Source organism: Heterodontus francisci, unplaced genomic scaffold (genome assembly GCF_036365525.1).
Source record: "Heterodontus francisci isolate sHetFra1 unplaced genomic scaffold, sHetFra1.hap1 HAP1_SCAFFOLD_507, whole genome shotgun sequence".
Taxonomy (NCBI): Eukaryota; Metazoa; Chordata; class Chondrichthyes; order Heterodontiformes; family Heterodontidae; genus Heterodontus; species Heterodontus francisci.
The window spans coordinates 847,389-919,477 of record NW_027141543.1 but is presented as its reverse complement, the minus strand read 5'-3'; the positions used below and the strand labels follow the sequence as shown (position 1 = coordinate 919,477).

Sequence of the window (72,089 nt, the reverse complement as noted above, 5' to 3'; positions counted from 1 at the left end):
CAAAGTCCATCGCTTAGCTGTGAAATACATCCCCCACTCTGACCAATGTCTGCGGCTGAACCAGATTGTTTACACCCTCAGTGATCTATTTAACCCTGAGCTGAGTTCAACTCCATATTCTCTCCATCACCAACCCTGCCTACTACCACCTCGGTAATATCATCCGTCTCCACCTCTACCTCAGCCCATCTGCTGCATGAACCCTCATTCGTGCCTTTGTAAATCCACACTTGTCTATTCCAATTCTATCCTGCGATCCCTTCCAGTTACAAACCTCTATAAATCACAGCACGTCCAGAGCTCTGCTGTCTGTATCCTCATTCAGACTAAATCCCATCACCCCTGTGCTAACTGATCGACATTCACTCTCTGTCTGGCAGTATTTTAATTTTAATATTCTCATTCTTGTGTTTGAATTTCTCAATGGCCTCACCCCCTCCCCTCCCCCCCCCCCCCAGTGCATTTGTCCGTTTCCCATATTCCAGCAAATATTTTGCCAAATGTTTATTTGCATTTTCCCATTTAAAGTGAATTTTCTTCCCTCTGTATCTCTCCCTGGCCGTTCTTAACCGTTCCACAGCACCACTGTTGCTGACACTATGGAAGCCTGGATCCGTAAAAGGGTGCGAGCTGAGCTACCACCCACCTCCAGCGCGTCTGAACATTGTGTGCACTGCTAGCATGCGGAGTTGTGCAATATCACGTCAAACTGTTTCTAGTAGCTTTGATGTGCGTCTTTGAAACTTGACTTGTGCATGTCCACTGACCGGCTGTGTTAGTTACTCTCGGCTGAACATGCATTCAGCAGCATGAGGATCCCCATCTAGTGTTATTTCGAAGGGCCAGGCATCCAATTGACAGGTGAGTGGCCTTTTGCTATTGTAAAGTTAGTGGAGGTGCTGTGGATGATTTTCTGGAGGTTGTGATCTGAGCTGCTTCAGACATTCAGGGTGGACAGAGGATTTGACGACCCAACTCTGGACGAGGACTGGAGGCTGTAGTTCAGTGTCTCTGAGTCTGTAACATAACCAACAAATGGAGCAGAGACTGCAGGGAGGTGAAGTTCTGTAAAAAAGGGAGGAGGAGCTGGCTCTGCCCTACGCACCCCGGGTTTTACAATAGCACATTTCCTATCTACATCTAACCCAGGAGCAGTGTATGAGGCGACTCTGTTTCAATACAGAGGTGGTCACAGATCTGTGTCACCGACTGCAACACGACCTGGAACCTCACACCATTGTAAGCACGGAGCTGTCAATGGGTTTTAAGGTCACAGTTTCATTGAACTTCTAAGGATCTGGATCTTCCCAGGCAGGAGCAGAAGACATATCCAACACAGAGTCGCAGAGAGTGAGAGATTAATAGAGTTATTTATGGCACGGAAGAAGGCTACTCATCCCATCAATTGCATGCTGGCTTTCCATGGAGCAGTATAGTCAGTCCCACTCCCCCGATCATCGCCCGTAGCAAATTCATTTCCTTCAAGTGCCCATCATCTTTCTTTTGAAATCATTGGGTGTCTCTGCTTCCGGCACACTTGTGGGCAGTGAATTCCAGATCAGGAACACCCACTGGATGAAAAAATGTCTCTCTATTCCTGCAAACTGTTTACAATTGTACTATTAAGATTATATTGCTTTGCTATCCTTTCTGTCAAAATGCATCACCTCACACTTGTCTCACACTTCCATCTGACAGATGTCTCCCCATTCTGCTCACCGATCTATGTCCTGTTGCAGGTGGGCTATAACATCCTCACTTTTGCCACAGCTCGAAGTTTGGTATCAGAAACAGGTTTTGAAATTCTACTCTGTATTCCAAAATCCAAGTCATTTATACACAACAAAATAAAACAGTGGCTGTCGCACTGATCCTTGGGGAACACATACTGCCTAACATCGTCCTGTCTGAAAAAATAGCCATTTACTATGACACACTGTTTTCTGTACATAATTCATTTTTTAAAAATCCAATTGGACACTGAACCTCCCATTCCATGAGACTCAATTTTGGTAATTGACCATTTATGTGGTACTTTATTAAACACATTCTTCACACCAATATCGACAAGATCCATCAACCTTCTTTGTTACATCATCAAAAATTTCAGTTAGATTTGTGAAGCATGGCCTTCATTTTTAAATCCATGCTGACAATCCTTAATTGACTCAAACCTCTCCAAGTGTGTGTTGATTTTTCCACTGATTATTGTTTCTAAAACGTTACTTACCACTGCTGTTAAACTAACTGGCCAGTAGTTGCGAGGCCTGTGTATTGTCCATTGATAATTCCAGGAGGTGAGTGTGGCCATCTATGTCATTATTTTCTCCCTCAGTGGGGAGAACCAGGATGAAAGTCCCTGTGGCTTTGTCATATAGCCCGATTCCTGATGGTGTAAAGTGGTTCTGCGGGGCCCTCATGTTAACGGGGAGAGGTGCCGGAACTGAAAGGACTCCCACTCCATTATTGTGCAGTGCGTATGAGAGCATGCTCAGTACATCATCTTGGTGAATGTACACTATCCTGGCAGCAGCCACAATACCTTCATTCTGAAGCAGTCACTGTCCCAACGTCTTCAGGAGTCTATGGAGAACCGAAATGTGACTCCTCAGAGACAATGGCTACTCCCTCTTTACATGGCTGATGATTCTCCCCCAAGAAGCGACCGCCACCGCCAACCAAAGTGAGCAATGGAATCGCAAGGAATATCGTGGAACAGACAATCAACGTGATGAAGTAATGTTTCCGATCTATGAACTGCTCAGCGACAGCCCTCCATTACACACTGATGCAGGTGTCCAAGTCTATGGTGTTCTGCTGTACCCGCTATATCGTCAACATCCTGAGGACACAGACATTGCCACGAGGTATCCAGAGGCCACCTCAAGGGGAGGAGGAGGAGGCAGGGAGGATATTTCCTAGATGTCTTCGATGGACAGGCTGTCGGAGAGTGTTTGCTAAAATTTATGCCGATACAGGACAGCTTCCCTTTACCAGCATGGATCCCCCATTCTCCACCATTACACCCATCTGAGATGGCCCATCACAGCGTCCCCTTAGTTACCATCCTGCAATACAAAAGACACCTACAAAAAGCTTTTCATTATTATTACATCTGACAATACATCCAATTATGCAAACAAATTTGAACTATTCACCCTTGTGTATTCCCTTCGTGCCTGTATTGTGGATTCCCTCGACTTGCCCATTGCTCCAACACAGTGTTTCCTCAGTGGCTGTAGCATGACTGGTGGAAGGCTGCTGACTTTCACTGCGGCAGACTGCAGATGGCCTTGCAGGATGTCCTCGAGCAGCTCTGGGTCTTGAGGGCTCGGATTCGGACAGCACCAACTCGACATAGGCAGCAGCAGCTTGGACTGGCTGATGTCTAACAGCAAGGACATGGGTGGAGTGGCAGTTTAGGGGTAACAAATACTGCCATCCTGAGGGAGGACAACAGGTTCCTGCTCCACTGAGGCACTGTCACTCCTATGGGATGACCCCTCAGCAATCGTAGTATTCGACTGGATCACAGATTGCTGGACTGCGATGAGAGCCTGCAAAACCCTTCGCGATCCACAGCCATGATGACAGCAGGCTGATCCTGCATGGCAGAAAGTATGAATCTCGTGGCCTCCGTTGGAGCTTCCCCTGCAGCAGTGAGGCGTTGCTTGTCCGCTGTCTGTGCTGCAGTGGAAGCTGAGACAATGGCCACCAGGCACTGTATCACGGCTGGGTCCACTAGTGCTGTCATGGAGTTAGTGACCGCTTCCTCAGGGAAAGAAGGGGTTTCAAGCTCTGTGCAATATCCTCTACCATTTTGGAATCGTGCTCCTCTATGTTCCTTGACAAAGACAACAGATTGTCTGACAGACCTGTCAATGGACAACGTATCTCAGTGTACATGCCCAACAGCATTCTCCTGCATGCTGCTCCAGCAATGCTCACATCTGACTCCTGTGTAATATAGCTCGTTCGTGAACTCGTCCTCCGGTGAGCTGTAACATGAGCTATCCTTTCCCCGGGCCTAGCTGCAGGTCACATCTGCCCGGTGACTCACCACGTGCAGATTCCGAATCAATACCATCCTGTAAGCTATACGCAGTGTAAGTATTTTATCTGGTGACTGTGAGTATCAGACCAAGTGTTGGGGCTTCACCATCAATGCTGTGCTGCTGTTTTCCCTCTGTCCACTGGAGCGACTGGGACTGGGAAGCTGGCAATTTTGGGTTACAACTGGGAAGTTTCAAAATCAGAAGGGGAGGGTTAGGCTGAGGGATTGTGGGTGGGATGGAAAGCAGGGGCCACCATTTACAGATTGTACATCATCCCAGACAGCAGTATGATGTGAAGGTGAGAGTTAAGAAGGGACATAAGGCAGGAACATAGCGTCATCCAGTATGCTCTCGGTGATGCTGGATGCTACGGGCTCTGTCACAGCCGCTTCCATGATTTTGAGAATAATCTCCTCCCTCAGGCTCAGGGGATGAAGTTAGATCTGGCTCTCGCCAGTTCACTGCAGTGCCCAGTGAGTAAGAGCCTCCTTGTCCTGCAACAGAGAACGTGGAATCTGCCCGTGATTGTGTTGCACTGTGTTTGGGTGATGTGCCTGACCTAGCTGCATTGTTGGAGGTATATGAAGGCACCTTTACCTGGGGTACGGGGCACTAGCGATCCTCCTGCTGCCAGGCCTGGTGCAAGCCTGGCAATGGCCCCTACTCACTGACTGGCGCAGCCGAATCGGCAAACAACCAAGGGGTACAATTCTCTAATGATGGGTCTGTTCCCAGGCCTGCTGTAGTTCTGACCGTGGCCCCAATTCCTTACTGGCCCAGGCGACTCTGCCACACTTACATTGCTTATGGGTCTCTAGCAATGGTCCTGGTCAGCTGGAATACCGGCAGTGGCCACGGTCCATGAATGATCCCAGCTATGCTGGCAGGCTTATCTGGGGTCCGACCTCCAGTTAAGGTACTGCTCTCAGGCCTGGTATAATTCCAGCAGTAGCATCCAGTCTCTGACTGAGCCCAGCCACAACCCGCTACACTTAACTCTCATCCAATCTCCAGTGATGGTCCTGGTGCCAGGCCTGGTGTGGTATATGCAGTTGCCCAATTGATTGACAGACACTGGCGACCCCACCACACTGATCTGAGATCTGGGTCTCCAATGATGATCCTTGACCAAGGACATACGTTGCTCCAACAACGCCCCCTACTCCGTGACATCACCAGTGTCCTCGACACACTTACCGGAGATCCGGGGCTCCTGCAATAGGCCTTCTTCCAAGCCTGGTGCCTCAAACGCATTTGGAACCGGTCATTCACTGCCTGCAAATACCTCACCACAATCACCTCGGGTGTGGGTGTCCAGCCAAGCATCCAGCATGAATTGCAGCGATAGCCCAGGTCCCAGATTGGGAACAGTTCCTTCACGGGCCCAGCTCCTTGACAGGCCACGCTGACATCAAAACTCTTAGAAGGGCTCCACGGTCCCCAGTAATGGTCCTGGTCCCAGGCCTGATTTATTACTGGTCTTAATTTAGTTTCAGTTTAGAGATACAGCACTGAAACAGGCCCTTCGGCCCACCGAGTATGTGCTGATCATCAACCACCCATTTATACTATTCCGACACTAATTCTATATTCCTACCACATCCCCATCTGTCCCTATATTTCCCTACCACCTACCTATACTAGGGGCAATTAATAATGGCCAATTAACCAATCAACCAGCAAGTCTTTGGCATGTGTGAGGAAACCGGAGCACCCAGAGGAAACCCACGAAGACACAGGGAGAACTTGCAAACTCCACACAGGCAGTACCCAGCTGGAGCTGTGAGGCTGCAGTGCTAACCACTGCGCCACTGTGCCGCCCCACTTGACACCCACTAGCTGACTGGTCCTCCTGTCCTTGCCATACTTACCTGGGATCAGGACTGCAGCGACGTTCCAGGTCACAGGTCCGGTGTATGACCGTCAATGGCCCTCACTAGCTTCCTGGCCCTTGTGTCCTTGCCACACTTACCTGGTTTTGCTGGCTCAAGCGATGGTCCCGCACCCAGACCTGGTCTAGTACTTGTAGTTCCACTGCTCCCGGTGGTGTTGCCGATACTGAGCTGCTGCCCTGCCTGATTGTTCAGCCGTTTTCGGAGGCCGTATCCTTATCTTTTAAGGGACGTGGACCCCGATACGAGGCAGTGAATTTCTCGAGCGTCACTGAGTTGTGCCAGGTGTGTGCTTCAAATTGCTAAGATAGTGTTCCCTTCATATTTACGGCGCGCCATCCAGCTCCCTGCTGTGTCTACTCAATTCAACTCCCTGGCTCCAGCAGAAATCCCTGTCATTAGTACCATTATTAGTTACGTACTGAATGTGTTAACAAATGTACAAACGTCAGCCCAAGCTGCTTTAAACTGTAATTTTTACTCCCAACCTGATTCATCATTTCCTGATAGTTCCCCGTGCTGACAGCTAACTTTGCGACTGATTGAGATTACTTTTTCTATTAATTTTTCAGTGGATGCTTTTCCAAATTTTGCTTTGAAGTAATTGAATTTCGTACTTCCTGTCACAGGTGAGGTCATCTCTCAGTCAGTCCAACATTTAACTTTCTATACAAGAGAAAAGTGTTGCAGATGCTGCAAATCTGAACAAAACAAACAGAAAACAAAACAGAAAACAGGTCCGGCAGCATCGGTGGAGAGAGACAGAGAGTTGTTGTTTCAATTCGGTGACCCCTCTTCAGAAATGGGGCTGCTTCGAAATTTAACGCTTTTTAAACCAGGCAGGGAGAGGCAGAAAGTGGAGGATTATGATCACCATCGAGTTCAACCATTTCAATATCATCCTTTTTGTTGTTTATTCTCTCCTGCCTTCACAAACGGGTCTGTTTGTGCTTTCAGATCCAATCATTTCCACACATCACTGGAACAGATTTGTAAATCTCTGTAAGTCGTCAATCAAACTGGCAACTGTGCTCCTAGCCTGATGTATTTATTTCCCTGTTTATTTCAGAAACTGAAAAGTAAATATTGCAGCGAGAAAACGGCTGCTGTGGTTCTGGGAACAGTCACTGTGCTGAGCTGTTTAAAGAACATCACCTGGTATTTGATGTTAACTGGTCAGTATTGGCTGTGGAACGAGCCCTGGTTTTGTTCTGTCACAGGCAACGTTTAGTACTCTGTTGTTTGGGCAACAGTCCAGTTTCTCCATCACATTCTAGCCCCAATTGTTCCATTTGTGGTAATTCTGCTGCTCAATGCTGTCACAGTCAGACACATTTTAGTGAGCAGCAGAGGACATGGGAGACTCCGGGCTCACAGCAGTGGGGAGAGTCGCAAAGACCCAGAAATGGAGATTCGAATGAAATCCATCATCTTACTGTTAGTGATCTCGGTAAATTTCATACTGTTATGGGCAGAGTTAATGGTATATTCGATTTGGGGCCGAATACATGATTTAGGATAACGGTCCGTTGATTTAGATGCCTATCTGAAGGAAGTGCGCTTCAAGCTGCAGCTCCTGAGTTGCTGCACAGACACTGCGATTTATGCCGTGACCCGACTCAGTTTAGAGAGCAGTTGAAAACTGTGATGAAATATCCCTTTACTCCAATTGTTAAATTCACTTAACGATGAGACCCGCTGCATCACTTATTATTTCCAGCAGTTTGGTGGCGGGTTTGTCGCTCTGGTGACTGAGCGGGGCCGGGCCTTTATGGTGGTAGAATGGGGCGGGGCCTGTTCCCCGTGGTGATGGAATGCTGGGGGCGGGATTGTTTCCCAATGGTGGAGGGGAGGGGGTACGTGGGGGGGAGTGGTGGAGGGTGCTTCCCGTGATGACAGCAGTGTGGGTGCTTGGCCTAATCTCCATGGTGCGAGGAGTAGTGGTGGAGCTTTCTCCCAGGGTGACACGGGTGTGAGGACGAAGCCTGTTCCCGTGTTGACTCTGACTGTATTGGGAACTGTTCCCTTTGCCGACGTGGAGTGTGTGTATGGCCTGTTCTCCATAGCGATGGGTGCGTAAGGCTGAGACAGAATTCTTCATGAATATTTAGAATCTTTATCATCTCTTTATAATTCTTTACAACCCTTCTAATCATTTAAATTCGTTTATAATAATTTATAATGCTTCACAATTCTTTCTCATCTATTATGACACTGTATAACATTTATAATCCTTTATCATGCCTTATAATCATTTTAACCCTCAGTAATCCTTTGTCACCAGACATAATACTTTACTTCGCTTTTTTCCCTTCATGGTCATGCTTTTTAAAACATTATAATGCTTTAAAACTCTTTACAACACACTTTTCGTCTTCATAACCCTTTATAATGCTTCAGAAAACTATCAGATAAATGCATGACACTTAAAATGGTCACATTTCATATCAGATAAAAAGAGCGCACTGCATATCACCTAAAGTGGTTGCACTGCATATTTTACTGAAAATCGTCACAGAGCATATCACTTAAAATAGTCGCAATGCACGTCACTTTAAATGGCTGCAGTGCATATCAAACAACATATCTGCAGAGCATAGCACATGAAATGGCTGCATTGCATATCACTTAAAATGTTTGCACTGCATGTCACTTAAAATGGTCGCACTTCATCATACTTAATATGGCCACAGTGCATGTCAGCTAAATTTTTTGCAGTGCATGTCACTTCCAATGGTCACACAGCATATCACATAAAACGGACAAAGTGCATGTCACTTAAAATTTATTCCGTGCATTTCACGTAAAATTATCACAGTGCATATCACTTAAAAGGGCCACAGTGCATGTCACGTCAAATGGCGCTCGTGCCTGTCAATTAAAATGCTCTCACTGCATGTCATTTAAAATTGTCACACTGAATATCACCTAAAGCTTAAAAGAGGCTGGGAGAGACCAGGGACAGAGCGAGACTGAGTGTGCCTACGAGGAGCCAGGCATCCGCAAGCGGGAGTTCCAGCAGCTTAAAAGAGGCATACTCTCATAAACTCTCACAGGGCCAGGGAGAGGGTTTCAAGACTGTTCAGAAAGTGAATATCAAGGGGAGGTCGCTGATTGGTGTGCAGGAAGAGGTGACTATTTCTACCCTTTTTTACTACTTTCAATAGACGAATTAAAAGTAAAGGTAGGGAATTTAGGTTGTAGTAGGTAGTGTCCGGAGTAGAATAAGGTCCCTATCCAAATTAGTAATCAAAATTAAAGGGAGCAACCAAGGAACTAAATCTAAGGCCAAGTCACGGCAGGGAGCTCAGCCCGGTGGCATGCTCCTCCTGTGCCAGGCAGGAGATCAGGGACATTCCACTGTCCCTGGCGACCAAGTGTGCAGGAAGTGTGTGCAGCTGCAGCTACAAGCTGACCGCATTGCGCAGCTGGAGCTGCGGATGGACTCAATGTGGAGCAGCAGCTATGCTGAGACGTTGTTGATAGCATGTTCACACCGCAGGTAATGGCTGCAGTGGCAAAAAAGGGATGGGTGACCACCAGAAGGAGTAGTATGCGCAGGCAGGTAGTGCAGGGGTCCCATGTGGCCATCCCTCACTCAAACAGATATACCGCTTTGGATACTGTTGGGGGCAGGGAGGTGGGTGGGGGGTGGCCTCCCAGGTGAAAGCAGCAACAGCCAAGTTCGTGGCACCACTGATGGCTATGCTGCGCAGGAGGGGATGAAAAAAATGGCAGAGCCATACTGATAGGGGATTCAATCGTAAGGCGAACAGACAGGCGTTTTCGTGGCCGCAAATGGGACTCCAGAATTGCATGTTGCCTCGCTGGTGCTAGGGTCAAAGATGTCTCGGAGCGGTGGCAGGACACTCGAAAGGGAGAGGGTGAACACTCAGAGGTATTGGTACACATTGGTACCAACGGCATAGATAGAAAGTGCGATGAGGTCCTGTGAAAAATATTTCGGGAGCTCGGTGGCAGATTAAAAAGCATGACCTCAAAGGTTGCAATCTCTGGATTCCTCACAGTGTCACATGCTAGAGAGTATAGGAATAGGAGGATAGAGCAGATGAATGCATGGCTGAGAAGGTGGTGCAGGAGGGAAGGTTTTAGTTTCCTGGATCACTGGGTCTGTTTCTGGCAAAGGTGGGACCAGTACAAATTGGACTGTTTGCACCTGAAATTGAAGGTGGCCAACCTCCGTGCTGGGAGGTTTGCCAGCGCTGTTGGGGGGTGGGTGATGGGGGGGGGAGTGAAACTAATTTGGCAGGGGGATGGGATACAGAGTGGAGTTACAGTCGGGGGTGATGCACAGTCAAATATAGAAGAGAAAGTGAGTCAGTCTGGAAGGCAGAGCAAATATAGACCTGGTCAGGCACAAGTGAAACATTGCAATGCTGGATTGCATCTAGTTTAATGCAAGGAGTCTGACTAGTAAGGCAGATGAATTGAAGGCATCGATTAGCTCATGGCATTATAATATTATTGCTATCAAACAGACATGGCTGAGGGAGGGGCTGGACTGGCAGCTCAATATTCCAGGGTATAGAATCTACAAGGAGTCAATTACTGCAATAAGGAGGGATGACATCTTAGAAGGTTCCTAAAATGAGGCCATATGGGTAGAACCTAAAAACAAGAAGGGGGCAATCACTTTGATGGGAGTGTACTGCAGGCCGCCAAACAGGCAGGGAGAGATAGAGGAACAGATATGTCGGCATATCTCAGACAGGTGTAAAAATAATAGGGTAATAAAAGTAAGGGATTTCAGCTTCCCCAAAATCAATTGGGATAGTCTTCCTGCAAAAGGCGTAAATGGGGTGGAATTCTTAAAATGTTTTCAGGAGAGCTTTTTGAGGCATACGTAGATAGTCCTACAAAAGCAGGGGCAGTGCTGGACCTACTCCTAGGGAATGAAGCCAGGCAAGTGGTTGAAGCATCAGTGGGGGTGCATTTCGGGGATAGTGACCATAAGTCTGTAAGATTTAAGGTAGTTATATAAACGGACAGAGATGGACCGAAAATAAAGGTACTGAATTGGGGGAAGGCCGATTTCAAGATGATAAAACAGGATCTGGCCAAAGTGGACTGGGAGAAGCTACTTGTAGGAAAGTCTATATCAGATCAGTGGGAGTCATTCAAAGAGGAATAAGCGAGAGTTCAGAGCCAACCTGTACCCATTAAGGTGAAGGACAGGACCAACTGGTCCAGGGAACCCTGGATGGCACCGAAATAGAGGATTGGATGAGGATAAAAAGGAGGCATATGGCCGATTCAGAGCGCTGCAAACAGCGGAGTCACGAGAGGGGTACAGAAAGTGAAGGGGGTACTTATCAACTGTAATTAGGAGAGCGAAGAGGGAACATGAAAACACATTGGTGGACAAGATAAAGGAAAATCATAACGTGTTTCATAAGCATATTAGGGCCAAGAGGATAACCAGGGAAAGAGTAGGGCCCATTAGGGACCAAAGTGCCAATCTGTGTGTGGAACCGGAGGACATAGGTGAGGTGTTAAATCATTATTTTTCATCTGTGTTCACTTTGGAGAAGGACGAGGTAGGTGTAGAGATCATGAAGGGAGAGTGCGAAGTACATGAACATATTAGCATTGAAAGGGAGGAGGCATTAGTTGTTTTAGCGGGCTTAAAAGTGGATAAATCCCCATGCCCAGATGACATGTATCCCAGGCAAGGGAGGAGATAGCAGGGGCTATGACACAAATTTAAGAATCCTCTCTGGCCACAGTAGAGATATCAGACGACTGGAGGACAGTGAATGTGTTACCTTTATTCAAGAAGGGTAGCAGGAATAAACCATGCAATTACAGGCCAGGGAGTCTAACATCAGTGGAAAGAAAATTATTGTAAAAAAAAATCTGAGGGACAAGATTAATCTCCACTTGGAGAGGCAGGGGTTAATCAGGGATAGTCAGCATGGCTTTGTCAGGGGCAGATCGTGTCTAACTAAAAGCAAAATACTGCAGATGCTGGAAATCTGAAATAAAAACAAAAAATGCTGGAACCACTCAGCAGGTCTGGCACCATCTGTGAAAAGAGAAGCAGAGTTAACGTTTCGGGTCAGTGACCCTTCTTCGGAACTGTCCAAATGAATTGATTGATTTTTTCGAGGCAGTGTCGAGATGTGTAGATGAGGATAAATCAGTTGACGTAGTCTACATGGACTTCAGTAAGGCTTTTGAAAGGGTCCCGCATGGAAGATTGGTTAAAATGTTAAGAGCCCATGGGATCCAGGACAATTTAGCAATTTGGATCCAAAATTGGCTTAGTGGCAGGAAGCAGAGGGTAATAGTCGAGGGTTGCTTTTGTGAGTGGAAGCCTGTGACCAGTGGTATACCGCAGGGATCGGTGCTGGGATCCTTGCTGTTTTCAGTGTACATCAATGATTTAGATGTGAATATATGAGGTATGATCAGTAAGTTCATAGATGACACGAAAATTGGTGCTGTCGTAAATAGTGAGGAGGAAAGCCTTAGATTGCAGGGCGGTATAGATGGGGATGATAAGATGGGCGGAGCAGTGGCAAATGGCATTTAATCCTGAGCAGTGTGAGCCGATGCATTTTGGGAGGACTAACAAGGCAAGGGAATATACAATGGATGGTAGGACCCTAGGAAGTTGTCAGGGTCAGAGGGTCCTTCGTGTACTTGTCCACAAATCAGTGAAGGCAGCAGCACAGGTAGATAAGGTGGTTAGGAAGGCATATGGGATACTTGCCTTTATTGGCCAGCGCATAGAAGATAAGAGCTGGGAGGTTATGATGGAGCTGTATGAAACGCTAGTTAGGCCACAACTGCAGTACTGTGTACAGTGCTGGGCACCACACCATAGGAATTGCACTGGAGAGGGTGCAGAGGAGATTGACCAGAATGTTGCCTGGGTTGGAGCATTTTAGCTATGAAGAGAGACTGAAAAGGCTTGGGTTGTTTTCCATGGAGCAGCAAAGGCTGAGGGGGGACCTGATTGAGGTATATAAAATTATGATGGGCATTGATGGGTTAGATAGGAAGAAACATTTGTTCTTTGGTGGAGGGGTCAATAACAAGGGGGCATAGATTTACCATAATGGGCAAGAGGTTCAGAGGGGATTTGAGGAAAAAAATAAATTCACTTAGAGGGTGGTTGGAATCTGGAACGCAATGCCTGAAGAAGTGGTTGAGGCAGGAACCCTCACAACATTTAAGAAGTATTTAGATGAGCACTTGAAACGCAAGACTGCGGACCAAGTGATGGAAAATGGGATTAGAATAGTTAGGTGCTTGATGGCCGGCACAGACACGAGAGGCAGAAGCGCCTGTCCATGTGCTGCATAACTCTATGACTCTATGCCAATTAAAACAGCAAGCGACACGCAAAGGTACGGGCTATACTCATTTAAAGCAAGCTAGCCTAAAACAAAGCTGAGTATATTAAAGTGGAACGCACTTGAAAAATTATATAAAGTAAAATAACATGGATAAGACATTCGGAATACCAGAGACTTTAAAAAATCATGAAGGACCCAATCAGGCTCGAAATTGAGTATTATGTAGAAAAATGTTTCTTCGATATAGAATTGTATCTGGTCTGAAGCAGAGAAGTGAATACACTATTTTATTTAATTGGTGCTATAACTGATGATACTAAAGCAAGACAAGTATTACAGAGACATCAGACAAATTTGAAGACATTTTGAAGGCTTGAGATTCCTGCTTCAATCTGCGCTGCAATTATCTAATGGCAGATGGAGTTTAATCCGGACAAATGTGAGGTAATGTGGCAAAACATGTGCATAAGGTAGTCAAGAAGGCATACGGCATGCTTGCCTTCATCGGTCGGGGCATAGAGTATACAAATTGACAAGTCATGCTGCCGATGTACGGAACCTTAATTAGGCCACACTTGGAATATTGCGTGCAATTCTGGTCGCCACACTGCTCGAAGGACGTAGAAGCTTTGGAGAGAGTCCAGAAGAGGTTTTCCAGGATCTTGCCTGGTCTGGAGCGCATCAGCTATGAGGAGAGGTTGGATAAACTCGGATTGTTTTCACTGGAACGACGGAGGTAGAGGGGCGACATGATAGAGGTTTACAAAGTTATGAGCGGTATGGACAGAGTGGATAGACAGAAGCTTTTTCCCAGGGTGGAAGAGTCAGTTACAAGGGAACGTAGGTTTAAGGTGCGATGGGCAAAGTTTAGAGATGATGTGAGAGGCAAGTGAGAGGCAACACAGAGGGTGGAACTTGCTGCCGGGGAGGTGGTGGAAGCAGGTATAATAGCGACGTTTAAGTGGCATCTTGACAAATACATGAATATGATGGGAATAGAGGGATACGGTCCCCAGAGTGCAGAAGGTTTTAGTTTAGACAGGCATCAAGATCGGCGCTGGTTTGGAGGGCCGAATGGCCAGTTCCCGTGCTGTATTGTTCTTTGTTCTTTGTTCTTTGATGATTGGGAGTAGACTGCTGGGGCGCTAATTGGTCAGGGTTGAATTATTCGGTTTTTTGTGTACATGAAATACCTGGGTAATTTTCCATATTGCCGGGTCGATGCCAGAGTTGTAGCTCTGCCACAGTTTTAAGTGGTATGCACTATCGATGTTAGAAGTGACAGGCATTCTGACCATTTTAAGTGATATGCAGGCTGACCATTTTAAGTGATGTGCACTGCGGCCATTTAAGCTGTAGGTTTTGCGGCCATTTTAAGTGCGATGTAGTGCGACCAGTGCAAGGGATATGCAGTGCCACCATTTAAGGGATATGTAGTGCAACCCTTTTAAGTGACAGACACTTCCACCATTTTAAGTGATTACGCACTGTGGCCATTTTAAATTATATACACTGCCATCATTTTAATTGACATGCCATTCCGCCAATTTAAAGTATGCAGTGCGACCATTTTAAGTGATATGCAGTGCTGCATTTTAAATAAAATGCAATATGGCCATTTGAAGTGACATGGACTGCAGCTCTTTTAAGTGATATGTACTGCGGCCATTTTAAAAGTTATGCAGTGTTACCACTTTCCAATGAGAGCAATTAATTATTGTCATTTTAAGTGTTACATGTCTATGTCAGCGAATATATGAGACGTAACGGGTATTCAATAAGTATAGCTCAAAAAGGATAATAAAGATTTATCAGTGTCATCAAAGGTTATAATTTGTTACAACGAATGATAAAGTGTTATGCACGATCATAAAGAATTATAAATATTTGTAAGGTATTAGAGACTTTTATAAAGGATTATAAACAGTTAACAAGGATTATAAATGTGTCTGAGTATTATAAAGGGATTATAAAGATTATAAATGGTTACAAAGAATTCTGGCTGCCGATGTCATGTCACCATGGCGAACATGCCCCGCCACCAACCTCCCATCATCCTGCGAGCAGGCCACGCCTGCGCTCCCCCAACATCAACATGAAGAAGCGCCTGTGCCCCCACTCCCCCGTTACCATTGGGAAGAGGCGCCCTTTACACTTCCCCGTAACTGTGGCACAAGCTGCGCCCCAACACCCCGTTACCCTGGGAAACTGGCTCCGCCGCCTAATCCCCCAGTAGTATGCGCCATTTCCACTCGAGTCAGCTTGGAAATAGGCCCCGATTCATTCCCCAGTCGCCCTAATAACAAATGGCCCAATACCCTCATCACCTCGGAAACAGGCTCCCGCCTCACTCCCCTATCAACCGAGGGACAGGCTACGCTCGCCTCTTTGCCACTATGGCGACTGCAGCCGCTCCCACTCGGTCACAATGGCGAGAGTCTCTGTCGCCACCTTGTCAACATAGCAACAGACCCTGGCCCTGTTCCGCTACCATATTGATAGGCCCATCCCCCTCTGTCACCATAACCACAGGCACCATCCCCGAGTCTGTCACCATGACGATTGGCCCTGTCCCCACTCAGTCACCTTAGCGAAAGGCCATCCCTCGCCCGGTAATCTCAGCGTCAGGCTGCGCCCTCCAGCTGCTGGAAATTCGAGTAAAGGGGTAGCACAGCACATTCTTCAACTGCTCTCGGAACTGTGTCTGGGTCACGGCATAGATCGCAGTGTTTGTGCAGCAACTCAGGAGCTGCAGCATGAAGGCCAATTCCCTCTGAAATAGAGGTAGAATTACGGACAAATACCCCAAGCAATCCATCCGCTGCCATATCGAATACACCAGCAGCACTGTCCATAACAGGATGAAATTTCCCGAGATAACTAACAGCAAAATGATGGATTTCCTGCGGCTCTCTATTTCTGGGTCTCTGCGGCTGTCCCCACTTCTGTGAACCCGGAGTCTCCTGCGTGATCTGCTGCTCACTAAAATGTGTCTGACGGTGAAAGCATTGAGAAGCAGAATCACCACAAATGGGACCCCCGGGGTCAAAATGTAATGGAGGAACTCGATTGTTCCCCAGGCCACAGAGAATGCAATATCCGGTGTGACTGCACAGAACCAAGGGATGTTCTGCAGCCAATACCCACCTGTTAACATAAAATACCAGAAGATGTTCTTTAGACAGCTCAGCACAGTCACTGTTCCTAGGACCACTGCCGCTGTTTTCTCTCTGCAATATTTACTTTTCAGCTTCTGGCAACAAATGGCCACAAATCGATCAAAGGTGAAAGTGACGGTGAACCAGACAGAACAGTCTGTGGCTGCATAAAGCAGGACGGCGTGGACATTACACATGGGGATGTCATACAGAAACTGAAACTGTTCCTTGTAAACAATGGGAATGTGCCTCAAAATCAGGTCGAGGATAATGACCAGTAGATCTGCCGCTGCCATGGCCACCAGGTAGCGAGTGACACATTTGGAGAGACCGCACTTTCCCCGAGACAGGATCCCAATCGTCAGCAAGTTAACTGTGAGGAAGGGAAATAAAGAGGGAAATTATATATCAGGCTGGGAGCAACGTTACCAGTTTGATTGATTACTTATTGATATTTACAATTGTGTTCCTGTATCCACTGATGTACTGAAACGATCGTACATGAAACAACAAATGGAATGGACTGTAACACAGTGGAAGGCATGAGAGATTCATTGACAAAAGGATGATACTGAAATTGTGAAACTCAATGTTGTTCAGAATCCTTTCCATTCCTCCTTTCCCTCTCTGGTTTACAAACAGTTCCATCTCTAATCTCTCCCAGTTCTGATGAAGGATTACCAACCTGAAACACTAACTCTGTTGCTCTGTCCACAGATGCTACCAGATCAGCTGAATATTTCCAGAATATTTTGTTTGTACTTCAGATTTGCAGCATCTGCAGCACTGAGGCTGAGAGATTCCCTCACCAGTGACAGGCATCACGGAATTCAATTATTTCAAAGCAATAGTTGGAAATGAATCCACTGAAAAGTCAATGAAACAAATAATCTCAATCGTCACTAAGTTAACAGTAATCAGGGGAAATTATCAGGAAACGATACAAAGTTTGGGAGTAAAACCATAATTTGTTACCACATTCAGTATGTAACTAATTATTGTGCCAATGACAGGGATTTCATCTGGAGTCAAGGAGCTGAATTTAGTGGAGCCAGAGGGGTTCCTGATGAGTGAAATCACATCTTGGCAATTTAGAGACAATAGCAGGCGTAATTCAATGGCGCTCGGGCGATTAACTGCCTGGCGCCGTTGTCTGCACCCCTTTAAGAATGGGGATCTCGCTTGGCGAAGCTGCTGAACAATCAGACGGCTAGCAGCACAGTAGCATTGGCAATACCACCGGGAACAGTGAAACTGCCAGTACTACACCAGGCCTGGGTGCAGGACCATGGCTGCAGCCTTAGACCCCAGATAATTATGGCGAGGACGCCGGGCCCAGTCAAGGAGTAGGGCCACTGCCAGTAATGCACCAGGCCTGGGGCGAGGAGCATCGCTAGACCCCGGTCCCAAGGTATGTGTGACGGGGTTGCTTCATCCAATCAGCGAATGGCGGGGTGGGGGGAGCGGGGGGCTGGGTGGGGTCATTGCCAGGAACACACCATAACTGGGATCAAGACCATCGCTGAATCCCTGAACCTCAGGTAATTGTGGCGAGGATGCTGGTGCCAGTCAGTGTGTGGGGGCGCTGCCAGTAAGGCACGGAGCTGGGACTGGGGTCATGGCTAGAGTCTTGGATGCCAGATAAGTGTGGGGTATGTGCAGCCAATCAGGGAGTGTGGGATAATGCTAGCACCACACCAGGTTTGGGAAAGGCCTGTTGCAGGTGCCATTGACCCCAGGTAATTAGAGCAGGGTTCCCAAGGCCTGCAGGTAGCAGAGGGTAGCGAAAGTGGACTGGAAACAGGTCGTTGAAGGTAAATCAGTGTCAGAGCAGTGGGGACATTCAAAGGGGAGATTCGTGGGGTTCCAAGTAAACATGTTGCCAGAAAGAAAAAACGGTGGATGGCCATATCTGGAGCTCCATGGATGTCAAGGAACTTACCAGGTAAGATAAGACAGAAAGGAAAAGCTTATGTCCTTCACCGAGAGCTCAATACTTCAGAAAGCTGGGAGGAGTACATAGAGTGGAGGGGGAAAATCAAAAAGGAAATTAGAAAAGCAAAGTGATAACATGAAAGAATATTGACAAGAAAAATCAAGGTGAACACAAAGATGTTTCCTCTAAACATTAAGAATAAGAGGAAAACTAAGGCAGGAGTAGGGCGCATTAAAGTCCAAAAAGGGAGCCTATCTGTCGGGGCTGAATGTTGTGAATAGATGCAAACTGTCTGTAACTTTTCTTTGATGAACTTGAGCATTAACGTCAACCAGCATTTTCTTTAGCATGTTTTACGTTGTACTTTTATGTTCCACTTGCTAAAATGGGGGAGGGAGATCATGTGGTACAGATTGTCCAAGAGCCTGCAGAATTTGGAACTGAAGCAATTCAGAGAACATCCATTTCGGAAGTCACACCTGCCTAGAAGATGCCACAACCTGTCTGACCCTTCACAGCTCTCTCTCTGAGACCATTTCATAAAGAACAAAAAAATAAAAAAAAGACTCCACTCTTCGAAAAATCCAGCAAAAAAAATCTACAAAAAGCCAAGCTGCAAAAAAAGAAGGAAAAAAAACAGCAGGGAAGCCTGCTTTCTGTTAGTTCCCTCTCCGTCAAAAAGGAGGTGACTTTTCAGTTACATCTGTCTTCACAGAAGAGGGGGATGATTCAGACATTGTAGTTCAGGAAAAGGGTGTGAAGTATGACTGTGATAAAGATAGGAAGAAAGGAAGTATTAATGGGATTGATACTCTTGAAAATGTATAAATCACCAAGGCTGGATGTAATGTACCCTAGGTTGTAAAAGAAAGCCAGGGCGGAAATAGCAGCGAGTGTGTCCATCATTTTCCAGTACTCACTGGATACAGGTGTGGTGCCAGAGGATTGGAGAACAGCAAACATTGCATGTTTGTTTAAAAAGGAAGCGAAAGATAGACCAAATAATTATCGGCCAGTCAGGCTAACGTCAGTAGGGGGCAAATTATTGGAATCTATTCTGAGAGACCGGATAAACTGTAACTTAGAGAGCACGAATTGATCAAGGACAGCCAGTATGGATTCAGTAAGGGAATATTTTGTCTGAGCAACTTGATTACATTTATTGAAGAAGTAAAAAGGAAGAAAGATGAGGGTAGTGTGTTGTTGTTGTCTGCATAGATTTTAGCAAGGGTTTTGACAAGCACCCAAATGGCAGACTAATTAACAAAATAAAACCCCATGCGGTCCAGGGAAATGCAGAAAGGTGGTTACAAGATTCGCTCAGTGGCAGGGAACAAAGTTTAAGTGTAGGCAGGTGTTTTTTTGAGACTGGCAGGCTCTTTCCAGCAGCGGTCCGCAATGCTCAGAATTGGATCCTCTGCTTTTTGTGGTAGAAATAACGATTTGGATATAAGTGTAGGGGGCATGATCAAGAAGTTTGCAGATGCATCAAAAGATGGTCATGTGGTTGATAGCGAAGAGCATAGGTGAAGACTGCAGGAATGTATCAATGGACTGGTCAGGTGGGTGGAAAAGTGTCAAATGGAATTCAACTCGGAGAAGTGTGAGGTGATGCATTTGGGGAAGTCAAGCAAGGCCAAGGAATACAAATTTAATGGGAGAATACTAAGAGCTGTAGAAGAAGTGATGGACTTCGGAGTGAATGTCTGCAGATCCCACATGACCATACACAGATAAAAAATTAAGAGCCGAAGTCGGCCATTGAACCCACCGAGCCTGCTCCTCCATTCAGTAGGATCATGCTGATCTGCATCTGACTCGAATTCCACACTCGCATCTACCCCGATAATCTTTGATTCCATTGCCTCACAAGAATGTATCTACACCTACCTTAAAAATATTCAATGGCTCCGAATCCATCAATTTATGAGGCAGAGAATTCAAAAGTCGCACAGCCCTCTTAGAGAAATAAAAGATCCTCGTCTCCGTCCTGAAAGGGCGACCCCGAATTGACAAACTGTGCCCCCCAGTTTTGTACTCACCCACAAGATGAAACATCGCCGCCACATCCTCCTTGTCATGACCTTGCAGGAACTTATAAACTTTTATCAAATGTCCCCCACTTTTCTAACCCCAGTGAAAACAAACCCAATCTATCCAACCTTTCCTCAGAAGACAAACCACTTATTATAGGTATCAATCTAGTAATCCTCCTCTGAATCGCCTCCAATACAGCACATCCTTCCTTAAATAAGGGGACCAAAGCCGCACACAGTATTCGAGATGTGGTCTCACCAATGCCCTGTATAACTGAAGCATAATATCCTTTCTTTTATTTTCAATTCCTCTCGTAATAAATGATACCATCCCATTAGCCTTCTTTATTACTTGCTGTATCTGCATAATAATCTTTTGTGACTCCTGCAGTACAACGCCTAGATCCCTCTGCACCTCAGCACTATTCAGTGGTTCCGAAGAAGGGTCACTGACCCGAAACGTTAACTCTGCTTCTCTTTCCACAGATGCTGCCAGACCTGCTGAGTGAATCCAGCATTTCTTGTTTTTTTTTCAGATTTCCAGCATCCGCAGTATTTTGCTTTTATTTTACTATTCAGTGGTTCCCCGTTTAAGAAATACTCTGCTTTTTGATTCTTCCTGTCAAAATGATCAAATTCACATTTACCCACATTACACTCTATCTGCCAGATTTTTTCCCACTCACTCCCCCTATTTATATGGTTCTGCGACCTCCTTATGTCCTCTTCAGCTCATACTTTTCTACCTATCTTTGTGCCATCTTCAAATTTAGCTAACAGGCCTTCTTTCCCCTCATCTATGTCATTGATATAAATTGTAAAAAATTGAGGCCCCTGCACAGACCCCTGTCAGACTCTAGCCATCGCATGCTGCCAATCAGGAAAGGTGGGACAGTGGCACAGTGGTTAGCACTACAGACTCACAACTCCAGCAACCCGCGTTCGGTTCTGGGTACTTTCTGAGCGGAGTTTGCAAGCTCTCCCTGTTCCCGCGTGGATTTCTGATAGGTGCTCTGGTTTTCTCCCACAGCCAAAGACTTGTAGGTTGATAGATGAATTGTCCATTGTTAATTGCACCTAGTGTAGGTAGGTAGGTCGGAGGAAAGGTGGGGATCTGGCAGCGAATGTAGGATTAGTAGAAATGGGTGGTTGATGGTCAGCACAGACTCGGTGGGCCGAAGGGACTGTTTCAGTGCTGTGATTCTCTGACCCACCTATGCATACTCTCTGTCTTCTGCCAGCCAGCCAATCTTCTATAATGTTAACATGTTACCCCCTTCACCATGAGCTCCTACTTTGCGCAATAACACTTTATGTGACACTTTTTCAAGTGCCTTCTGGAAATTCTGGTACAATACGTCAACGGGTTGCCCTTTATCCACAGCGCATGTTACTCCTTCAAGGAAATCCAATAAATTGGTTAAACATGATTTTCCTTTCACAAATCCATGCTGACTTTTCCAATTACCTTGTAATTTCTAAGTGCACAGATGTAGCCTCCTTAATAATCGATTCTAACACATATCCAAGACAGACGTCGAGCCAACTGGTCCATAGCTATCTGTTTTCTCTCTCCCCCACTTCTTGAATAGAGAGGTTATATTTGCTACTTTTGAGTCAGATGGAACCTTTCCAGAAACAACGAATTTTGAAAAACAAAATAACTCCAACGTATCTACGACCCCACTGGCTACCTCTTTTAAGACCTAGGATGAAGCCCATCAGGATCCGGGGACTAGTGAGCCAGCAGGTCCGTTAGTTTGGTCAGCTCCGCTTCTCTGGTGATTGTAATTTCACTAAGTTCCTCACTTCCTTCCGTCTCCAGGCTTACAGCGATTACTGGAATGTTTTTCGTACCCTCTATAGTGAAGACAGAAGCAAAATGTTTGTTCATTTCATCCGCATTATCTAATATTAACTCCACATTCTCACTCTCTGGAGAACCAACACTCACTTTACTTATTCTGTTCCTTTTTAAATACCTGCAGATACTCTTGCTATCCGTTTTTACATTTCTAGCTAGTTCCCTCTCAAACTGTACCTTCTTTCTCCTGATTAACCTTTTAGTCATTCTCTGCCGTTCTCGTTATTCTGACCAATCAGCTGACCTGACAGACATCTTTGCACAATTGTATACCTTTCCTTAAGTTTGATGCTTTCCTGAACTTCTTTAGTTAAACATGGAAGGTGGGTCCTCGCCTTACATTTTTCCTTTATAGTAGGAATATACTTATTCTGCATTTTCTGAAATATCCCCTTAAATGTCTGCCACTGCTTCTCTATTGATCTATCTCCTAGTCTAGTAACCCAGTTCACATCAGCTAGCTCAACTATCATATCACATAATTTCTCTTAGTTAACTGTAAAATACCAGCATTCGACCCACTCCTATCTCTTTAAAACTGGATGTAAAATTCAATCATATCATGGTGGCTGTTACCTAGAGGTGTCTTTACTCTGAACTCATTAATGAATTGTGTCGCTTTACACAATACCAAGTCGAATAAACTTGCTCTTTGGTTGGTTCCAAAACGTGCTGCTTTAGGAACTATCTCTAAAGCATTCTATTAACTCTTCATCTAGGCTACCATTGCCAATCTGATTTTTTCCAGTTTATGTGTAGATTAAAATCACCCAGGATTGTTCTTGTCCCTTTGTCACAAGCACCCTCTATTTCTTCGTCAATACTTCGTCCGACACTGTAGGTACTGTTAGGAGGGCTGTAGACCACTCGCACAATTGAGTTCTTTCCCCTACTATTCCTCATCTCTACCCAAATCGATTCTGCATTCTTATATCCTCAACCAATGTCATCTCTAACTATTGCAGCGATGCCATCTTAGGTTATCAGTGCTACCCCTCCACATTGACCTAGCTTCCTATTCTCCTTGAATGTTATATGCCCCTCAATATCGAGGACCCATTCCTCGTCATCCTGCAGCCATTTCTCTGAATTACCCATCAGATAATATGTATTTACTTCATTGCTCACTATCAGTTTGTCTACGATGTTGTGATTGCTATGTGCATTCAGATACAGAGCCTTTATTTTGGTCTTTTTTGTTATCTGTGTAGCATCTAGTCTTGACTGTTGGTATGTTCTTAGGTTTCTTTCGTTCTGTCCGTTTTTACCATTCTCCGACCTTCATTTCCCATGTTACTGTTCTGCTCTCTTGTCTTGGCTCTACCCCTTGATTTGCTACATCTACTAAGGCATGATCCCTCAAACCCCTTTTTTAGTTGAAAACCCTCTCTATTTAGCCAGTTATACAGTTTGCTACAAGACTGGTTCCAGCACGATTTCCGTGCAGACCGTCCCAGTAGTACAGGACCCACTTCCCCCAGTACTGGTGCCAGTGCCCCAGGAACCAAAACCCACCTCACCCGCACCAGTCTTTGAGCCACGTATTCATTTCAGGAATCTTATGTGCCCTCTGCCAAATGGACTTTGCTCAGTTAATACTCCAGAGGTTATTACCCTTCAGTTTCTACTCTTCAATTTGGCGCTAACTCCTCAGGCAGTCTACGCAGAACCTCTTTTCTAGTTTTACCTATGCCGTTAGTACCTACTTGGACTGCGACAACTGGTTCCTCCGGCTCCCATAGAAAGAACCATGGAACCATAGAACCATAGAAGCATTACGGCCCAGAAGGTGGCCAGTCAGACCTTCGTGTCTATGTTGGCCTGGAAGAAAAAAAAATAGAAACTAGCCACCCAATCTAATCCTAACTTCCAGCACTTGGTCCAGAGCCATGTAGGTTACAGAACTTCAGTTACATGACCAGGTACATTTTAAAATAATTGAGGGTTTCTACCTTCAGCACAGTTCCTCGCAGAAAATTCAAGACATCCACCACGTTCTGGGTGAAAAAGGTTTTCCTCATGTCCCTTCTAATCATTCTATAAAACTCCTTTCATCTGCCCCCTGGTAATTGATATCTCTGCTAGGGGAAACAGGTACTTCCTGTCTACTCTATTTAGGTTCCTCATAATTTTGTGCACCTCAACTACGTCACCTCTCAGCCTCCTCTGCCCTAAGGAAAATAACCCTAACCTGTCCAATCGTTCTTCATAGCTACAACTTTCGAGCCCTGGCAACATATTTTTAAATCTCCTCTGTTCTGTCTCCAGTGCAATTATGTCCTTTCTATAATGTGGTGACCATAACTGTCCGCAATTCTCCATCTGTGGTCTAACCAGCGTTTTATACAGTTCCAACATTACATCCCAGCTTTTGAATTCTATACCTCGGCCAATAAAGGAAAGTATTACGTATGCCTTCTTCACTATTTTAACTATCTGTCCTGTCACCTTCAGGGACCTTTTGTCAGACATTCCAAGGTCTCTCACTTCTTCTACCGCTCTCACTATCCTCCCATTTATTGTGCATTCCCGTGCTTTATTTGCCTTCCCCAAATGCATTACCTCACACTTATCTGAATTAAATTCCATTTACCACTCTTCTTCCCACTCAACCAAACCTTTGACACCAGTATGGAGTCTACAGCTGTCACCTTCACTTTCAACTACCTGACCAATTTGTGTGTGATCAGCAAATTTCCCAATCACGCCTCTCACATTTAATTCCAAATCGCTAATATATACCACAAACAGCAAGGGTCCCAACACTGAGCCCTGTGGAACGCCAGTGGAAACAGGTTTCCATTCACAAATCCATCCGTCGACCACTACCCTTTGTTTCCTGTCCCTGAGCTAATTCTGGATCCAACCTGCCACATTGCCCTGTATCCCATGGGCCTTCGTCTTACTGACCAGTTTGCCATGTGGGAACTTCACAAATGCCTTACTAACGTCCATGTAGACTACATCCACTGTACTACTCTCTTCACGCCTTCTTGTGACTGCCTCAAAAAACTCAATTAAGGTCGTAAGACATGACCTTCCCTTTACAAATCCATGCCGACTATCCCTGATTAATCCGTGCCTTTCTAACTGGCAGTTTATCCTGTCCCTCAGAATACATTCTAACAATTAACCCACCACCAAGGTCAGACTGAACGGATTATAATTATTTGGCCTATCCATCACACCCTTTTTAAATATTGGTACAATTTTCTCAGACTTCCAATCAATATGTACCTCTCCTATATCGAGTGAGGATTTGAAGATGATCATCAGCGCGCACATCATTTCCTCCCTGGTGCCCTTTAACAATCGTGGATGCAATCCATCCGGTACTGGCGTTTTATCCACTTTCAAGGATGTCAGACCCTCTAGTACTTTAAATACATGAATAGGAAGGGAATAGAGGGATATGGGCCCCGGAAGTGTAGAAGGTGTTAGTTTAGGCAGGCATCAAGATCGGCGCAGGTTTGGAGGGGCGAATGGCCTGTTCCTGTGCGGTACTGTTCTTTGCTGTTTGTACTTCCTCTGTAATATTTCACACCCCTCCACCCCTACAACGTCTGCATCATCCCTCTTCTTTGCCAAAAAAGAGACAAAAACTCATTAAGATCCTGCCCACATCTTCTGCATCTGCACATAAGCTCACTTGTACATCTCTGATAGGCCCGACCATTTCCTAAGTTATCCTCTTGCTCGTAATATACTGATGAAACATCTTTGGGATTTCCTTGATATTACCTGCGAATAATTTTTATGCCCTCACTTTGCTTTTCCAATTTCCTTTGTGACTTCACCCCTGCACTTTCCATACTCCTCAAAGATTTTAAAAGAATCAAGTTGTTTGTGATCATCATATGCCTTCTTTTTCAACTTTAACTTACCCTGTAAGCTTCTAGATAACCAGGGAGTTCAAAATTTGCCAGTGCCACGCTTTAGGGACTTGCCTACACTGTGCCTGTTGAATTTCGTTTTTAAATGCCTCCCACTGGTTTGCAACTAAATGCTCCTTCAAATAACTGTATCCAGTCTACTTTCGCCAGGTCACCTTTCAGTTTCTTAAAATTTGCCTTCCCCCAATTTAGAATTTTTACTTCTGTTTTATCTTTGTCATTTCCCATGATGATGCTAAAACTAACTGTATTGTTCTCAATATCTCTTAAATGGCCACCCACTGTTACTTCCTCCCCTTGCCCAGCATCATTACTGAATATTAAATCTAGAATTGCATTCCCTCTCGTTGGGTTAGTTCCGTGCTTGCTAAAAAAAAGTCCTCTTGAACATAATTCAAGAATTTTGTTTCCTCTGTGCCCTTCGTACTGTTTGTATCCCAGTTAATATTGGAGTTGTTAAAATCCACAACTATTAATTCCCAAATAGATTTTGCACTTCGTAATGTGCCGACATATTTCTTCTTCTACCTCCTTCTCACTGTTTATGGGTCTACATTGGACACTTGAAGTAGTGTGGCTGCCCCTTTTTATTTTTGAGCTCCACCCATATGGCCTCATTTGATGATTCATTTAGCATATCATACCTCCTCACAGCTGTTATTGATTCCGTAACTAATAATGCTACACCCCTCCTTTCTAATCTACCTCTCTATCCTGCCTGAAATCTCTATATCCGGGGATGTTGAGCTCCCATTCCTGCTCTCCTTTAGCCAAGTTTCCGTTGTAGCAACGATATCAATTTGCCACTTGTCCATATGTGTCCTCAGCTCACCGGTTATATTTACTTTATTCCTTGCATTTAAATAAATAGCCATTGACACTGCCAAATTCCTGTGCTGCGCACTTTTTAACCTTTGCTTCTTCGGTCTTTCAGAGTCACTTGCAAATATCCTGTCTCCTGTTCCCTGCCCTGAAATTGTACTGTCTACGAATGTGCTCAGCTTCCCAGCCCCATGCCAAGCTAGTTTAAACCATCACCAACAGCACAAGCAAACCTTCTGGCAAGGATATTTGTCCCAGTCCTGTTCAGGTACAGAACGCCCGGCTTGTACAAGCCCCATCTTCCCCAGAACCGGTCCTGCTGTCCCAGAAATCTGAAGCCATTCCTCCTGCGCCATCTATCCAACCACGCATTCTTCTGCTGTATTTTCCCTTTTCTACACTCACTATCACATGACCTTGGGAGTAATCCAGCGATTACTACCTTTGTAATCCTGCTTGCGAATCTCGTTCTGAACTCCCTGAACTCAGCCTGCAGGGTCTCATCCCTCTTTCTTCCTCTATCATTGGTACCAATGTGGAGCACGACCACTGGCTGTGCATCCTCGCCCTCCAGAATTCCCTGTAGCCCCCCGGTGATATCCATGACCCTTGCACCAGGGACACAGCATGCCATCCTGGAATTACATCTGCGACCACATAAACACCTATCTGTTCTCCTAACCATAGAATTCCCAATCACTCTTGATCTCTTGCCCTTTCTCCCTACTCACTACACAGCTAGGCCACACATTGTGCTCTGGTCATGACTATCGCTGCACTCTCCAAACTGCTTCAGAATGAAGGTATCGTAGCTGCCCCAAGGGTAGTGGGCATTCACCAACATGATGTAGTAGGCATGGTTACACACCAACTGCACATTAATGGAGTGAGAGTTGTTTTCAGCTCCTGCAACTCTCCCCGTTGACACGGGGAACCCGCAGAGCCACCTGAACCATCTGGGATCCCGCTATCCTGACAAAGCCACGGAACCTCTCATCCCGCTTCTCCCTGCTGAGGGAGAAGATTATGACATAGATGGCCACCTTCACCTCTCGGAATTATCAGGGCGACACACAGGTGAGCTTAACGTCAGTGGTAAATACGGTTTTAGGAACAATCATTACGGGGAAAAAGATCAACATACACTTGGAGAGGTTTGAGTTAATTAAGAATTGTCAAAACGGATTTTTCAAAAGGCAAATCATGCTTTACTAATGTCATTGAATTTTCTGATGATGTAACAGTGAAGCTTTATGAAAGGAATGCGCTGGATGCTGTTTATATTGATTTCGAAACAAAAGTGTTTGACATGGCACCAAATGTGAGCCTCAGATTGGGAAGGCCAATGTCCTAGTGTATCAAAATGGATTAAGGGCAGAAAAAGAGAAATGTGTTAAATAGTTATTTTTAAAACTGGAGAATGGTGGACAATGGCGTTCCCCAAGATCAGTACTGAGACCACTGCTTTTTCTTTGTTGATATATATAAATATCTTGGATAGTGGAATTCAGAGCAGAATCTCAAAATGTGCCTTTTTTCCTATACTTGAAGGATTGACAAACAGAGAGAATGATACAAACCGCCTGCAAAAGGACATAGATAAGCTCGGAGAATTGGCAGAGAAATGGTTCATGGAATTTAAAACAGAGGAGTGTGAGGTGATGCATTTTGGCAGAAAGGATAGGGTGAGGCTAGAGACTTAATGGCACTGTTCTAAAGAGTGTGCAGGGACAGAAAGGCCTGTGGGTACATGTACATACATCTTTGAAGGTGGCAAGACATACTGAACATAGAACATGGAACATAGAACAGTACAGAACAGACCCTTCAGCCCACAATGTTGTGCCGAACCTTTAACCTACTCGAAGATCAAACTAACTACCTACCCTTCATTCTGCTATCATCCATGTACCTATCCAAGAGTCGCTTAAATGTCCCTAATGTATCGGCTTCAACGACCACCGCTGGCAGCGCATTCCACGCTCCCACCACTCTCTGTGTAAAGAACCTACCTCTGAAATCTCCCCGAAACCTTCCTCCAATCACCTTAAAATTATGCCCCCTGGTGATAGCACTTTCCACCCTGGGAAAACGTCTCTGGCTGTCCACTCTATCTATGCCTCTCATCATCTTGTACCCCCCTATCAAGTCACCTCTCATCCTTCTTCGCTCCAATGAGAAAAGCACTAGCTTCTTCAATCTTTCTTCGTAGGACATGCCCTCCAGTCCAGGCAGCATCCTGGAAAATCTCCTCTGCACCCTCTCTAAAGCTTCCACATCCTTCCTATAATGAGGCGACCAGAACTGAACACAATATTCCAAGTGTGGTTGAACCACGGCCTTATTGACCTGCAGCATAACCTCGCAGCTCTTAAACGCAATCTCCCTGTTAATGAAAGCCAACACACCATACGCCTTCTTAACAACCCTATCAACTTGAGTGGCAACTTTGAGCCATCTATGGGCATGGACCCCAAGATTCCTTCTGTTCCTCCACACTCCCAAGAATCCTGTCTTTAAGCCTGTATTCCACATTCAAATTTGACCTTCCAAAATGAATCAGTTCACACTTTTCCAGGTTGAACTCCATCTGCTACCGCTCAGCCTAGCTCTGCATCCTGTCAATGTCACGTTGCAACCTACAATAGCCTTCCACACTATCCACAACTCCAGCAACCTTCGTGTTATCTTCTAAGTTGCTAACCCAGCCTTCCCCTTCCTCATCAAAGTCATTTATAAAAATCACAAAGAGCAGAGGTCCCAGAACAGATCCTTGTGGAACACCACTGGTCACCGAGCTCCATGCTGAATACTTTCCATCTACGACCACTTTCTGACTTCTATGGGCCAGCCAATTTTGTATCCAGACAGCTAGCTTTGTCTGAATCCCATGCCTCCTTACGTTCTGAATGAACCTACCATGGGGAACCTGATCAAACGCCTTGCTAAAATCCATATACACCACATCCACTGCTCTTCCTTCATCAATGTGTTTTGTCACATCTTCAAAGAATTCGATACGGCTTGTGAGGCATGACCTGCCCCTTAGAAAGTCATGCTGACTGTCCCTAATCAAACCATGCTTTTCCAAATAATCATAAATCCTGTCTCTCAGAATCCTCTCCAATAATTTGCCCACTACCGACGTAAGACTGACTGGTCTATAATTCCCAGGGTTATCTCAATTCCCTTTCTTGAATAAGGGAGCAACATTTGCCACCCTCCAATTATCCGGTACTACTCCAGTGGACAGTGAAGATGCAAAGAACATCGCCAAAGGCGCAGCAATCTCTTCCCTCGCTTCCCGTAATTTCCTTGTGTATATCCCGTCTGGCCCTGGGGACTTATCTGTCCTCATATCATTCATAATTTCCAGCACAGCCTCCCTCTTAACCACAACCTGTTCGACCATATCAGCCTGTTCCACGCTGTCCTCACTAACGACAAGGTCCCTCTCACTAGTGAATACTGAAGCAAAGTATTCATTTAGGACCTCCCTTATCTCCTCCGACTCCAGGCACAACTTCCCTCCACTATCCCTGATCGGCCCTACCCTCACTCTGGCCATCCTCTTGTTCCTCACATAAGTGTAGAACGCCTTGGGATTTTCCTCAATCCTACCCGCCAAGACTTTTTCATGTCCCCTTCTAGTTCTCCGAAGTCCATTCTTCAGTTCCTTCCTGGCTACCTGGTAACCCACGAGAGCCCTGTCTGATCCTTCCTTCCTCAACCTTAAGTAAGCTTCCTTCTTCCTCTTGACAAGCTGTTCCACATCTCTTGTCATCCAAGGTTCCTTCACCCTACCATCCCTTCCCTGCCTCATCGGGACAAACCTATCCAGCAGTCGCAGCAAGTGCTCACTAAACAACCTCCACATTTCTGTCGTGCATTTCCCTGAGAACATCTGTTCCCAATTTATGCTCCCCAGTTCCTGCCTAATAACATTGTACTTCCCCCTCCCCCAATTAAATATTTTTCCATCCCGTCTGCTCCTGTCCCTCTCCATGACTATAATAAAGGTCAGGGAGTTGTGATCACTATCACCGAAATGCTCTCCCACCGAGAGATCTGCCACCTAGCCTGGTTCGTTGCCAAGCACCAAGTCCTACATAGTCCCCCCTCTAGTCGGCCTATCTACATACTGAGTCAGGAAACCTTCCTGGACATACCTGACAAAACTGCTCCATCCAAACTATTTGCACTAAGCAGGTTCCAATCAATATTAGGGAAGTTGAAGTCACCCATGACAACAACCCTGTTACTTCTGTACCTTTCCAAAATCTGCCTCCCAATCTGTTCCTCCCTGTCTTTGTTGCTATTGGGGGGTCTATAAAAAACTACCAACAAAGTGACTGTTCCTTTCCTGTTCCTGACTTCCACCCATAATGACTCAGTAGACAAACCCTCTTCGACGACCTCCCTTTCTGCAACTGTGATACTATCCCTGATTAGCAATGCCACTCCACCACCTTTTTTACCTCACTTCCTATTCCTTTTGAAACATCTAAACCCCGGAACATCCAACATCCATTCCTGACCCTGTGATATCCACGTCTCCGTAATGGCCACAACATCATAGCTCCAAGTACTGATCCATGCTCCAAGTTCATCACCCTTATTCCTGGCACTTCTTGCGTTCAAATAGACACACTTCAACCCATCATACTGGCTGCAACTTTGCCCTGTCAACTGTCTCACCTTCCTCACAGACTCTCTGCACTCGGTATCCGCCTGTTCAACAGCTAGCCCATCCATTGATCTGCAGCTCCGGTTCCCATCCCCCTGCCAAACGAGTTTCAACCCCCCCAAAGAGCTCTTGCAAACCTCCCGCCCAGGATATTGGTGCCCCTCCAGTTCAGATGCAACCCGTCCTTCTTGTACAGGTCCCACCTTACCCAGAAGGTATCCTAATGATCTACGTATCTGAATCCCTCCCTCCTGTTCCTGTTCTGTCGCCACGTGTTCAGCTGCACTCGCTCCCTGTTTCTCGCCTCACTGGCACGCGGCATCGGTAGCAATCCTGAGAATACTACTCTGCTCGTCCTGCCTTTCAGCTTCCAACCTAACTCCCTACATTCGCTTTTCAGGTCCTCATCCCTTTTCCTCGCTGTGTCATTGGTACCGATATGTACCACGACCTCTGGATGCTCCCCCTCCCCCTTAAGAATCCTGTAGACTCTATCCGAGACATCCCTGACCCTGGCACCCGCGAGGCAACATACCATCAGGGAGTCGCGTTTGCTCACACAGAATGTCCTGTCTGTTCCTCTAACCACTGAATCTCCTATCACTATCGCTCTCCTATTCTCCCCCATTCCCTTCTGAGCCACTGGGCCAGTCTCAGCGCCAGAGGCCTGGCCACTGTGGATTTCCCCTGGTAGGTCGTCCCCCGCAACTGTATCCAAAACTGTATACTTATTATTGATTGGGGCGGCCACAGGGGATCACTGCACTGTGCGCCTTTTCCCTTTCCCTCCCCTGACGGTCATCCAGCTACCTTTATCCTGTAACTTAGGTGTCACTACTTCCCTATAACTGCTCTCTATCACCCGCTCAGCATCCTTAATGATCCTAAGTTCATCCAACTACAGCTTCAGTTCCCTAACACGGTCTGTGAGGAGCTGGAGTTGGGTGCACTTCTCACAGGTGACGTCAGCAGGGACACCAGTGGTGACCCTCACCTCCCACATCATGCAAGAGGAGCATGCAACTGCCTAGCTTCCATCCCCTCTGCACTAAATTGACAACAGAGATTTAAAAAAAGGAAAACCTTACCTTACCAAACCCTCTACGCAACAGTCCTTTTATTTGTTTTAGGAGGAGGATGGGTAGGAGACACTGCAGATGTAGTGTTTCGGGTTTCGCCACTGCCCGAATATATAAGTTTACTTACCCAGCAGTCCCCGTGTCCGCCGAGACAAAAGGTAAGTTATTTTAAACTGAAACTCACCTTCGCAGTGAGAGAATTATTATTCAGCATCCGGGATCTTCGGCTTCTCAAATGCAGGCATAATGTGCAGAAGCAGGGATGTTATGCTGAATCTTTATGCAACTCTGGCGAGACCCCAAGTGGAGTATTGCATCCATTTATGGTCACCTCACTTTCGGAAGGATGTAAGAATCCTTGAGAGGGTGCAGAGGAGATTTATCTGAATAGTTCCAGGGATGCAGAGTGTGGTGGTGGGGGCGGGGTGGGGGGGTGGGGGTGGTTGGGAAAGCTTAGTTAAAAGGCTAGGTTGGAAAAGCCAGCGTTCTTCTCCCGGAGCAACGGAGATTGAGAGGAGATTTATTAGAAGTGTGCAAGATTATGGCAGAATCATAGAGAATCACGAGATGATGCAGCACAGAAGGAGGCCATGCAGCCCATTGTATATTCACTGGCTTTCTGAATGAGCAATTTACTTAGTACCATTTCCCTGTCTTTTCACCATAACACTGTACATTTTTCCTTTCCAGGTAACTGTGCAATTACCTTTCGAAACCTCAAGAGGACCTACCTCCAGCGCGCTCTCTGGCAGTGCATTCCAGATCTCATTCGCTCGCTGAGTGAAAACGTTTTTCTCATGTTACCATTGCTGCTTTTATCAAATACATTAAATCTGTGTTCACTAGTTCTTAATCCGTTCACGAGTGGGAACAGCTTCTTCCGATCTCCACTGTCCAGACCCCTCACGAGATTGATAGGTTTAGCAACGTTCGACAAGGAAGAGCTGTTCGCATTAACTGATTGAAGTTTTTTGTAAGTGATGGAGGGGGAATATGAAGAAGAACTGTTTTACACAGCGGATAGTAATGACCTGGATCTTGGTGTCAATGAGGCTGGTGGAAGCAGAGACAAATCAATTATGTTAAAAGGAATCTGGACGGGGCCTTGAAGGAAGTGAACTTGCAAGGCTATGGAGATTTAGCGGGGGAGTAGTACTGACTGAGGCTCGACAGAAAGCCAACATAGACTCTATGGGCCGAGTGGCCTCCATTTATGTCGTAAATGACTCTATGATGATATCGCTGTCTAAGAATCTATGTTGGATATGCCACTTGATCTTGCCTGCAAAGATCCGGATGCATAGAAAATCAATGTAACTGTGACCTTTACGGCCTCTGGCACCTCCGTCCTCAGCTCTGTGACCACCTCCTTGTTGAATTGGAGTCACGTCACGCACTGCTCCTGGGTTAGGTGTAGATAGAAAAAGTTCTCTTGGAAAACTCGGGGTGGGGAGGACAGAGCCCGCACCCCCCCCCCCCCCTTTCTAATTGCAGACATTCCTCTCTTCAGCCTATGCTTCTTGTGTTGGTGAGTTTACAGACCCAGAGACAGTCCAAATACAGTCTCTATATCTCGTCCAGATTTGGGTCAACAAATCCTCTGGCCTCCCTCAATGTCTGCAGCAGCTCACAGCACAACCTACAGAAAACCATCCACAGCATTTCCACTAACTTTATAATAGCAGACGTAAGTCAAAGGCCCATCACCTGTACATTGAATGACCGGTCCTCTTAAACATCACTGGAGAGAGTTCCGCGTGCTGCTGAATGTATGGTCAGCTGAGTGTGACTAACACAGGCGGTCAGTGGACATGCACAGCTTCCGTAGTGTCCACACCAGCGGCGCTGTAGAGCCAAATATCACAGCCAGGAAAGAGGGAAATGGGGAAAAAAACGCTTTTAAAAGGGCCACGGTGGAAATGGCCGAAGGCTCATCTCGCACTATTTCATTGATCCAAGCTTCCAGTAGTGCTGTCGAGCTGAAAATCACAGTCAGGGTCGGAAAGAGAGGAAAATAAATTCACATTCAAAAGGATCTGGAAAAAGACTTGAAGGCAAAAGATTTGCAGGAATATGGAAAATGGAGCGGGAAATGGGACTAATTGGAAGGCTTTCAAACACCAGATTGGCAATTTTAAAATTAAGGTGCTTCCAGAGCGGGAGCCGATTTGAGCACAGGGGTAATGGGTGATCAGGAATTGATGTGAGTTAGGATGCAGGCAGCAGAGGTCTGTATGGTCTGTGGTATGTTGAGGATTAAAACTGCGAGAGTGACCAGGATAGAAGGAAATAGTCAAGTGTGGATTTAACAAAGGCACATGTAAGGGTTGATGCAGCAGATGGGCTGAGGCAGAGCCGGAGATAGGCAATATTACATGGAAGGAAATACGCAGGATTGGCGATGGAGAAAATATGGATTTGGAACTCAACTCAGGGTTAAATAGAACGCAAACAGACTGGCTCAGCCTCGGACATTGGTCAGGGAGGGGTAAGTCGATCAAGGATAGGGGCAGAGTTTCTCACAGAGACTGATACGACTGGCTTCAGTCTTCGCAGTTGTAAATTACGGCAACATTATTGCAGTGAAACAGGGTTTACAGATCCCGTAGCTGGAAATAAAGAGTTACCAGGAGCAGCAACAATGAGAGAGTAAATCACAAGAACTGTATGACAGTCAGGCATGGTTTAGAGAGCTGATAGCTGGAGATAGAGATTCACCAGGAATAACAACAGCAACAAGGAAGGCAGAGTAAATGATAAGAACAGTAATGCAGTTAAACATGGTTTATAGAATTAAAAAACAGACAGAGACATTTACCAGCGACACCAATAATAGCCAGCATGGGATAGTAAATGTATTGAACAAACAGAAGTATGTAATAGATCCAAGCAGCTAATGATAACGAATCATAATATGTCGAAAGAATGTAAATATTGGAAAATAAACTCCTGTCCATTGTTCTAACATTCCAATCTATTGTTATCAGTTTCTGAACGTTATTCTCCCTCTCTCTGGAGCCAATGATCCCTGTTAGTGCCAGGAGTGCTGCTCCCTCTGGCACGACGTAATGAGACACTGAACTGAGTCCCTTATTAATAGAAGAGGGAAACCCTCCAGTGAATAATTAGGCTTGATGCAGACTGGCATTAATTAGAGTCACTGAACAAACAGATTCAGTTAACTCCTTTCAATCGAAAACTTTTTGTCCAACAATAAAGTAGAACATTTACCCGATCTGGATGCTATGAGGGTTGCTGAGGCAAGGAATGGCGGACTTAGTGGAGGCAGTGTCCAGAATCATTCAATCATCCACGGATATGGGAGTGGAGAGAGGGGACTGGTGGGTTTAAATGTTCGACACAGTTTTTAAAAAAATAGAGAGCTGGAGTAAACCCCGTAATTACTGGCCACTCAGTCAAACGCTGCCAGTGGTGCAATTTCTACAGTTCAGAACCCAGGACGAAACTACTAGTGGCTTGAAAAACATGAAAAAATAAAGGGCACGGAGCAAAGATATGTTAATGACAATTCATGCCTGGCAAACTTCGAGAACAACAACTTATAGTTGTACACTGCCTTTAATGTAATAAGACATTTCATGTTGCTTCACAGGAGCATTATCCGAACATACGAATTAACAAGTGAAGTAGGCGTTTTGGCCCCTCGAGCTTGCTCTGCCATTCAAACAGATGATGGCTGATCTGTTTGTGTTTAGAATTCCAGACTCCCATCTACCCCGATAACCCTTGATTCACTTGCCTAACAAGAATCTTTCTGCATCGGCCTTAAAAATATTCAATGACCCCGCCTCCACCACCTTCTGAGGCAAAGAGTTCCGAAAGTCGCAGAAGAACCCAATATGAGATATTCGGTCAGATGAGCAATAGCTTGGTCAAGGAGGAAGGTTCGAAATAGTGTCTTTTTGGAGGAAAGAGTGGCAGAGAGGCAGTGCCAGTGGCGTAGTATTAATGTCACTGAACTAGTAATCCACAGGCCCAGGCTAATTCCTTGTGTTCAAGTCTCACCATAGCAGATGGTAGGAATTTAAATATAATTAATCAATTCAAATAAGAATACAACTTGGAATTGAAAGCTAGTCTCACTGATGGTGCCATGAAACTTTTGTAAACAATTTTTGACTAAAGTCCGTCAGGCAAGGAAATATGCTGTTCTTGCCTGGTCTGGCCTACATGTGACCCACAGTAATGTGGTTGACTCTTAACTGCCCTCTGAAATGCTCAAGCAAGCCACTCAGTTGTCAAAGGCCATTATGGATAGGCAACAAATTCTGGCCTTGCCAGCGACGCCCACATCCCATGAAACAATGAAAAAAATGCATAAGGGTGGGTATTCCAGAGCTTTGAGCCGAGGCAGCTGAAGGCCTGGCTGCCAATGGTGCAATGACGAAAATTAATGATGCAAAACAAGCCAGGATTAGAGGAATGCTGATATCGCAGACTGATGTCCAGCAGAAGATGATCTCAGACCGAGGTGAAGTCGCGCTCTTCTACTGAGGTGGAAATAGGTAGTTGTCGTCAGGACATGACTATGTGGTTGGAAGAACATTTCGTGATCAAAGAAGACACCAAGGTTGCAAACAGACGGGCTTACTTTCAGGAAGAGGGATGGAATCGAGAGCAAGGGAATGGAGTTTGGAGTGGCGAGTGAAAACAATAACTTCAATCTTCCAAATGTTTAATTGGAGGAAATTTCTGCTCATCCAAAACTGAGTATTTCCAGCACTTTCTGTTTTGATTTCAGATTTCCAGAATCGTCAGTATTTTGATTTGATCCCACTACCAACCTTTCTCCAGCCCAAAACGCATCCATTAATCGCTACTCTCTGTTTCCTGTCACTGAAACAATTTAGTTTCATGTTGTTACTGTCCCTTTTAATTTGATGATTTTTTATTTGATCAAAACTTTGCTCACAAGGCAGTTGTGTGGCACTTCATCAAATGGTTTTTGAAATTCCATTTACACCACATCAACAGCCTTGTCTTCATCAAGCTTCCTTTTTAGCTCTTCAATAAACTCGAGAAAGTTAGTTGAACATCATTTTCCCTGAACAAATCCATGCTCGTTTTCCTTAATTGACCCACATTGTCCATGTGCCTATTAATTTTATCCAGAATATGACACCAAAGTTGCAAACAGAATGTCTGAATCTCAGACTGCTACCAGGGAGAGGGATGGAATCAGTAGCAACGGAACAGAGCTGGAGTGGGGAGTGAAAACAATGGCTTCAGTCTTCCCAATATTTAATTGGAGGAAATTTCTGCTCATCCAGTACTGGATGTCGGATAAGCAAGTTTGCAAGTTCTTCCTGTGTCTGTATGGGTTTTCCCCGGGTGCTCCGGTTTCCTCCCACAAGCCAAAAGACTTGCAGGTTGATCGGTAAATTGGCCCTTATAAATTGTCACTAGTATAGGTAGATGGTAGGGAAATATAGGGACAGGTGGGGATGTTTGGTAGGAATATGGGATTAGTGTAGGATTAGTATAAATGGGTGGTTGATGGTCGGCACAGACTCGGTGGGCCGAAGGGCCTGTTTCAGTGCTGTATCTCTAATCAAATCTAATCAATCTGATAATTTAACAACAAATTGAGGAATGGAGAGACGTGGTGGTGAGGTACACGTGATGGAATTCTTTGATTAAACATGCGAGAGTGTTTTTGAGGGTGGTATGATTGAAGTTATATATGTGGACTTCTAAAAGGCGTTTGATCAAATGTCATTCAATAGACAAGTTAGGAAAACTGACCACTATGGTATAAAGGGACAATAACAGTGTGGATAAAACACCAGCTAAGGAGCAGAAAACAGAGAGAAGTGGTGAAATGGTATTGTTCAAACTCGATGGGAGTATGCATTGGTATTCCACAGGGTTCAGTACTAGGACCAATTCTATTTTTGCTCCTGCAAAACCGGGATAGGTAAAGCAGAGCCCCTTCCACCTCCCTCTTTGCAGAACATCCCGTCTCTGCAGGCTCTGCTACATTTGTTGGTCATGTTACAAACCCAGAGCCATTGTAACTACAGTCCCCATATCTTGTCTGGAGTTGGGACACCAAATCCTTTGTCCTCCCTGAACGTCTGCAGCAGCTCAAAACACAACCTCCAGAAAGCCATCCACAGCATCGCCAGTAACGTTACAATATCAGAAGTAATACAAAAGCCCCTCGCCTGCAAGTTGGATGCCTGGTCCTTTCAAATAACACTAGAGGGTTCCTCGTTCTGCTGAATGTATGTTCAGCTGCGATTGACGATCACAACCGGTCAGTGGACATGTAAAGACCAAATTTCAAATACGTGAAACAAAGCTGCCAGAATGGCAGATTGACACCATATTTAGACTCCTCCTCACGATACAGGCACGCACACGTTACACCCACGCTAGCGCCCCGGCCAGCCTGAATGTCCTGCACAATGCGTTGGATGTGGCCAGCAGTGCAATTCACACCATTTTACGGAGTCAAACTTCCACAGCACCAGTGGAGCTGAAGAGATGAAATGTGTGGCCTGGGAGAACCACAGAGAATATAGGAATATAAGAAATAGGAGCAGGAGTAGGCAATTCGGCACTTCAAGCCTTCCCCGCCATTCAATAAGCTCATGGCTGATCTGCCCCAGGCCTCAACCCCTCTTTCGTGTCATCTCCTCACCCCGCCCCGATATTTCACAATTCTATCCACCTGCTCTTTAAAGACATTCAGTGATCTTGCCTCCACAACTCTCTGGGGTCGAGGGAAAGAAAATCATTTTAAAAGGGAATTGGAAAAATACTAAAAGGTGAACAAGTTTCAGCAACATTGGAAATCAATAGGGGATAGCGATAATCAGAGGAGCGAGTCCACAGAGAGATTTGATCACACGAGTGAGAATATTGAAATTGAGGTGTTACTGGAACAAAAGGCAATGAAGGTCAGTGAGCACAGGGGTGTTGGGTAAACAGAATTTGGTGCAGCATGGAGTTTGGCAGCAGACTTCTGGTTGAACACAAGGATACAGTGAGTAGAATGTGGGACATCAGCCAAGAGTGCGTTAGAGTAGTCAAGTCTCGAGGTAAGAAAGACATGGATGAGGGATTCAGCAGCAGATGAGCTGAGTTGTCGCTCTCTCACTCTCTGATTCTCTCTCTGTCTCTCTATCTCTGCATCCCTATCCCTCACTCTCACTCTGCCTCTTTCTCTCTCTCATTGTATCTAACACCCCTCCTTCCATTCTCTGTGCCTTCTTCTATTGACACGTTTCTGTCCTGCTGCACATTCTCACTATCCCTCTCCCCTTCTATGGTTTTCCTCTTAATTTTTCCGTCTGTATCCCCCTCTCTGCCTCTATCTGCCCGTATCTGTCTTTCACTAACTTCCTATCTCTCTGCATCCCTGTCTCACTCCGTATCTTTGTCTCTTTTTCTTTCCTTTTCTCTTTGCCTTTCTTCGTCTCTCTCTCTCCGATGCTCACACCTTCTCCCTTTCGCTCGCTCTCTCTGCTATATACTTCCTCTCTCTGTCTTTCCTTCTAACTTTTTTCTCCCTCTTTCTGCTTCGACTCATAGCGTTATTGCAGAATTGCAAAAAAAACGACGATATCAAATTTGGAGGAGTGACAAACTGTGAGGAGAATGCGAACGAGCTGCAAAAGGACTTAGATAGGCGAGCATAATGAGCAGACAAGTGACAGATAGAATGGAATTAGACTGGTGCGAGATGATGAGCGTTTTGGCAGAAGGGATAGGGTGAGGCAATATATATTTAATGGAGCAGTTCTAAAGGGTGTGCAGGAACAGAGGGACCTGGGGGAGTACATGTGTCTCAATGTTTCAAGGCGGCAGGACATATTGAGAGAGAGCTTAGCAAAGCATATGGGACGTTGGGCTTTATAAACAGAGGCATCGAGTACAAAAGCAGGAACGTTATGCTGAACCGATATGAAGCTCTGGTTATGCACCAGCTAGAGTATTGTGTGCAAGTCTGGTTATCAAACTTCAGGAAAGATGGGAAGGACCTTGGGAGGATGCAGAGAGAATTTACCAGAATGGTTCTGGGGATGGAGGATTTTATTTACAAGGTTAGGTTGGAAAAAACTGGGATTGTTCTCTCTGGAATAAAAAAGTTTGAGGAGTGTTTTGATAGTGGTGTACAGGATTATGACAGGCTTGACAGGTTAAACAAATCAACAGTCTTCCTAGTAACTGATGGTACATGGACTAGGTGACACAGGTTGAAGGTTTAGGGCAAGAAATGCATAGGAATGTGAGGAAGAACTTTTTAAACACAGCGAATGGTAATGACCTGCAGCTCACTCGTCATGAGGGTTGTGATAGCCGAGAGAATCAATAATTTCAGAAGGGAACTGGATGGGCACTTGACGGAAATGAACTTATAGGGCTATGGGGATTGAGCGGGGCAGTAGGACTGAATGGATTGTTCTGCAGAGAGCCCACAGAGTTGCGCTCGTCCGAGGGGCCACTTTCTTTGCCGTCATTGACTCTATGTCCCGATCAATCTTTGACCCTACGTGGATGTGTCGCTGACTCATGCCTGGAAAGATCTGGATGCTCTAATGTTCAATGCAACTGTGACGTTAATGGCCACTGGCAGCTCTGTCCTCACCCTGGTGTGAGGCTCCAGGTCGTGTTGCAGGAGGTGACGCAGCTCTGTGAAAACCTCCTTATTGAATCAGAGTCACCTCACACACTGTTCCTGGGATAGGGGTAAGTAGAAAAGGTGCTCTTTACAGAGCTTCACCTCTCTGCAGCCTCTGTTCCATTTGTTTGTCATGTGGCAGGCCAAGAGGCACTATATTTACAGTCCCCATTTCCTGTCCAGAGTTGGGTCACCAAATTCTCTGTCCTCCCTGAATGTCTGCAGCAGCACACAACACAACCTCCAGAAAACCATTAGCAGCCCCTCCACTAACCTTACAATAGCAGACGTAAGTCAAAGAAGCGCCAGCTGCAAGTTGGATGCATCGTCCTTTCAAATAACGCAAGAGGCTGTTCCTCGTGCTGCTGAATGTCTGTTCAGTTGAGGGTGACTAACACAGGCTGTCAGTGGACGTGCACAACCCAAGTTTCAAAGACGGGCGTGAAGGTTGTCAGAACAGCTGATTGACGTCACATTATGACCCCTCCTCACACTGCAGAGGCACGCAATGTCACCCGGGCTACAGCCGTGCCCAGCATGGGGAACTTTGCAGGCCACGCCAGTAATGGCTAGAAGCCCACCTCCCCCAAATTTATGGTTCCAGGCTTCCACAGTGTCGGCAGTAGTGGCGCTGCCGAGCTGATAATTGGGGCCAGGGTGAGATTAGAATTAGAATTAGAACATTACAGCGCAGTACAGGCCCTTCGGCCCTCGATGTTGCGCCGATCATCTGACCTACACTGTTCCATTTTCATCCATATGTCTATCCAATGACCACTTAAATGCCCTTTAAGTTGGCGAGTCTACTACTGTTGCAGGCAGGGCGTTCCACGCCCCTACTACTCTCTGCATAAAGAAACTACCTCTGACATCTGTCCTATATCTTTCACCCCTCAACTTAAAGCTATGTCCCCTCGTGTTTGCCATCATCATCCGAGGAAAAAGAATCTCACTATCCACCCTATCTAACCCTCTGATTATCTTGTATGTCTCTATTAAGTCACCTCTCCTCCTCCTTCTCTCTAACGAAAACAACCCCAAGTCCCTCAGCCTTTCCTCGTAAGACCTTCCCTCCACACCAGGCAACATCCTAGAAAATCTCCTCTGCACCCTTTCCAAAGCTTCCACATCCTTCCTATAATGCGGTGACCAGAACTGCACGCAATACTCAAGGTGCGGCCTCACCAGAGTTTTGTACAGCTGCATCATGACCTCGTGGCTCCGAAACTCGATCCCCCTACTAATAAAAGCTAACACACCATATGCCTTCTTAACAGCCCTATTAACCTGGGTAGCAACTTTCAGGGATTTATGTACCTGGACACCAAGATCTCTCTGCTCATCTACACTACCAAGAATCTTCCCATTAGCCCAGTCCTCTGCATTGCTGTTACTCCTTCCAAAGTGAATCACCTCACACTTCTCCGCATTAAACTCCATTTGCCATCTCTCAGCCCAGCTCTGCAGCCTATCTATGTCCCTCTGTACCCTACAACACCCTTCGACACTATCCACAACTCCACAGACCTTCGTGTCATCCGCAAATTTACTAACCCACCCTTCTACACCTTCATCCAGGTCATTTATAAAAATGACAAACAGCAGTGGCCCCAAAACAGAACCTTGCGGTACACCACTAGTAACTAAACTCCAGGATGAACATTTGCTATCAACCACCACCCTCTGTCTTCTTTCAGCTAGCCAATTTCTGATCCAAAGCTCTAACTCACCTTCAACCCCACACTTCCGTATTTTCTGCAATAGCCTACCGTGGGGAACCTTATCAAACGCCTTACTGAAATCCATATACACCACATCCACGGCTTTACCCTCATCCACCTGTTTGGTCACCTTCTCGAAAAACTCAATAAGGTTTGTGAGGCACGACCTACCTTTCACAAAACCGTGCTGACTATCGCAAATGAACTTATTCTTTTCAAGATGATTATAAATCCTTATAAATCTCTTATAACCCTTTCCAACATTTTACCCACAACCGAGGTAAGGCTCACAGGTCTATAATTACCAGGCCTGTCTCTACTCCCCTTCTTGAACAAGGGGACAACATTTGCTATCCTCCAGTCCTCCGGCACTACTCCTGTCGACAAAGGCGACATAAAGATCAACAACAACGGCTCTGCAATCTCCTCCCTGGCTTCCCAGAGAATCCGAGGATAAATCCCACCTGGCCCAGGGGTCTTATCTATTTTCACTCTTTCCAAAATTGCTAACACCTCCTCCTTGTGAATCTCAATCCCATCTAGCCTAGTAGGCTGTATCTCAGTAATCTCCTCGGCAACATTTTCTTTCTCTACTGTAAATACTGACGAAAAATATTCATTTAACGCTTCCCCTATCTCCTCTGATTCCACACACAACTTCCCACTACTATCCTTGATTGACCCTGTTCTAACTCTTATCATTCTTTTATTCCTGATATACCTATAGAAAGCCTTCGGGTTTTCTTTGATCCTATCCGCCAATGACTTCTCGTGTCCTCTCCTTGCTCTTCTTAGCCCTCCCTTTAGATCCTTCCTGGCTAGCTTGTAACTCTCAAGCGCCCTAACTGAGCCTTCACGTCTCATCCGAACATAAGCCGCCCTCTTCCTCTTGACAAGCGCTTCAACTTCTTGAGTAAACCACGGCTCCCTCGCTCGACAACTTCCTCCCTGCCTGACAGGTACATACTTATCAAGGACACGCATTAGCTGCTCCTTGAATAAGCTCCACATTTCGTTTGTGCCCATCCCCTGCAGTTTCCTTCCCCATCCTACACTTCCTAAATCTTGCCGAATCGCGTCATAATTTCCTTTCCTCCAGCTATAATTCTTGCCCTGCGGTATATACCTGTCCCTGCCCATCGCTAAGGTAAACCTAACCGAATTGTGATCACTATCGCCAAAGTGCTCACCTACATCTAAATCGAACACCTGGCCGGGTTCATTACCCAGTACCAGATCCAATGTGGCATCGCCCCTGGTTGGCCTGTCCACATACTGTGTCAGAAAACCCTCCTGCACACACTGGACAAAAACAGACCCATCTAAAGTACTCGACAAAAACAGACCCATCTAAAGATAGAGAGGGAAACAAACCTATTTTAACCAGGGACTTGGAAAAGAACTGAGGAGAGAGGATTTGCAGGAGTATGGGATGGACAGGGGAATGGCAGTAATTGGAGGGGTGTGGCCATGGAGGGTTTCAAAAACTGCAGATTACTAACCTGATACCATTAAGCACAGTATCACACGTCAGCTGCTGCTAATATTGCCACGTCATTCAGACTGCAAGTGTGTCCCCGATCTGAAAGTGCCTGCCATTTTAACACTCCACCTTGTCTCACTCAGTTATGTCTGTCCTTGGCCGACCGCAGTATTCCAATGAAGTTCAACACAGGCTCGAGGAACAACACATCATCTTTTAATTAGGCATTTTACAGCCTTCTGGACTCAACATTGAAAGCAGAAATTTCAGGCCCCAACATCTGAGCAACACCCCCCACCCCAACTTTATTTAATTGTCCTTGCATGTTTCAATCTTAATCTTGTGTTTTCTCATATTTACTTCGCGTGGCAGCTGACTGTTATTCTGCCATTCTTGCCGTCTGTGGACACATCTTTTATCCCTTTGCTTGTCCCGTTATTCGTCTCTTTGACTCTGCCCTACCAACTCTTTTGTCATTTAATGTCTGCCACCTTTCACTCCATCACAGACCATCAATTCAGTTCTTTTTCCCAATCTCCTGCATTTTAACCCTTAAAAACTATTGCATTTGTAACTTTTCCTAGTTTGATGATGGGTCGTTGCCCTGAAACATTAAGCGTATTTCTCTTTCCACAGTTGCTGCCAGATCTGTTGTGTATTTTCATTATTTTCTATTTTCGTTTAGACTGCAAAGGTGATCATTATACAGAAAAAATAGCACTTTTATTGTGGAATTTGGAAGGACAATTAATCGATACATATATTTCTGACACAAAGCAATGCCTTCATATTTACTATTTATGCTACTTTTGCTGAGTATTCAATAGTTACATATTTAGTTTTTATTGGAGTGGACAATAATTGGAATTTTATTGTGATTTTTGGACAAGACACTAGTTAGATTTCCTGCTACTATAGGGCTGAATAATAACTGGAAACCTACTGTGATTGTTAGATGAAAATTAAATTGTAATATATTATAATAATCGGACAGCAAGAAGAAAAGGAATATTTTCTCTGATTATTCTGCAGAACACAAATTAGATATTGTACTGGACATTATTTAAGTACTTCCTGAGATTAATTAATCTCAGGATTGCTACCAGTGCCACGTGTTAGTCAGAGTAGAAATGAAAGAATAGTCAGGATGAATTCGTGGCTTGAGAGATGGTGCAGGAAGGAGGGGTTCAGATTTTTGGGACATTGGGACCGGTTCTGGGGGAGGTGGGACTATGACAAATTGGACGGTCTCCACCTGGGCCGGACTGGAACCAATGTCCTTGGAAGCGCTTTTGCTAACGCTTTTGGGGAGGGTTTAAACTAATGTGGCAGGGGGATGGGAACCAAATGAGGAGGTCAGTGGACAGTAAGGAGGTAGTAACGAAAGCCTGTAAGGAACTAGAAAATGAAGTCAGCGTGACTAAGGGGAAGAGGAGGCAGGGAGCAGATGATGAACGCAAAGGGAGTGGTGGTCTGAGGTGCATTTGTTCTAATGCTAGAAGTGTAGTAGGTAAGGCAGATGAACTTGGGGCATGGATTAGGACCTCGGAGTACGATGTCATTGATTTTACTGAGACTTGGTTGAGGGAAGGGCATGATTGGCAACTAAATATCCCAGGATATCGATGCTTCAGGCGGGATAGAGAGGGAGGTAAAAGGGGTGGAGGAGTTGCATTACTGGTCAAAGAGGATATCACAGCTGTGCTGCAGGAGGGCACGATGGAGGACTGGAGCTGTGAGGCAATATGGGCAGAACTCAGAAATAGGAAGCGTGTGGTAACAATGTTGGGGCTGTACTACAGTCCTCCCAACAGCGAGCATGAGATAGAGGTACAAATATGTAACCAGATTATGGAAAGATGTAGGAGCAACAGGGTGGTTGTGATAGGAGATTTTAATTTTCCCAACTTTGACAGGGATTCACTTAGTGTTAGAGGTCCAGATGGAGCAGAATTTGTCAGGAGCATCCAGGAGGGTTTTCTAGAGCGGTATGTAAATAGTCCAACTCGGGAAGGGGCCATACTGGACCTGGTGTTGGGGAATGAGCCCGGCCAGGTGGTTGAAGTTTCAGTAGGGGACGACTTTGGGAATAATGATCACAATTCCGTAAGCTTTAAAATACTCATGGACATTGACAAGTGTGGTCCTAAAGGAAAAGTGCTAAATTAGAGAAATGCCAACAGTACCAACATTCGGCAAGAGCTGGGGAATGTAGATTGGGAGCAGCTGTTTGAAGGTAAATCCACATGTGAGATGTGGGAGGTTTTTAAAGAGAGGTTGGTTAGCGTGCAGGAGAGACATGTTCCTGTGAAAATGAGGGATAGAAATGGCAAGATTAGGGAACCATGGATGACAGGTGAAATTGAGAGACTATCTAAGAGGAAAAAGGAAGCATACATAAGGTCTTGGTAGCTGAAGTAAGACGAAGCGGCACAGTCGTGCAGTGGTTAGCACCGCAGCCTCACAGCTCCAGGAACCCAGGGTCGACTCTGGCTACTGCCTGTGTGGAGTTTGCAAGTTCTCCCTGTGTCTGCTTGGGTTTTCGCCGGGTGCTCCGGTTTCCTTACCACATCTAAAGACTTGTAAGTGATAGGTAAATTGGCTGTTGTAAATTGCCCCTAGTATAGGGAATATGGGATAACTGTCGGGTTAGTATAAATGGGTGGTTGTTGGTCAGCACAGACTTGGTGAGCCGAAGGGCCTGTTTTAGTGCTGTATCACTAAATAAAAATAAATAAATAAAGTTTTGAAAGAATATCGGGAATGCAGGACCAATCTGAAACAAGGAATTAAAGGGGGTCAAAATATCTTTAGCAAACAGGGTTAAGGAAAATCCCAAAGCCTTTTATTCATATATAAGGAGCAAGAGGGTAACGAGAGAAAGGATTGGCCCACTCAAGAACAAAGGAGGAAAGTTATGCGTGGAGTCAGAGAAAATGGGTGAGATTCTAAACGAGTACTTTGCATCGGTATTCACCGAGGAGAGGGACATGAGGATGTAGAGGTTGGGAACAGATGTTTGATTACTCTCGGTCAAGTCGGCATAAGGAGGGTGGAAGCGTTGGGTATTTCAAAAGGCATTAAGGCGGACAAGTCCCCAGGTCCGGATGGGATCTATCCCAGGTGACTGTGGGAAGCGAGAGAGGAAATAGCTGGGGCCTTAACATCTTTGCAGCATCTTTAAACACAGGTGAGGTCCCGGAGGACTGGAGAGTTGCTAAACCCTTGTTTGAGAAGGGTAGCAGGGATAATCCAAGTAATTATAGACCGGTGAGCCTGACGCCACTGGTAGGGAAGCTGCTGGAGAAGTTACTGAGGGATAGGATCTATTCCCATTTGGAAGAAAATGGGCTTATCAGTGATAGGCAACATGGCTTTGTGCAGGGAAGGTCATGTCTTACCAACTTAATAGAATTCTTTGAGGAAGTGACAAAGTTGATTGATGAGGGAAGGGATGTAGATGTCATATGCATGGACTTCAGTCAGGCGTTTGATAAGGTTCCCCATGGTAGGCTGATGGAGATTGTGATGGCGCATGGGGTCCAAGGTGTCCTAGCTAGATGGATAAAGAACTGGCTGGGCAACAGGAGACAGAGAGTAGCAGTGTAAGGGAGTTTCTCAAAATGGAGACGTGTGACCAGTGGTGTTCCACAGGGATCCGTGCTGGGACCTCTGTTGTTTGTGATGTACATAAATGATTTGGAGGAAAGTATAGGTGGTCTGATTAGCAAGTTTGCAGACGACACTAAGATTGGTGGAGTAGCAGATAGTGAAGGGGACTGTCAGAGAATACAGCAGAATATAGATAGACTGGAGAGTTAGGCAGAGAAATGGCAGATGGAGTTCAATCAGGGCAAATGCGAGGTGATGCATTTTGGAAGATCCAATTCAAGAGTGAACTATACAGTAAATGGAAAAGTCCTGGGAAAATTGATGTCCAGAGAGATTAGGGTGTTCAGGTCCATTGTTCCCTGAAGGTGGCAACGCAGGTCAATAGAGTGGCCAAGAAGGCATACGGCATGCTTTCCTTCATCGGACGGGGTATTGAGTACAAGCAAAAACAAGAAATGCTGGATTCACTCAGCAGGTCTGGCAGCATCTGTGGAAAGAGAAGCAGAGTTAACGTTTCGGGTCAGTGACCCTTCTTTGGGAGTTCCGAAGAAGGGTCACTGACCCGAAACGTTAACTCTGCTTCTCTTTCCACAGATGCTGCCAGACCTGCTGAATGAATCCAGCATTTCTTGTTTTTGTTTCAGATTTCCAGCATCCACAGTATTTTGCTTTTATTTTAGTATTGAGTACAAGGGTTGGCAGGTCATGTTACAGTTGTATAAGACTTTGGTTCGGCCACATTTGGAATACTGTGTGCAGTTCTGGTCGCCACATTACCAAAAGGATGTGGATGCTTTGGAGAGGGTGCAGAGGAGGTTCACCAGGATGTTGCCTGGTATGGAGGGCGCTGGCTATGAAGAGAGGTTGAGTAGATTCGGATTATTTTCATTAGAAAGACGGAGGTTGAGGGGGGACCTGATTGAGGTGTACAAAATCATGAGCGGTATAGACAGGGTGGATAGCAAGAAGATTTTTCCCAGAGTGGGGGATTCAATTACTAGGGGTCACGAGTTCAAAGTGAGAGGGGAAAAGTTTTCGGGGGATATGCGTGGAAAGTTCTTTACACAGAGGGTGGTGGGTGCCTGGAATGCGTTGCCAGCGGAGGTGGTAGACGTGGGCACGATAGCGTATTTTAAGATGTATCTAGACAGATACATGAATGGGCAGGAAGCAAAGAGATACAGACACTTCGAAAATAGGCGACATGTTTAGATCGAGGAACTGGATCGGCGCAGGCTTGGAGGGCCGAAGGGCCTGTTCCTGTGCTGTAATTTTCTTTGTTCTTTGTTCTTTGTCCCTCTGCCCCCAGCACCCATCGCGATTCTGTAGGCTCCCCGTCCGACCTCAACTAACGAGGGCCCATAACCTTCTAGCCCAGGGTGTGCTGAAATGGAGGAATTGGAAAACAAGTATGAGAATTTTAAAATCAAGACACTTCTTAAACGACAGGCAATGTCGTACAGCGAACAGAGGAGTGGAAGGTGAACGGGGGTTACTATGAGTTAACACATCAGTAGCAGAATTTTGGATGACCTGAAGTTTACAGACAGTAGAGTGTGTGAGATCAACAGGAGGGCATTGTAATGGTCAAGTCTGGAAGTAATGAAACAATGAATGAGCGTTTTGAGCAGAGGAGCAGCGAGAGACAGGGGTGAAGTCAGGCGATGTTATGGAGAACTTCTTTGGCCTTTATTCAGAACTGTTTTGGCCAGAATGCAGAAAGTTCAACAAGAGTTTGCAGTTTTGGACCTGGCTTTCGGCAATGAAGATGCCTCGGTGCAAGGAGTGGCAGTGGGAGAGCATTTTGGTGGGACTGATCATAATTCAGTCAGATTTAACACAATAATGCAAAAGGACAGTGATAGAACAGGCAGTAGACTTTACAATTGGGGCAAGTCCAATTTTACGAAACTGAGGAGCAATTTGGCGAAAGTGGACTGGAAACAGCTACTTGAAGGTAATCAGTCTCAGGGCAGTGGGAGGCATTCAAAGGGGAGATTCAAGCGGTTCTGACTAAACATGTTTCCACAAAGAAAACAGGGTGAAACGGCCAAATCTGCAGCCCGTGGATGTCAAGTAGCCTGCAGGGTAAGATAAGGCAGAAGAGGAAAGCTTATGTCCGATACTGAGAACTCAATGCAACAGAAAACCAAGAGTATAGGAAGTGATGGGGTGAAATTTAAAAGGAAGTTAGGAAAGCAAACAGAGATCATTTAAGAATATTGGGAAGAAAAATCAAGGTGAATGCAATTTTGTTTTCAGTACGTTAAGAGTGAGAACATATTTAAGAGGAGAATCGGACCCATTATAGTGCAAAAAGTAACCTTTGTGCAGTGGAGGATGATATTGGTATGGTTCTTCATGAATCCTTTGCGACTGTCTTCACAAAAGAGGGAGACCATGCAGATATTACAGTTCAGGTGAAAGAGTGTGAAATATTGGATGCCATAAACATAGGGAGAGAGGAAGTATTAATGGGATTAGCATCCTTGAAAGTTGATAAATCACCAGGGACGGATGAAATGTACCCAAGGTTGCTAAAAGAAGCAGCAGAGGAAATAGCAGAGAACCCGACCACTATTTTCCAGTCCACACTAGATGCAGGAGTGGTGCCAGAGGATTGGAGAACTGCTTAGGTTGTACCTATGTTTAAAAAGGGACCGAGGGATTGACCGAATAATTACAGGCTTGTCAGTCTAATCTCAGTAGTGGAAAAATTATTGGAATCCATTCTGAGAGACAAGATAAACTGCCACTCAGAAAGGCACAGATTATCAAGGATAGTCAGCATGGATTTGTTAAAGGAAGATCCTGTCTGACTAATTTGCATGGGTTTTTTTGAAGAGGTAACACGGAAGATAAATGGGGCATGCAGTTCATGTGGTCTACATGGATTTTAGCAAGGCCGTTGGCAAGGGTCCACATGGCAAACTGGTTAAAAAAATAAAATCCTATTGGATGCTGGGAAAAGTAACAAGGTGGATACAAAATTGGCTCAATGGCAGGAAACAAAGTTTAATTGTTGATGCGTGTTTTTGCGACTTGAGGGTTCTTTCCAGTGGCTTTCTTCAGGGCTCAGTACTGGGTCCCCTGCTGTTTGTGGTGTAGATTAACGATTTGGACGTAAATGAAAGGGCATGATCAAGAAGTTTGCATACAACACACAGATTGACCGTGTGATAGATAGTGAGGAGGACAGCGATAGGCTGCAGGAAGATATTGATGGTCTGTTCAGATGGGCAGGAAAGTGGCAAATGGAATTCAACTTGGAGAAGTGTGAGGTGATGCAGCTGGGGAGTTCAAACAAGGCAAAGGAATGCATGAATAATGGGAAAATACTGAGAAGTGTAGAGGAAATGAGGGAGATTGGAGTGAATGTCCACAGGTCCCTGAAGCTAGCATGACAGGTCGATAAGATGGTTAAGAAGGCACATGAAACCCTTTCCTTCATTACATGAGGTAGAGAATATAAGAGCAGGGAGGTTAAGCTGGAATGGTATAAACCATTAGTTAGACCAAAACTTGAGTATTGTGCATATTTCTGGTCACATTATTACAGAAAGGATGTAATTGCACAAGAGTGGGTACAGAGGAGATTTATGCAGATGTCACCAGGACTGGAAAACATGCAGCTGCGAGGAAAGATTAGACAGGTTGGTGTTGTTTTCCTTGGAACAGGGATGGCTGAGGGGAGATCTGATTGAAATATAAAGAAAAAAATAGAGGGGCTGGATAGATTGGAGGTGAAGGGTCTATTCACCTTACGAGAGAGGTCAGTGATGAGGGGCCATGGATTTAAAGTGATGAGTAGAAAGATTAGAGGTGATATGAGGAAAACAGTTTCACCTAGAGTGTGATAGGGGTCTGGAACTCAATGCCTGAAAGGATAGTTTGGGCTGAACCGCTCATCGCATTTTAAAGGTGTCACGATGGACCTCAGGTTCTGTAATCTGCAGGCTACGGACCAAATGCTGGAAGGTTGGATTCAGCTGGGAGGGTGTCGTTTGTTTTGGCTGGCAGAGACAGAGTGGCCTCTTTCTGTATTGTAATCGTTCTATGATTTTCTATGATTTTTCTATGATTTTCTGGGTGGAGATAGGCTGTTTTAATGAAGGTTCGTCTCTGTGGTCAGAAGCTCGTCTCGGTGTCAAATATGGCACCAAGTTGTGAACAGTCTTGTTTAGCCTCACTCAGTTGCCATGGAGAGTATGACGTCGTTAGCTAGGAAATGGAGTTTGGAGTGCAACTGAATACAATGCCTTTAATCTTCTGAAATTTCAATTGTCACAGCAGATGCGTGAGATAACACATTTTAGAAGGATGTATGTGGAGCGACAACACAAGCTACCTGTTGCAACAGTAAAGCGAGTGCAAGCACAGAGAGACCTGGGGAGTTCAGGTGCAAATCGTTGAAGGTCACAAGACAGGTTAACAAAGCAGTTAACAACGCTTATGAGATCCTGGGCTTTATAAATAGAGGCATAGAAAACAAAAGCTAGGAAGTTATGCTAAATGTACATACAACACTACAGCACATCCCAGTACATGGCACATGGAACAGCAGAATTTTCATCATATCGTACCAGTGATCTGGGAATTCAGTGACATGGAGGATTGGAAAAGCTAGGATTGTTTTCTATAGAGCAGTAAACAGTAATGAGGGATGTAATATAGAAATCAAAATCATGAAGGGTTTTGAAAGCGTCATTGATGTGAAACTGATTCCAGTGTCAGAATGGTTAGTATTAAGAAGACACAGAGGCAGAGACCAATTGAGGAGAATTTTCCTACACAGCGAGCTGTTGGGATCTGGAATTTAATGTCAGAAAACATGGTGAAAGCAGATTCACTAATATCTTTCAAAAGGGGACTTAATAAACACTTGTAAAGGAAACAAATAAATAAATAGGAGTCTGGAGAAAGAGGAGGGGAGAGGAACTAATTAGGTAGTTCTTTCAAAGAGACAGCACTGACAAAATGGGCCGAATAGCCACCTTCTCTACTGCATCAATCTCTGATTCTGCGATCAAGAGACAGAGAATGAAGAGAGAGATAGAGAGAAAGAGGGCGTGAAAGACGGAAATCGGAATAGAAAGAGCGGGAAAATCAGGTTCGCATCGCTTATTGGTCAGAGGGGTCATGCAGTGGCCGTTCCTGTTGAGGTAGGTGACACACAAATCTCCTGCCGCCTCCTCATTTCCATGAATTCGACGTTCCTCCCAGGGTGACCCGCACTGATGTCTGTCTGCAGGCTTAACAGGGGCCTAATTGCGTTTGAAACTGGCATGTGTTTCAGCTAGGATTCAGCTCTTAAAGGCAGTCTGTCCCTGTTAAAGGCAAGCTGCACTGAATCACAGGAGGCTGCTGCTGCGGACTGTGACTGCCACAATTGGAGACAAGGTAAATGGAACACTAGGACAGAAAGAGGGCTCTGTGGCTCTGGAGGCCTTAGTCATGGAGCGTGACAGGAGGAGAGAGACCATGTTTCCGTGGAGTGGGGTGGAGACCCTCAAGGAACGCCCTCCGAAGTGAATGAGAGCAGGTGGCCAGGGAGGTCAATGCAAGAAGTCTGGCCCCGAGGACCTGGCAGCAGTGCCAGAAGAAGTTTAATGAGCTCACATGCGTGGTCCATGTCAGTGAATTCATCTCCACATAGTATCTCCTACCCCCTTCACCGTCAACCTCTCACAATGCTCAATCTATCACACCCCCGTCACTCACCCATCAGCAGTTGATGTTCGGCACAGACCCGGTGGGCCGAAGGGCCTGTTTCAGTGCTGTATCTCTAATCTAATCAACACTCAGGGCTCACACCTAACATTCACATACGCCACCTCTTCCTCACACACCTTCCACTGATGTCAGCCTCACACCCATTCCTCACTGCCTCCACATAATTCCAACTATTCAGCTATGGCAGACACATCACCTAAACACAGTGCAACACAATCACTGACATTCTGCATTATCTCTTATAGGACAAGGTGGTCCATAATCGCAGGGAGCAGCAGTGAGCTGGCGGATGCCAGGCATACCTTCATCTCTTGAGCCTGAGGAAGTAGAAGGTTCTCCACATCATGGGATCGGCTGAGACAGAGCCCGCCGCATCCGGCATCACCGAGAACATTCAGTATGATGCTATTTTCCTGCCTTATGTCCCTTCTTAACGCCCACATCCCCCTCATCCTGCTGTCTAGGAGGATGTAAAAGCTGCCGATGGTGGGACCATTGATGTCACCGTTGTGTATGCGTGAGGTTGAGTGATTGGTGGATAGCATGTGTATAGACGAGGTTACCCAGCAGCTTAAGAGTATGCAGGCGAGAGGGAATGGCTGATCAACAGTCAGTCAGGAAGAATCAGGTAAGTATCAGAGGAGACCCCTGAGTGCATATCACTCTCCAAATAGTATTCAATGCAAAGAAAATTGATGGTTCAACTGGGGACTGCAGCCAGAGACAAGGCCATGCTACCAGGGCTGTCTCAGCTGTACTGACGGTACAAGGAAGACTGGAATGTTGTTAGTGATTGGAGATTTGATACTCACTGGAACAGACAGGCATTTCCGAGGGCGCAGACATGCCTCCTGTATGGTGTGTTACCTCCCTGGTGTTATGGTCAACGATATCACTGAGCATCGGCAGAGCATCCTGAAGGTGGAGGGTGAGCCATCGTGGTCTACAACGATATGAATGAGATAGGCAGAAAGAGGGAAGTGGTCCTGCAGACATATTTCAGGGAGCTGGGAAACAAGCTCGTGAAGGACCTCAAAAGTAGCAATTTCCAGATTGCTTACCGTACCCCTTGCGAGTGAGTATATACATATGAGGATAGTGCGGATGTATGTGTGGCTGAAAAAGATGCTGCTAAAATGAGGAGGTTTAGATTCCTGAACACTGGGACCAGTTCTGGAGAACGTGGGATCTGTACAGACCGGACGGATTGCACCTGATCAACTTTGCGGGGTGATTTATCGGTGCTGGTGGAGACAGTTTAAACTAAATTGGTAGGGGTGTTGGAACCAGGAGTAAACATCAGAGAGGAATCTTAAATGGAACAGCATACTGAGAGAGATGGATAGCACAATAGTAAGGTTTAGAAATGTATTATGTGTGGTCGGGTTAAGGGAGATTGTAATAAAGTTTAAGTCAGGGTAAATGTGCCTGTATGTGAATGCACGGAGTGTAGTTAAGAAGACTGATGAGCTAAAGGTGCAGATTGCCAGAAGGAATTATGATGCTGCTATTGTAACTGAGACCTGGCTCAAAGGAATACAGGACTGGACGTTAAATATTCCTGGATACAAGGTGTTCAGGAACGTTAGGAAAGGAAGAAAATGGGTAGGGGTGGCGGTATTGATTGAAGAGCACATTATAGTTCTGGAGAGAGAGAACGTTCCGGAGATGGGGGGGAGCGCGACGGTGATAGGTATTCCAAGGACAGAATCTATTTGGCTGGAGTTGAGGAACAAAAAATGTGCTGTTATATTTATCGGTCGTCTATTGAGCAGCAGCTCATGAGAAGGCCGTGGAGGAACAAATTTGCAAGGACATTACTGAACGATGCATGAATTATACAGTAGTTACAATGAGGGATATTCATTATCCAAATTTGAACTGGAGTAATAGTAATGTAAAGGGCGGGGGCGTGAGGGCAGGAACATTTTCCACAGCAGTATGTTCTTGTCGAACGAGAAAAGAGGCACTGTTAGACCTGGTTCTCGAAAATGAGCTGGGCCAAGTCAATCAAATATCAGTAGGAGAGCATTTTGGGGATAGTGACCATTGTATCATAAGGTTTAGGTTGGCTTTGGGAGAGGACAAATATCAATCCAGAGAAAGATCAATTAACTGGGATAAAACCAACTTCAACCGCGTAAAAATAGTGCTGGTGGTGGTGGGGAGGAGGCGGGAAGGGCGGGTGGGGGGCGGGGAGGTGGATGGGATAGATAGGAGTCAAACTTTAACAGGAATAACAATAGCTGAGCAATGGGCTACCTTCAAAGAAGGGATAGTTCGCACACAGTCAAGGTGTATTCTCCTGAAGGGGAAAGGTAGGGTAAACAAACAAATCCACAGCTCAATGGATGACCAAATAGATAGAGTTGAAGATGAAGAAGAAAAAGTGCGCTTATGGCAGATGTCAGATACGTGATACAAGGAGAACCAGGCTGAATGTAGAGGCTGAGAGGAGAACTGAAAAAGCAAATAAGCGAATCAAAGAGAGAGTACAAAAAGAGACTGGCAGCTAACATTAAACAGAATCCTAAAGGTATTCTTCAGTTTCCCCCAGTGAAAGTCAGCAGCCTTCCACCAGCCATGCTGCAGCCACTGGGGAAGCACTGTGTAGGAGCTTTAGGCAAATCGAGGGAACCCACATGACAGGCCCTAATGGGATAGAAAAGAATGAATCGTCCAGATTTGTTTGTACAATGGGATGTGTTATTGGATAAATATTTTAATGAAAAGCTTTTTGTTTGTGGTTCTATTTGCAGGATGGTGACCAAGGGGACGCTGTGATGGGGCGTTTCAGATGTGTGTAATGGTGGAGAACTGGGGATCCATGGTAGGAAAGGGAAGCTGTCCTATGGGAAAGGTAATCTTAGCAGATCTCTCTCCAACAACCTGTCTGGGTCGAAGGCATCCAGGAAATATCCTCCCTGCCTCCTCCTCCTCCTGAGGTGACCTCTGGATCCCAGGTGGCAAAGCTTGTGTCCTCAAGATGATAATTATATGAAGGGTGCAGCAGAACACCATGAAGTTGGAATCCTGCTCCAGTGTGTACTGGAAGGATCCCCCCCCCGAGAGGTTCAGACATCGGAAGCATTGATACATCACACCAAGCGTCTGTTCCACGATATTCCTGGTGGTTCCTTTGTTCACGTTTTACACATGTTAATTGTGTGTGGTTGGTTGGCGTGGGAGGTGGTGTCGGGGTGCAGAAACATGAATTATGCCCAGAGGGGTTATCCTTTGTCTCCGTGGAGTCACATCTTTGTTTTGCATGGATGTCTGAATTGTTTGGGAACAGCTGACTGCTTCAGGATGAAAGTATCATGACTGCTGCCAGGATAGTGAACATTCACCAACATGATGGTCACACACCAACTGTACATTAATGGAATGAAAGTTCCTTCAGTTCCTGTACCTCTCCCCGTTGACATGTGGGCCTCGCAGACCACCTACACCATCAGGAATCCCACTGTTCTGACAAAGCCACGGGACTTCTCATCCTGCTTCTCACTGCTGAGGGAGAAAATGAAAGATTCACCTCAGCCAGCACAGATGGCCACTGTGACCCAGCAGATGTATCAATGGACAGGATAGGGAGAGATAATGGATACTTCACTAGCTCCTGCCTGGAAAGTGCTGGACACACAGACGTTCAATGAATCTATGCAATAAACGGCCACTGACATCTCGGCCTCACCTTGGTGTGAGTCTCCATGTCTTGTTGCAGGCGGTGACACGGCTCTGTGACAACCTCTTTATTGAATCAGAGACACTTCATGCACTGCTCCTGGGTTAGGTATAGGTAGGAAACCCCGGTGTGGGTAGGGCAGAGCCTCCTCCTCTTCCCTTTTTACAGAGCTTCACATCTCTGCACTCTCGGCTCCATTTGTTGGTCATGTTACAGACCCAGAGACACTGTAACTACAGTCCTCATACCTCGTCGAAACGTGGGTCAGAAAATCCTCGGACCTTCCCGAATGACTTCAGCAGTTCACAACACAACCTCCAGTAAACCATCCACAGCACATCTACTCAATTTGCGGCAACATAAGTAAGTTAAATGCCCCTTACCTGTAAGTTGGATGCCTGGTCCTTTCAAATAACACTAGAGAGGGATCCTGGTGCTGCTGAATATATGTTCAGTTGAGACGGACCAGCACGGGCGGTCAGTGGACATGCATAGACCAAGTTTTAAAGACGTGCATGAAAGTTGCCGGAATGACTGATAGACACTTTATTCAGACTCCTCCTCATGCTGCAGATACACATACGTTACACCCACGCTATCACCCCGGCCAGCCTGTGTGTCCTGTACAATGTGTTGGATGTGACCGGTAGCTCAGTGTAATAGTGTTGGACAGTGTAGCTCACACCGTTCTATGGATCCAAGCTTCCACAGCACCAGTGGAGCTGGAGAGATAAAATGTGTGGTTAGGGAGAGATACAAAGGGAAAGAAATTCACTTTTAAAAGGGAATTAGAAAAAATACTTCAAGATGAACAAGTTTCAGGAATATTGGAAATGGACAGGGGATTGGGATAATCAGAAGGGCAAGGCCATGGAAAGAATTCAGGTGTTACTGGACCAAGAGCCAATGCAGGTTAGTGAACACAGGGATGTTGGTGAACAGAATTTGGTGCCAATTAGACGATGACAGAAGAGTTTTGGATGACCACAATGTTACAGAGAGTAGAAGATGGGAGACCAGCCAGGAGTGTGTTAGAATAGACAAGTCTCGAGGTAACAAATGCATGGATGAGGGTTTCAGCAGCAGATGAGCTGAGCTGTCTCTCTCTTCCTGTCTGTCTATATTTCTCTCTGTGTAAATCTCTACCTTACTCCTTTTCCATCCGTATCTCTCTTACACTGCCAATTTCTGTCACATTGCCTAACTCCACTTCTCTCTCTTCATTTCCGTCTTCCCCTTCTTTTTTCTTGCTCTCTCCATTTTCTGTATGCCGAAATTTCCCATCTCTTTCTCCTTCTGTCTCTCTTCCTCTCTTCCTCTGACAGTTCCTCGTGCTGCATCTCTCTTTCATACCCTCTCCCACTCTGACTCTCGAAATTCTCCCTCTCGCTTTCCCACTCATTATCTATCTCCGTATATCCATATCACTGACTATTGCTGGACCTTTCCGTTTCAATGTCTTCCTGTATCTCATTCTGTCACGTTCCCTGTCCCTCTCTGTGTCTCATTATTTCTATCTTTGTGTCTCTGTCCCTTCATCCCGGTCTGTCTCTCCATCTCTGTATCCAATTCTCTCTCTCTCTCTCCCTCTCTCTGCCTTTCTAACTCTCTCTTCCTCTTCCATTTCGTCAGACAATACTCCTCCCACTCTTTGCTTTCTGCTACGGCCACGTATCTGTTCTTCACCCAGCTCTCATCATCTCTTTCCCTCTCAATGTCTTTTTTCTCCGAATCTCTCTCTCTCTGCATCACCTTCTCTATCTGTATATTCCTATTTATTTGCATCCCTGTCGCTCTCTATATATCAAATTTTATTTTCTCTGTCTGACCTCTCACTCTCCCTTTCTCTCTCTCACCTTCACTCCTACCTTTGTCTCACTCTCTGCTACACAGTCTCTCTCTCTTTTTCCCGTTCTCTCCCTCTTTCCCCTTCTCTAAGAAGCTATGAAGATTATAAATGGGAGCAAGAATAGGCCATTCAACCCTTAGAGCCTGCTCTGCCGTTCAGCAAACTCATGGCAAATCCTGTACCTCGACTCTACCTTCCCACACTCTCCGATATTCCTTAATTCCCTTAGTACCCACAAATCTATCAATTTTTGTTTTGAATATATTGAGCGAATGAGCATCCACAGCTCTCCGGGTTGGAGAATTCCAAAGATTCACCACCCTCGAGTGAAGAAACCTGTCCTCATCTCATCCTTAATGACTAGCCCCTTATCCTGAGACTGTTACGACTGTTCTATATTCAATAGCCAAGGGAAATATGCCGCCCCTACTCACCACCCAGCATCTATGTTATCAAGAATTTCATATGTTTAAATTAGATCACCTCTCATTCTTCTACATTCTGGGGAATGTTGTAAGAAATGGTCATTGGAATAGTGTCATAGAATTACAAAAAGGTGCAGCAAAAGTGGGTGTTTTTTAACAAAGGAATCTCTCTCATTATTACTAATGCTTCAGCAGCCAGTGAGAGCTCACACAAACAGAGAACAACACAGTCAGTGAGATTAACTTTTTTCACAAGGGTTGTTATTTAGTCAGGGACATAAAGCTGATCACAGGTATTTCTGTAGATATTCCTGGACCTGATAATGTGGAGTCTCGTGGAGTCACATATCTAAGCAACTGTTCGTTAGATGTAGTAATATTTTATACTTGATTGATTATTCTATTATTCGAACACGAGAATTACAAGAAATAATAAGACAATACTCAAAGCTAAAATTAAACACTAATGGATTTACTGAGTTCGGTAGGAATACCATTCGTTAACAACAATGCAAAACACCTAGTTACATTACACCTGTTCTCAATATGCACATTAGTCACACATACGTTACAAGGAGTCAGACATAAATGATTACTCAGTGAGTGGACACCTCTCTGCTGATCATTCTCTTCAGCAGCTGAGAACGTTACCTGACTAAAACACTAAATCTGTTTGCAATAATTTTTATACCTTTCTTTCCAAGGTGGGCCGAATGTTTCTTTGACAAGATCACACACTGTCTCATCAAATTCCACCTAAAGCTACAATTGTCCAATGTGATGTCTAATTCTTTGTTCAGACTATGGCATGAGAGACTACCTTGATGGTCAGCATGTGTTTACATTTCCTTCGGTAATTTCATCACCCCTTGTGGATGTTACACATGCCTTAGGATTGCTATCAGCACGAACAGTAGCAGCTTCCCTTCCTGGTCACATACGCATTTTAAACCACAGGACAAGTAAAAAATTTAAGTCTCCTAAATTCCTGACGGCTTACAAATGTTGCTTAGAGAATTTCTAGTTTCTTGTCCTTAAAAAGAAAGGCAAACTCTGACGTCATCAATAAATGCAAGTTTGTATCGCTCTGTTGCAGCTTTGCAAATCACATTGGACCACCTAAGACAGCTGAATTATTTTTTTTTAATATGGTAACCATGCTAGACACCATGACTGCATTTTTTTTGTGAATGTGAAGCTTCTTTAAATTTTCAAGTTAGCATCAAAGCCAAACATAACTTTGAAGTAAATCTCTATTGGCTTTGATTCAACTTTAATGATCCATCCAGAGATCAGGTCAAGAACCCCCATGCTGAAGTAAGAGTCCCACAGTGCATTGCTTCAGTTGCTACCTCTGACAGAAGAAATTGCTGCATTAGTGAGGCTAACAGTAACAGTGATTCCTACGAACACCGAGGCTGGGCCACTGTGCCTGTGAGTGCTGCAGTGGGGACATTGATCAGTCTGACAGTAACACTGCTTCCTGTTATCCTCTGAGACGGGTCCAGACCCTGTCGAGAAGCGTTTTGAGAGGATTGAGGCAGCAATAGAGGTCTTGCAGATTAGTAACACAGCTTGGTCAATTACCACAGTGTGCCAGGTACCCAGACAAATGGCTCATGATCGTCAGTGACAAAGGAACATTCAAGACTAACTCCCTGCTTTAGCCAGTTAGAAAACCGGATGGCCGCTGGTGAGCGACTATTGCCCGCCACAAATACAACTCAGTCACCTCTGAGTGAACCCGGTTGTCTGAGCGACACTCACCCTACTCTCCCTGATTCCCAGAGGCAGGACTGTCTTCCCCAAACTGGATATCTTTCATGTTTATTGGAGTATCCCAGTAAAACTGGAGAAACAATTTAAATTCACATTCACTTCTAAGGCCAGAGATACGCCTGGATTTGTCTGTCAGTAGGGGTTCCACAGTAACCCCTATGATAACATTTTGCAGCCTTTCTGCCTGCTGCAATATTTCGATGATCTCCTCCTCATCACCACACACCATGTCAGCACAGTTAACCCTTTAAAAGGAACTGCTGCAGATACTTTGGGATCTGCAATAAAAGACCATCCACGTAAGGCCCAGCTGGTTCAAGATCGTGTCACATTTCCAGATGTCCAGACTGGATCATCCAGCATCAGCCCAGAACAACATCAGGTCGAGACCATCCAGTGCCTATCCCTGTCCACCTCAAAGACTGCCCTCTGTCCTATCCTCAGGCTGGTCGGGTACCAACGGACCCTCATCTCTCGATTTGCAGAGAGTACAACTCCTATACATGAACTGCCTAATGGTGATGATGACCAGTTTTAAACCGGTTGGACTGAAGAGAACACAGAAGCAGTAACACAATCGAAGAAAGCTGTTGCCCAGGGAACGTGTCTTATGTCACCTAAACGTGACAAGGCTTTCAACATGGAGGTGGGGGACACAGAGAAAAGCCTGGCTGCTGTCCTATTTAGAGAAAACCAGAGAAACTACTCCCTATAGTGAATGATTCCAGAATTATGCGTGAGACTGAACCGATTTACTCTGATTGTCAAGGACATTTGTTAACCATTTGTTCTGGGTCATCAAACATTTCACTTCCATCACGGGATTCAACCGGGTGCTACTGCCCAGTCCATTATAAACTTTCCCAGCATAGCAAAGGAGTAGTAATTGTATTCCCCTGTCATAGAGTTGTAGTGTTCTAGTCATTTTAGCACAGAATGTCGCCATTCAAACCAACGAGTCTCTTCCATCTTTTTGTGGATAAATACAGTCATTCTCATTCCCCAGCTCTGTCTCCATATTCCTCCAAGCTTATTTCTCTCAAGTGTTCATTCAATATCCACTTGCAATCATTCACCATCTCTGCTTCCACCATCCTCGTAGGCAGCGATTTCCAGCCCATTCCCACTCGCTGTGTAAAGAGGTTGTTCTTCACATCCCCCTGCATCTCTTTCACACAACCTTAACTCTAGTCCTTGTACCATTAGCTAATCTTTTCCTGTCTACCTGATCCAAACATGTCATCATCTTGTATACCTCTATCAAATCTCACCTCAATCTCATTTACTCCAAGGAAAACAATCCCAGCTTTTCCAGGCTAATCTTGCAGCTAAAATGCTCCATCCCTGGAAACATTATGGTAAATCTTCTCTACGACCTGTCAAAGACCCTCACATCCTTCCTAAAATGTGGTGAACAGAACTGGATGCAGTAATCCAGTTGGGGCCTAACCAGAGATTTATAAATGTTGAGTATAACTTTCCTTCTTCTGTACTCAATACGTCTATTTATCAGGTCGAATATCCAATATGCTTTACTAACAACTCACTCAATATGTCCTGCCGCCTTCAAGGATCTATGCATATGAATTCTATGTCCCTCTGTCCTTGCGCACTCTATCAAACTGTATATTGCCTCGCCTTGTTATTCCGATGGATCACCTCACATTTGCCTGTTTTAATTTCCATCTACCTCTTGTCTGCACAGTCTGCTAGCCTATGTATGTCCTGTTGCATCGATTGTTATCAATCTCACTGTCTTCACCACCTTCAATTTGGTTTCATCATCAAATTGTGAAATTTTCCTCTGTATTCCAAAATGCTTATCATTTATACATATCAGAAAAATAAACAGTGGGCCTAACACCAACCCTTGGTGAACACCACAGTCTACCTTCCTCCAGTGTGAAAAACAACTCTTTACCACAACTCACTGTTCTCTGTCATTAATTCAGATTTTAATCAAAGCTGACAGTGACCCTTCTATTCCATGAGCATCAATTAACTCTCCAGTTGTCGCAAACAGACTGTGAAAGAAACTACATGTTCAGCTTAAAATTAATTGAGACGCTAAATGTAGCATTAACTAAATTTTGGAAAGAGATGAACTCTGAGATCTCTTAACATTCAGTCATTCATTCACTTTACTACATTTAGTGCTCTATACATGCAGTACTCCCTAAAACTGGACACTGTGCAACTTACCGTATTTAGGGTTTAGAAAGGGAATTCCAGAGATTCGGGATGAGAAGAGAAAATGCCGGAAATAATTAGCAGGCCTGGCAACATCTGTGTAGAGAGAAACACAGTTCACGTTTCAGATCTGTGACCCTTCATTAGAACGGGCAAACTTTGAGCAAGTGGACGAGGGGAATGGAGAAGAAGAACAAGGAAGCAAGGACTGTGATGGGCCGGAGAGGAGAGATTAAATGACAGACTTACACTTCTAACACTTACGAGCTTTGATGAAGGGTCACAGACCTGAAACGTTAATGTTCCACAAATAATGCCAGACCTGCTGAGTATTTCCAAAACTTTCCGCTCTCTTTTCAGAGTTTCAGCATCCGCAGTATTTTGCTTTGATTTTAGTGCTTAATTCACTGCCACACCTCTTCCAGGAATGCTTACTTTGAAGAAGTTCTGCTCTTCTCTTCCAGAGATTCGGGCCTTAGCAGCCGAAGGCACGGCCACCAATGGTCGAGTAATTAAACTCAGGGATGCTCAAGAGGCCAGAATTAGATGAGGGCAGATATCTAGGAGGGTTGCAGGGCTGAAGGAGTTTTGAGAGATAGGGAGGGTTGAGACAATGAGGGATTTGAATAGAACGCAAGGAGTTTTAAAATTGAAGTGTTGCTGACCAGGGGCCAGTGTAGATCAGCGAGTAGAGAGAGTAAGAGGTGAACAGGATTTGTGTGAGTTAGAACATGGGCATCAGTATTTTGGATCACCTCAAGTTTATGGAGGGTAGAATGTAGGAGACAAGCCAGGTTGTATTGGAATAGTCAAGTCTACAGATTACACAGGCAAGCAGCAGTGTTCCATCAGCAGAAGAGCTGAGGGAGAGGCAAAGTTGGGTGAGGGCACAGAGGTGGAATAGGCAGTTTCAGTGACAGTGTGAATATTTGGCAGGAAGCTCATTGCGGGGTCACATTTGACACCAGGTTGTCAACAGTTTCGTTCAGTCTCAAACAGTTGCCAAGAAGAGGATGGAATCTAGAGCCAGGAAATGTCTGATGTTAAGTTTGAAAATAATGGTTTCAGTCTTCCAAATAGGCATGGCAGATGTGTAAGGCGATACATTAGAGTCATAGATTTAGACAGCGCAGAAACTGGCCCTTCGGCACATCATGTCTGCGCCGGCCATACAGCACCCAACTATTATAACTACATATTCCTGCAAATGGCCCGCAGCCTTGTATGCTTTGGAGTTTCACGTGCTCATCTAAATACTCCTTAAATGTTGTGAGGGTTCTTGCCTTCGCCACCTCTTCAGGCAGTGCGTTCCAGGTTCAACATTCCAACCACCCTCGGGGTGATAAAATGCTTCCTCACATCCCCCCTCAACATCTTGCTCCTTAACCTTAATCTATGCCCCCTGGTTCTTGACCCTTCCACCAAGGGAAAATGTTTCTTCCTATCTAATCTATCAATGCCTCTCATAATTTTGGATACCTCAAGCATGTCCTCCCCCTTAGCCTTCTCTGCTACAAGGAAAACAACCCAAGCCTTTTCAGTCTCTCTTCATAGCTAAAATGCTCCAGCCCAGGGAACATCCTGGTGAATCTCCTCTGCACCCTCTCTAATGCAATCACATCCTTCCTATAGTGTGGTACCCAGAATTGTACATAGTACTCCAGCTGTGGCCTAACTAGCGTTTGATATGGCTCCATCATAACCTCCCTGCTCTTATATTCTATGCCCTGGCTGATAAAACACTTACCTCGGGGATTCATGGCCTACATCCAGGGAGAAGACTCGGAGGGCGGAGCTCCGGACCAGTAGGTATAAAAAACCTACCTCGTGGATTCGCGGCCCACAGCCAGGGAGAATACTCGGAGGGTGAAGTTCCGGACCTGTACGTATAAAAAACTTACCTCTGGTAAAAAAACTGAAAAAAAAAACTAAAAAAAAAAACCTGAAAGTGACGTCAACGGAAAGCTGTGACCTCATTGGCTGGTAGGGAATCTGTACTGAATTTGAAAATAAAACATTGATAAAATTGATTTAAACACTTATTAACTAATTAATAAGTAGAGAGATTACTGTATTTATTTTTCATTTAATATCTGTAGTAGAAATCTCGCACCAGGGACCATATAGTTAATTGTAACTTAATGTAGCAAGGATTTAAGCAGTATTTATTTATTTGAAATGAATTTACTATAAATGGGTGGGCGGCACTGCGGCACAGTGGTTAACACTGCAGCCTCACAGCTCCAGCGACACGGGTTCAATTCTGGGTATTTCCTGTGCAGGGTTTGCAAGTTCTCCCTGTGTCTGCGTGGGTTTTCTCCGGGTGCTCCGGTTTCCTCCCACATGCCAAAGACTTGCTGGTAGGCAGGTTAATTGGCCATTATAAATTGCCCCTAGTATAGGTAGGTGGTAGGGAAATATAGGGACAGGTGGGGATGTGGTAGGAATATGGAATTAGTGTTGGATTAGTATAAATGGGTGGTTGATGGTCGGCCCAGACTCGGTGGGCCGAAGGGCCTGTTTCAGTGCTGTATCTCTAAACTAAACTAAACAATTGTCAGTTAGTGCTTCACCTGTGAGATGTGGGAGGTCCATGACGATTCCAGCATTCTGGACGACTACATCTGCAGGAAGTGTACCCAGTTTCAGCTCCTGACAGACCGCATGGATCGGTTGGAGCAGAAATTGGATGCACTTAGGAGCATGCAGGTGGCGGAAAGCATCATAGAAATGAGTTTTAGAGAAGTCGTTACACCCAAGGTGCAGGCAGATAGATGGTTGACCGCTAGAAGGGTCAGGCAGTCAGTGCAGGAATCTCCTATGGCTATCCCCCTCTCTAACAAGTATACCGTTTTGGATACTGTTGGGGGGAAGATGGCTTATCAGGGGAAAACAACAGCAGCAGCCACGGCTGGCTCCATTGTTCAGCAGGGAGGGACAAATCACAGAAGAGCAACAGTTATAGGGGACTCCATAGTCTGGCGCACAGATAGGCGCTTCTGTCGACCTGAAAGAGACTCCAGGATGGCATGTTGCCTCCCTGGTGCCAGAGTAAAGGTTGTTTCTGAACGGGCAAGGGGCATTCTGAAGGGGGACGGTGAACAGCCAGAGGTTGCCGTACACATCGGTACCAACGACATAGGCAGGAAGGGTGACGAGGTCCTGCAGGGGGAGTTCAGGGAGTCAGGTGGAAAGTTAAAAGACAGGACCTCCAGGGTTATAATCTTGGGATTACATCCCATGACACGTGCCAGTGAGGCTAGAAATAGGCAGATAGTTCAGCTAGACACATTGGCTGAACAGCTGGTAAATGAGAGGGGTTTTCAGATAACTGGATCATTACGAACTCTTCCGGGACAGGTGGGACCAGTACAAGGAGGACGGATTATATCTAACCTGGAGGGGCACAAATATCCTGGCTGCGAGGTTCGCGACTGTCACTTGGGAGGGTTTAAACTAGTGTTGCCGGGGGGGAGGGGGGGGTGAGAACCAGATCAATCGGATGGCAGGTGAAATAACTGTGGGGGAACAAGTAATTAAGGCCAGTACGACTAAGAGGAAGAGCAGGCAGAGTGATGTTGCGGAGCACAGTGGGACTGGTGGTCTGAACTGCATTTGTTTCAATGCCAGACATATAACAGGTAAGGCAGATGAACTTAGAGCTTGGATTCGTACTTGGAACTACGATGTCGTTGCTATTACAGAGACTTGGTTGAGGGAAGGACAAGATTGGCAGCAACATTTTCCAGGATTTAGGAGCTTCTGGATAGAGGGCGATGTAAAAGGGCTGGGGGAGTTGGGGCGGCACAGTGGCGCAGTGGTTAGCACTGCAGCCTGACAGCTCCAGCGACCCGGGTTCAATTCTGGGTACTGCCTGTGTGGAGTTTGCAAGTTCTCCCTGTGTCTGCGTGGGTTTCCTCCGGGTGCTCCGGTTTCCTCCCACAAGCCAAAAGACTTGCAGGTTGGTAGGTAAATTGGCCATTATAAATTGCCCCTCGTATAAGTAGGTGGTAGGGAAATATAGGGACAGGTGAGGATGTGGTAGGAATATGGGATTCGTGTCGGATTAGTATAAATGGGTGTTTGATGGTTAGCATAGACTCGGTGGGCCGAAGGGCCTGTTTCAGTGCCTTATCTCTAAACACTACTGGTTCAGAAGAAAGCCACAGCTGTATTGCGGGAAGACACCTCGGAGGGGTCATGCAGCGAGGCAATATGGGTAGAACCCAGGAAAAGGAAGGGTGCAGTAACGAAGTTGGGGGTTTACTACAGGCCTCCCAACAGCCAGCGGGAGGTAGAGGAGCAGATGCGCCGACAGATTCTGGAAAGATGTACAAGTAACAGTTTGTAGTGGTGGGTGATTTTAACTTCCCCAATATTGACTGGGATGCACTTTGTGCGAGGGGTTTGGATGGGGCAGAATTTCTTAGGAGCATCCAGGAGAGCTTTTTGAAACAATATGTAGACAGTCCAACCAGGAAAGGGGCCGTACTGGACCTGGTATTTGGGAATGAGCCCGGCCAACTGGTCGAAGTCTCAGTAGGGGAGCATTGACCATAATTCCATAAGTTTTAAGGTACTTGTGGATAAGGATAACAGTAGTCCTCAGGTGAGGGTGCTAAATTGGGGGAAGGCTAATTATAAAAATATTAGGCAGAAACTGAAGAATCTAGATTGCGGGCAGCTGTTTGAGGGTAAATTAACATTTGACATGCGGGGGCCCTTTAAAAGTCCGTTGTTTAGAATCCATCACTGGCATGTTTCAGTGAGGAAGAAGGATAAGTTTGGCAAGTTTCAGGAACCTTGAATAACGAGGGATATTGTGAGCCTAGTCAAAAAAGAAAAAAGGAAGCATTCATAAAGGCTGGAAGGCTGGGAAGAGACGAAACCCTTGATGAATATAAAGACAGTAGGAAGGAATTTAAGCATGGAGTCAGGAGGGCTAAAAGGGGTCATGACAATTCATTGGTAAACAGGATTAAGGAGAATCCCAAGCCTTTTTATACGTATATAAAGAGCAAGAGGGTAAACGCGGAAAGGGATGGCCCACTCAAGGACAGACGAGGGAATCTATGCGTGGAGCTGGAAGAAATGGGCGATGTACAAAATGAGTACTTTGCATCAGTATTCACCACAGGGAAGGACATGGTGGATGATGAGTCTAGGGAAGGGAGTCTAGATAGTCTAGGTCATGTCGTTATCAAAAAGGAGGAGGTTTTGGTTGTATTGCAAAGAACTGAGGGACACAAGTCCCCAGGGTCTGATGGGATCTACCCCAAAACACTGAGGGAGGAAAGGGAGGAAATTGTTGGGGCCTTGACAGAGATTTTTGTTACCTCATTGGCTACAGGTGAGGTCCCAGATGACTGGAGAATAGCCAATGTTGTTCCTTTGGTTAAGAAGGGTAGCAAGGGTAATCCAGGAAATTATTGGCCGGTGAGCCTTTCGTCAGTGGTAGGGAAATTATTAGAGAGGATTCTTCGGGACAGGAGTTACCCCATTTGGAAACAAATGAACTTATTAGCGAGAGGAAGCATGGTTTTTTTAAAGGGGAGGTCGTGTCTCGCTAACTTGATTGCATTTTTTGAGGAAGTGACGAAGGTGATTGATGAAGGAAGGGCAGTAGATGTTTTCCATATAGACTTCAGTAAAGCCTTTGAAAAGGTCCCTCATGGCAGACTGATACAAAGGGTGAAGTCACACGGGATCAGAGGTGAGCTAGCAAGATGGATACAGAACGAGCTTAGTCATAGAAGACAGAGGGTAGCAGTGGAAGGGTGTTTTTTCTGAATGGATGGCTGTGACCACTGGTGTTCCGCAGGCACCAGTTCCGACGGCTTTGTTGTTTGTAGTATATATAAATGATTTGGAGTAAAATGTAGCTGGTCTGATGAGTAAGTTTGCAGATGACACAAAGTTAAGTGGAGTTGCAACAGTGACAATGATTGTCAGAGGATACAGCAGGATACAGATCGGTTGGAGACTTGGGTGGAGAAATAGCATATGGAGTTTAATCCGGACAAATGTGAGGTAATGCATATTGGAAGGTCTAATACAGGTGGGAAGTATACAGTAAATGGCAGAACCCTTAGGAGTATTGACAGGCGGAGAGATCTGGGCGAACAGGTTCACAGGTCAGTGAAAGCCGCAACACATGTGGATAAGGTAGTCAAGAAGGCAAACAGCATGCTTGCCTTCATCGATCTGGGCATAGAGTAAACCGAGTGGCAAGTCATGCTGCAGCTGCACAGAACCTTAGCTGGGTCACACATAGAATTTTGCGTGGTGTTCTGGTCGCCACACTACCAGAAGGACGTGGAGGCTTTGTAGAGGGTACAGAAGAGGTTCACCAGGATGTTCCCTGGTCTGGAGGGCATTAGCTATGAGGATAGGTTGGATAAACTCGGATTGTTTTCACTGGAACGACGGATGTTGAGTGGCAACATGATAGAGGTTGACAAAGTTATGAGTGGCATGGACAGAGTGGATAGTCAGAAGCTTTTTCCCAGGGTGGAAGAGTCAGTCACTAGGGGACATAGGATTAATGTGCGAGGGGCAAAGTTTAGAGGGGATGTGCGAGGCAAGTTTTAAACACAGAGGGTGGTGAGTGCCTGGAACTTGCTGCGGGGGGAGGTGGTGGAAGCAGGTACGATAGCGACGTTTGAGAGGCATATTGACAACTACATGAATAGGATGGGAATAGAGGGATACGGTCCCTGGAAATGCAGAAGGTTTTAGTGCAGACAGGATCAATATCGGTGCAGGCTTGGAGGGCCGAATGGCCTGTTCCTGTGCTGTACTGTTCTTTGTTCTTTGTTCTATAACCTCTGCATTTCCTATACTATTGAGATGGTACTAGTGTCCTCCACCGTGAAAACTGAAGGAAAAGACTGATTTAGTGTCTCTACCATTTCTGTGTTCCCTTCTATTAGCTCCCCAATCTCATCCTCCAACGGAACACCATTCACTTTAGCTACTCTCTTCCCTTTTATATGCTTATAGAAGCTTTTGCTATCGTGTTTATACTTTGCGCCAGTTTTCTTTCCAAATTTTCCTTAGCACTTTGTATTACATTTTTAGTAACCCTTTGTTGATCTTTAAAAGTTTCCCAATCTTCTAGCCTCCCACTAGCTTTTGCGATATGGTGTGCCTTAGTTTTGGTCTCTATTTTATCCTTAACTTCCTTTCTTAGCTATGGATGTTTTTTTTTCCACTTCCTAGAATCTTTCTTCCACTCTTGAATATATTTTAGTTGGGATAAACTGAATATCTCCTTAAACTTCTGCCACTGCTTGTCAACTGTCCTATCTTGTAGTCTTCCTGCCCAGTCCACTAGAGCCAAATCTATCCTCATGCCTATACAATTACCTTGGTTTAACCCAAGAACGCTCTTTTGGGACTCCAGCTTCTCGCCATCAAACTGAATTTGAAATTCTAGCATGCTCTGATCATTTTCTCTGGAGGAACCTCGAGGGAAAAGTGATCATAGCATGCTAGAATTTCAAATTCAGCTCCTCTTGGTTAAGTATGCAGCCGTGGGAGCTTTTTATAACTGGTGACATTTCACACAACAAATCTGACCCATATTTACAGTTATATTTGCCAATTATTGTTTGTACTTCATTTGATGCTGTAGTATTTATGCATTAGCTTGCAATTATTCGGTAAAACCTTCTTAACATTTATCACTTTACTATTACAAGTGCTAACCAAAAAGGAAAATGGTCATTTAACACAAATTGTTTGAAAGATCTTCCACTTGCAGTTTATATAAAGCTTAGCGATAACGACCTCCACATTCTGACAAAGTATTTTTGCTGCTGGAATAAAGTGTCACTTGTTTCCATTTGCTTCCTAACCTTTTCTTTCCTCTGCACTCCTGGGCGATTCAAAGTTGATTTTTGTCCATCGCTTGTCCACATTCAGGAGGTTCCAGCTCCTCTGCAGCTGCTGCCCTGGAGAAATTCATTGTATTCAAAATCTTTCCCTCAGTTTGGGGACGTGAGGCGAGACTGTTTACACTAGCAGAGGGGAAAAACAAATAGGCAGGGAGTTGTTCTGGTCTGGAATTCACTCTCTGACAGGTGGATAAAGTAAACGTTGGTCCTTTAGAGGATGAGAAGCGGAATTTAGTTATGGGATATGATGAAATTGCCGAGGCATTGAACAGGTATTTTGTATCGGTCTTCTCAGTGGAGGACATTAATAACATGCC

General features: G+C 45.4%; 1 protein-coding gene across 1 annotated transcript; it reads right to left on the bottom strand.

Annotated features, from left to right (window-relative positions):
• Positions 1 to 15,859: 15,859 nt before the first annotated feature.
• On the bottom strand, positions 15,860 to 35,704 carry LOC137364001 (probable G-protein coupled receptor 139). Its single transcript, XM_068027494.1, has 2 exons — positions 35,566 to 35,704; positions 15,860 to 16,803 (listed from the first exon to the last, which is right to left on the bottom strand). The coding sequence occupies exons 1-2, from the start codon at positions 35,702 to 35,704 to the stop codon at positions 15,860 to 15,862; spliced, it is 1,083 nt and encodes a 360-aa protein (XP_067883595.1).
• Between the last annotated feature and the right edge of the window lie 36,385 nt (positions 35,705 to 72,089).

Bases quoted from the DNA above. Each gene is read 5' to 3' on its own strand.
- LOC137364001 (XM_068027494.1), bottom strand. From the start codon at position 35,704: ATGGACAGGAGTTTATTTTCCAATATTTACATTCTTTCGACATATTAT. The intron at 16,804-35,565 runs GTAAATGTCTCT...CCTTCCTCACAG, and splicing joins GGCTATTATTGGTGTCGCTG to TTAACTTGCTGACGATTGGG.